The 72,089-nt window shown below is 38.7% G+C and overlaps 2 protein-coding genes across 2 annotated transcripts; one reads left to right on the top strand and one right to left on the bottom strand.

Moving 5' to 3' along the window:
• Positions 1 to 8,483: 8,483 nt before the first annotated feature.
• LAMTOR3 (late endosomal/lysosomal adaptor, MAPK and MTOR activator 3) lies at positions 8,484 to 18,364 on the top strand. The gene is made up of 7 exons (XM_070948572.1): positions 8,484 to 8,524; positions 11,749 to 11,788; positions 12,232 to 12,266; positions 14,036 to 14,094; positions 15,073 to 15,206; positions 16,190 to 16,253; positions 16,826 to 18,364. Exons 2-7 carry the CDS (start codon positions 11,780 to 11,782, stop codon positions 16,897 to 16,899), a joined length of 375 nt encoding a protein of 124 aa, XP_070804673.1. The 5' UTR covers positions 8,484 to 8,524; positions 11,749 to 11,779; the 3' UTR covers positions 16,900 to 18,364.
• A 1,802-nt stretch (positions 18,365 to 20,166) lies between these two features.
• Positions 20,167 to 49,385, bottom strand: DAPP1 (dual adaptor of phosphotyrosine and 3-phosphoinositides 1). The gene is made up of 10 exons (XM_070948571.1): positions 49,367 to 49,385; positions 48,651 to 48,772; positions 37,309 to 37,431; positions 34,765 to 34,898; positions 27,881 to 28,011; positions 26,830 to 26,877; positions 24,803 to 24,865; positions 23,710 to 23,795; positions 22,432 to 22,519; positions 20,167 to 20,239 (listed from the first exon to the last, which is right to left on the bottom strand). The coding sequence occupies exons 2-10, from the start codon at positions 48,734 to 48,736 to the stop codon at positions 20,192 to 20,194; spliced, it is 807 nt and encodes a 268-aa protein (XP_070804672.1). The 5' UTR covers positions 48,737 to 48,772; positions 49,367 to 49,385; the 3' UTR covers positions 20,167 to 20,191.
• Between the last annotated feature and the right edge of the window lie 22,704 nt (positions 49,386 to 72,089).

The raw sequence follows: 72,089 nt of genomic DNA on the forward strand, positions 1-72,089 counted from the left end.
AAACAATACAGATTCCCTGTAATTTTAGTTATCTATTTCATTAATGAATTAGGCTTATTTTGAAGATCACTCAGGCTTGAGTTGCAAAATTATTATTTTTTTAATTTTGTGCTAAAATTACAGGTATCATTATAACCTTAAGTTCCATATGAATACACCAGCCTTGGTCTCTGTCTGTTCCTCATAGAAAGAAACTGTAAGGACAGAAATAGAAGGCGTGGTAATCAATTTTTTAAAATTTGAATATTCAAAATTTTGTAAATTGGTTCTAAAATCAATTTAGATAACCTAACGACTCATAAATGCTCCTTCGCTTAATTCCAAGTAAATATGTTATAATGAATTCAATATTTTCTATAAATTCATGATTGCAAATCTAGATACAGTTTCATAACTTCCACACAAGATTATTTATATTTGAATTTCACTAATATTGGAACTGCACAGGAGCCTAACTAAATGTTGTGTGATAAATTTTTGCAATAACATGTTCAAAAATCATTAAGCAAACTTGGACAAATCTTCAAGTAATCCGAAGCTAAATGCATTCATGGTACTGGAATTTAACAGATTCTGCACAGAGATAGATGATTGAGAACTTAATAACGCAACTCTCTTTTGGCTTACACAGCCATTGAGAATATCGGGGTGCTCTAAGAACATTTTATATTTTATAAGTCTCTGGCCAGACAATCAGAGCCTGAACTGGGATAAACTGAAGCTCAAACTTCAGAAACCTGGGTGCAGGGGTTGATTGATAGAGCTTTGAAAACCTGCAGTTTGACCAGTAAGCTGAATGTATATAAGGCATTTCTGTGGTCATCAAAAATACTTGGTAACTTTCATTTGGTAGCTGATATTCAAGATTTCCATAATGAATCTATGAGCTTGAATCTAAAGATGCATTTTCACTAGAAGTTGTATTTGAAAGTGACTCTCTTTATATTCTTTTCACCTGCTGTAGCTCACAATATAATACTTCATCTTAATCTCTTAAGAGGAGATGTCTGGAAAATTGCTAGTAAGAGTAGTAGAAAGCCTGCTTGTTCAAATTGTGCCTCTAAAATCCAAGCCCAAAGTGTTAAAGTAAAACGTTGAAATTAATGGAACTTGTTCTCAAATAATATACGAGATTTGGATCTCCAAGGGTGAACTACTAGTTCATAACAGACTAATTAGCCCTATTAGTTTATGTGCAGACGATATACTAGAATGCTTATACTTATGAATTGTATTAATTTATCCCTCTGGTCAGGGTTAAGGATGTAGAAAATTATGTTGATTATTTGCATCATACCTTTATGTTTCTAGAATTGGGGTAATATTTGCTATATATGAAATTGATACATAATTAAGCTTCGATTTTCAAGAACGTTTATTCTCCTAGAGGTATTTTCCTCTAGGATTAATAAGTGGAAAGTATATTAAATAGCATTAGTAATAATTGAAAACATAGACAGTATTTCACTTTAAACATAGCTTTCAACTATAATTTTAATCAGGATTTATGATGACATAACTAAAAGTTTTATCTTCATTATTTTTTAAAAAAAAGGTCTGTTCTTTAATGCGCCACTTTAGGCTGTGATCTGATTGCCTACACTTTTTATTTTTACTTGAAAATAGCCACAAGGACTATAAATTTGATGACAGAACTTTGCCAGGTACAGAAGTGTTAAATCATTTCCATGAACACCCTAAAATCAATCTACTCATTTTAATACTAAATCATTTTTTTTAGTTTTGGAAGAAACAAAGTGGTTTAGATTAGTTAAAGAACAAAGGAAAAGTAATTTTAAAAGGTCTTTCACCAGCACAGCTATTCCAGGCAAAGATGAACTTCTCTTGAATGAACAAAAAGTTGGAAGATATGTTTATAGTTCTCTTGCAAATTTGTCCAGTTCTGTTTTCCATACTACAGGTGACTTTATAGAGTTAGTTAAGGCATTTTTTATTCCTTTGACCTAAATGTTTCATGAATGGAAGGGTTATTGGCTTCTTTTAAGTTGCTTTGATGTATTAAAAAAGAACAGTTGCAAGCTGTTTTTTCTTTCTTTAGAATGTCAGTTGGATGTATTACAATCTCTGCTTACTGCTTTAAATGCTGCAGTATAAAATATTGTTTCCAGTTTTCAAAGCATTAGGGATAACTGCACCAGACAATGTGGCTATGATTTAGTGAGCCATAATCATTAGCAAAACCAAACTGGACTCCCACTATTAAAAATACAAAATATTCTTGTTTCAAAATAATTTAAAACAAATATCAAAAGCTCTCTTCTAATACGTCAAGAAACAATCCATCAAAATAAATGGAGTAATTGATGGAATTGAAGGACAATCATATTTGATATGATAGGCAAATCAAGCAGTACAAGAATCGTGTACAGGAATAAAAATTATATTAATAGCAACCTTACATGAAAGTTTAAGCATGTGCTAAAACATGGATGATTACTTTTTGTGAACACAAATCAACTGCTGAGGTTTCTGGATGGGCTTTTCCAAATCAGCCCCATGGAAATTAATATAGGCCATTCTACAAAGGTGCCTAATAAATTAGGGCCCCAAAGGTTTAGATTATCTGTAGCCCATGTAATACTAATATTACAACAGCTTTTCTGATTTGCAGAATAACAGCATGTCTCTAGATCATATGCCAGCTTTGTTATAATTTTGATTTAAAAACAATATGCCTTACATTAAGGATTATGTAAAGGTTGCATATTTATATTTATTTATTTTTGTTAGCTTATATGTTTTCTTTATTTCTTTTCACTGCACCAAAGTCTTTTGGTTTGGGAACTGCTGCTCTTATAAATGACTAGGTATGTATGCATCTGTGTATTGCTGTATGTATTTCCTAGTATCATACCTCCAACTTGTGATTGTATAATATTGTATGACTAAATATGTGCAGAGAATAGCACAAGTAGTAGGGATTTGGATGTCATGACAAAGAAAAATTGCCTGGAAATTGCCATTCCTTTTCTTTCCTTGATGATCTTGCCCACTTTCAGTTTGGATACATACGATTAGCTGAGAGGTGAGGTCTGAACCTTCACTGCAATGAAACTGTCTTGGCTCATGTCTTTGCTCCCACATAATGCATATTTATTTGTTCAACTTCTGTGCCACCTTTCTCCAAAGATTCAAGGCGGAGCCTTGAGGAGACATGATATCATATAAGGAGACATGAGCAAAAAATTATTGATCACTTGCAAAGAGAAAGTAGAAAAAGAGAAACTGCCTTAATGGTGGATTGCTTGGTGCAAAGATGTGCAAATTCATCAATAAATATGCTCATAATGATAGTTTGCAATAAGAACCTCTATCTGGCTTCATAACATGTAATTAGCCAATTTTAGTGCTAGTTCAGGTTTTTCAGATATGTTCAAATGTCTATGTATGTATATGGGAGGACATTCTGGATGAAGAACAATCAGAACTAAGAGAAAGTCAATTCTCTTTTCCTCCTAAATTTCTCTCAAAATCTGCTCTAGACAAATTTTCTGAAGGAGATATTCATATAACACAGGAAGAAAACAGTTTGATCATATGAGCAAACCTTTGCTCATGAAACTTCGGATTTCACCCTCTAGTAGTTCTTACAGAATCTACTGTTAATTAAACCTGTTGTAGATTTGCTTTTTTCTAAAAGCTATACTTATTTTTCCATTTGAATAAAGTGAAATAATAGAGATGACTTACCAACAGACATTTCTTAACTATTTGCTAACATTTCACATAACAATCTGACAATCTGCAGTTTGTTCATAAGGTTTTATAAAACTTGTTTAAATATGCAAGTTTCAGTTGGCAGGGGTGCTTCATGAGTATAAATAAATTTTCAAGTAAATACATTTAGAATTTGTTTGACCTGTGTTGTCTGCTTTAAAAATCTAAATGGATTTCAGTGTTAATTCTTGGAAGACCTGATAATGTTTTCAAATCAAGCTTTAAAAATCTATCAAAGATGCCCAGCAACAAAAATCCTTTAAAATTTAGAATGGCATCTTTCAAAAGAAATCTTATTTTACTTATCTGTACATTTATGGTTAGGAATAAAAAAAATAAAATTTTAATTTGTAATGTACCTAATATCAGACTTATATCAAAATAAAACTATTTTCAGTGTGAATAGACTGTATCTAATTATTCGCCTGAACACATTCAGATACTAGCACAGTACATGGAAGCAACAGCACAGAGACACTGTTTGTAAAATTCTCTTAAATCCTAAATCAGAATTTACAATTCATAATGCTTAAACCAAAACTGTAAGCCTTAAATTAAGCCATCAAGTTAATATGGTTTGTTTTGGCATGCTATGTCAATATAAGCATGTTTGTCAAATAGAGTTTAATCTGTTGGGCAAACAAGTCATTCTTCTAATCAGATTCCTTTTATCTAATGGGATTAAAGAAATCAGATATTTTTAAAGTATTCTCAGTTTATATTTGAGTTAGTCCTACTATACTATAAAGACAGTTTATTGCATTTACAGAAGAAAATTTGATCAACAGAATACCAATTGCACTTTTCTCCTGTGCAGCCGCTAGTCTTGGTTTCCATGATATATTCCAAAGATTCTCCCAATCTTAAATTTAAAAGGAAGAAGAGAAAAATGATTATATGTTGAGTGTGAATATGTTTCTGCAGCCTTACTTGGTCTGCACAGAGGACAAAGAAAGAACAAAATATAACAAAGTAAAATTTGGAAAGAAGAATAAAATGACTTTTTGTGTGACAGGATTATTACTAAGCAACTCTTCATAATAGCAGGTTTCTAGCCTGAAAGACAAACCATTTCTTCATTGAAAGCTTGATCTCTAATAGGAGGTAGTAAAGGTATACCACCAAGTAAGTTTTTAAAGGGGCATTGAAGAAATACATGGACTAAGGTCTCAGGTTTGTTGCGGTCTATGGATTTCATTAAATTTCATGAGAATTCCTATCCAATACTACCAAAGGTAGAACATTAAAGTGGGCCAAAAAGAAGGCTCTGCAGTGCATTGAACAAACCAGATTGAAGAGATAGTTTGCAGGTTAAAAAGATTTTCAGGAAGGAACCCATTCTTGTAAGTTGTCTATAGTGCTCAAGTCAATGGCAATTTTTTATTTTATTTTATTTTATTTTATTGCAAATCTTGGCTTTGGCTTTTTCTAGGAGTGAATAGAAAGAGCCAATAGAAAATAGAAACTTGAACCAATAAGAGACAGCATATCCAAATCTCGCCTCCAGTAGGATCATTTTTGTTTCCATGCAAATAAAAAATTTGGAACTGAACCTGGAACCCTTTTGTATTTGTGTAAATACAAAATGAGTGGGGAAAAATCAGATTATATACATGTAATTATGTTACAGTTTTCATTGATATTCAATATAATTATGTGGACATAGGATTCTCTTCATAGCAAAATGCTTTCAAGCAGTCTGTCCTATTTAGAGGCCTTTGGCTCATTATGCAATGGAGTCCTGGTCTCTTCTGAAGCATCTCAAACTACAGAACGCTGGCTTCCCTTTTCTCCCCAATTTCAGATGACGTTCGCAAATTTTTTGAAATCTTTATTGAATATCTATGCAATTCATTACAGTGGAGAAAGCCCTGTTTCTCACAACAAAACAGAGTTCCAAGTTAAAAAATGACTTAGGAAAAATATTCCTCCAAACTTTGAGCCACCAGTAGCATTTCTGCCCACCATGCTATCTTAAAATGGAAATACAGGTAGTCCTTGACTTACAACAATTGAGCCCAGAATTTATGTTGCTAAGTGAGAAATTTGCTAAGTGAGTTTTGTCACATTTGTTAAGTGAATCACTGCAATTGTTAAATTACTGAGAGGGCTGGTTAAGTGAATCTGGCTTCCCCATTACTTTGCTTGTCAGAAGGTCACAAAAGGGGATCACATGAACCCCCCCCCAGGACACTGCAATTGTCATAAATATGAACCAATTGTCAAGCATCCAAAGGGAAATCACATGACCAAGGAGATGCTGCAATGGTCACAAGTGTGAAAACTGGTCCTAAGTCACATTTTTCATTGCTGTTGTCACTTCAAATGGTCACTAAACTGTTGTAAGTCGAGGACTATTGACTATGGTCACTAAACTGTTGTAAGTCGAGGACTATCTGTATCGGAGCTACTTAGAACAGAGTGAAAATTAAGTTGGGAGCCGGGAAGATCGATGACCCACTGAAAAGGTTTGTTTTGTCTAAAATTCCCCTTAAGACACTGTTTACCTAGGATCCTTTGTGTCGGGAGTTGAACTCCACATATCTTTATGGGGGCAGGTTAAGCTAAAGTGTTCTACGCTACCCAGCTAAGTTGACTGTTCATATGTTAATCTTTTGGTTGTTTCCATCATCCCCATGGGTCTATGACAGCTTGCCACGGCCAATTCGCTGCAGGACAAGAGTTACATTAAATGAAATTAAGTGAAAATATTTACAGACCCCTTGCATCCTGGATATAAATTGTTTCAACTCCTACCCTCAAAACGACACTCTAGAACACTGCACACCAAGACAACTAGGTACAAGAACAGTTTTTTTCCCAAACGCCATCACTTTGCTAAACAAATAATTCCCTCAACACTGTCAAACTATTCACTAAGTTTGCATTACTATTAATCTTCTCATCGTTCCCATCACCCACGTCCTTCCACTTATGACTGTATGACTGTAACCTTGTTGCTGGTATCCTTACAATTTATATTCACTGTTTCCTAATATGATTTGATTGTTTATTTATTCCCTAAGACTATCATTAAGTGTTGTACCTTATGATTCTTGAGGAATGTATCTTTTCTTTTTATGTACACTGAGAGCATATGCACCAAAGACAAATTCCTTGTGTGTCCAATCACACTTGGTCAATAAATAATTCTATTCTATTATTCTATTCTATTATTCTATTCTATTCTATTCTATTCTATTCTATTCTATTCTATTCTATTCTATTCTATTCTATTCACATCAAAGAAATGGTGGAAGAGAATCCTTAAAGGAAGGATGCAAAAAGGAGGGACAGAATGAAATGTGAATGGCAAAAAAATAAAAAAATTTTTTTTATTGATTTTAAATTAAGGACCCGGATTGTGGGGACAATACTTACGAGACCACCTGCTGCAACCGATAACCTCCCACCAACCAATACGCTCTCACAGAGTAGGCCTACTCATAGTACCATCATTAAAACAATGTCATCTAGTAGTTCCAAGGGAGAGAGCCTTCTCTGTGGGGGCACCTACTCTTTGAAACAAAATACCCCCTGGAATACGAATAATCCCAGATCTTCGCACTTTCCAAAGTGCCCTGAAGACCTTTCTGTTTCAACAAGCAGGGCTAGCATAAACATCTAAATTCTATGCCAAGGTCTTAGCAGATACACCAAGTTGACTCAATTTATTATTTACTGTATATATATACATCTTCAGGCTGGTGTTCTCGGCTTCGTGCTCACACCCCCACTAGCAGTTAAAAGGAAGAGACAGCTGCGATCTCACATTGCTCCTGGAAGCACGAAGCCGAGAACACCAGCCTGAAGATGACGAATGAGACTTCGTCGAAACGTCGCCAAGACACTTCCAATTTTACGTGCGAGAAGACCCGAATAACCAAAGACCTACATATATATATACATATATATATATACACACATATATTATATGTATATGAAATCTTAATCTGTTCACCGCCCTGAGTCCTTCGGGAGAAGGGTGGTATAGAAATTCAATCAATCAATCAGTCAATCAATCAATCAATAAAATAAGATGACTTTGTATAAATATACAAAAGTATGAAGGCTATTGCTTAACGCATTGTAAGCCGCCCTGAGTCTCCTGAGAAGGGCGGCATATAAATCAAATAAAAAAAAAATTAAATAGAATTGTTAAATTGCCCCACAACGAGTTGCCTCGCGGCGACTGAGCCGTGGCCAGCTGTCCCTGCGCCAAGTTACCCGTGGGTGAGTTTGCCGCAGCGAGTTGGCTTCTGGCAAATTCGTCCGATTCCCCATCCCCCCCAACCCACTCGAACTCCTCTTACGCTCTCCCGCCCTTTTAAGCATCTCTAGCAACGTCGCCTTACGCCAGAGGTCTTCAAACATGGCCGCTTTAAAGACTTGTGGACTTCAACTCCCAGAATTCTCCAGCCAGCTATGCTCCAGCTATGCTGGCTGGAGAATTCTGGGAGTTGAAGTCCACAAGTCTTTAAAGCGGCCAAGTTTGAAGACCTCTGCTTTATACGCGGACTCTGGCAAATGTCCGAAGCCGCCACTGACAAGCAGTCACGTGAGGGACGGAACGCGTCTATCTCGCGCTGTCTCAAGACCCCACCCCTTTTTTAGTATCTCTAGCAACCTCGGGGGCGGGGGAGAGGCGCCTGACCGGATGTGATGAGTCTCACGTGAGAGAGACGGGCGTAGTCGAAGGTCACGTGACGACGGGGAACCCGGAAAACGACTCGGGCGCAGGATAAGGTCGGTCGGTGAAAGCGTTCAATGCTGGAAGAGAGTGGAGGTTCGTATGGGGGGGGGGAGGGAGGGAGGGAAGGAGAGGAAGCGGTTGCTGTTATTCTGAATGCCCGAAGAAGGCGGCGGGGAGTGTCATCTCGTCTTGTCCTTCTCACGTGCTTAATTTCGTTATTAGGACACCTGATCCTCTCCAGATTTAGGGGGATGAGAACCTCCTTCTGCCCCCCCCCCCTTTTTCCGGCTTTCTCGTGAGGACAAGAGTAGTTAAGGGGCTTCTGGATCGGAGCCGGTAAATGCCCGGCCTCTTCATCGCCCCGAAAACCTCGTTGCTCCTCCCCAAGATATTCCGATGGTCTTTTATCATTCTGTGCATCCGCCTTATTTGTTTGGGGTTTTTTTACTTCCCTTTTCTCCCCCCTGTATCTATGCAGTTTTCCTTTGCAATGATACGGAACTGGTTGGGATTGTTTTTTGGTATCTTTTTTTTTTTCCTACTTGCCAGGCTATGGGCAAACCTGGCCTTACCTGTTGGTCTCTCATCCAAACACTAACCAGGTCTAACACTGTTGTTTTTTCGGAGCTCGAGTATTAGATAGATGGATAGATGGATTTCAGAGCTCGAGTATTGGAGGGAGGGAGGGAGGGAGGGAGGGAGGGAGTGTGATTGGACACAGAAGGAATTTGTCTTGGTGCATACGCACATACAGTGTACATAAAAGAAAAGATACATTTGTCAAGAATCATAAGGTACAACACTTAATGATAGTAATAGGGAAACAGTCAATATAAATCTTAAGGATACCAGCAACAAGGTTACAGTCATACAGTCATAAGTGGGAGGAGATGGGTGATAGGAATGATGAGAAGATTAATAATAGTGCAGACTTAGTAAATAGTTTGACAGTGTTGAGGGGATTATTTGTTTAGCAGAGTGATGGCATTCGGGAAAAAACTATTCTTAAGTCTAGTTGTTCTGGTGTGCAGTGCTCTATAGCAGGGGTCCCCAACCTTTTGGACCTCAGGGACCACTAAAGTCATAATTTTAAATCTCCTGGACCACTAATATGATCTGCCTAATGACTGGCTGGGTGGGCGTGGCTAGGTGGTCATGTGACTGGGTGGGCATGGCCAACTTGATGTCACTCACATCGAGGGGCACCTCGCCAGCCACTCCCCGTCCCAGCCACTCCTCGCCTGCCCGTCCAGGCTCCTTAGGGCCCCAACAGGGAGCAGTTGTTGGAGCTAAACAGCGACCACAAGAAAGAGTTGGCAAAACAGCTGGCTCAGTTCAAATTGGATCTGACTGAGAAGGAGGCTCAGCAGAAGCACCTCCCTGAGGACTAGGAACATAGGCTTTCCAAGCAGAGGGAAGACCTGCGCGAGTGAAGGCCAGGTACCAGCGCCTGGAGGCTCAGTGGGCTGAGATGGTCAACCAGTTCCAGGCCGTGATGCAGTCCCACTGGAACAAGGCCCTCCGACTCCTTGCCACCAGAGGCACTTCTCTCCAGCCTTCACCCAAAGCCCCGCACCAGGAGGCTGAAGCAAACTCCCAAGTCAGAATTTCTGCCCCCCTCTCACCCACACAAAAAGACCCCAAAGGGGGAGACTCTCTGCAGCAACACAAACGTTCATTGCACGTATCCAGCCCAGGGGCCATAGTTTGAGGATCCCTGATTTAGTGCAATATAAAAAATTCAATAACTTTTACATAATAAAAAATTTTCTGTGGTGGTCTTCTGCGGACCACCAAAATTTTCTCACGGACCACCAGTTGGTGACCGCTGCTCTATAGCATCGTTTTGAGAGTAGGAGTTGAAACAGTTTATGTCCAGGATGGGAGGGGGTCTGTAAATATTTTCACAGCCCTCATTTTGACTCGTGCAGTACACAGGTCCTCAATGGAAGGCAGGTTGGTAGTAATTGCTTTTTCTGCAGTTCTAATTATCCTCTGAAGTCTGTGTCTGTCTTGTTGGGTTGCAGAACCAAACCAGACAGTTATAGAGGTGCAGATGACAGACTCAATAATTCCTCTGTAGAACTGTATCAGCAGCTCACTCATAGATCTTTTGGCAAAAGATCCAATGTAGAGCCCAGAGAAAATTGGCCAAGTGATAATAACCACCTATTCAGTACTCTTTTATTTATTTCAAAATTAACTGGTCTTTGAATTCACCATAGGTTTGACTTTTCCAAATCCAGAACTCAGAAATATTGTTTCACAGCTGTGCATCACCACTGGAAAAGTTATTCCGTTTGCATGATCATGGAAGTGATCCCTGTGGACATGGTCACTGACGTCTCTCTGTGCTTCGTAATTGGGTTGATGTTTGCTGTTATCTGTAGGGTTCTCCAAATTCAAAGGGAAAAAAAAGTTGGACTGTGAGGGCATGTACTTTGCATCTGTGGGCAATACATATTTTCCTGAATGTTGTGGAAAAACCACCCACTCAAATTAGAAACCAAAGTATTTGAAGATAGAATGTGCTTACAGGGAGCTAGAGTGCAAATGGAATTTGGAAATAGATTGTGCAGACAGAGTGAGAGAGGGTCCCAAGTGCAACACTTCTATATTGATAGATTATATATATTTGGTCAAATACATTTGACACAGAAAGATATAAGAACCAATACAATTACACTCAACCCTTCTTCTGGAATAGATTGATAAGTCATTAAATTGACTCCCCTGTTAAGTTGCACACTTGTAGTAGCCTTCTGGATATTGACATGTACAATAAACAATATTATTTATTTTGGAGTCACCTTTTAGTTTCTCCTGCCTAGAAAGACAATTGTTTGGTTTATTTTAACTGTCTCCAGCCTGGGGTCAAATATAGGCATTAAGTATACAAATATAATCCTGTCTATTAGCTCCATAAAGGATCATACTTAAATATATTGGTATGTGTATTTAATTTTATTATACCTCCACATGAGCTTGTACAGTGGATCCCAGAAAAAGGTGTGTTTGAATTAAGGTAGTATTAACAATTATGCATGCCCACACGTTTTACAGCATATTTAAAAAATGAAAAAAATTAACAAAGGGTAATTGTTTACAAGCCTGACAAGGATAAACTTAGGCAAAACAATAAAAAAGCATCTCAATGGGCCATCTACCCTCCCAAACCATTTTTTACCTTTGAATCCAGATCATTGTGCAGCCCCAGTAGCTATGTTTTGCTTGCAATAGAAACAGCAAAGAGTCTGATATCACCTTAAAGGTGAACAGGTTATCTTTTCTAAACATATATCATTTTGGCTTTTCAGTGGGCTGCCAAGTCATAGTTTTTTGAGTATCATGGCTGATGTAAGTATGAATATCCTTTTAATGATTGGAAACTGTTTTGTAACAAGTTACATATTGAACAATTTCTAATGTTTATGGAATATTTACTTTGCTTATTCTAGGCTATAACCTATATTGAATTAGTAATTCATGAGTAATTGGTTCGGATATGAGGAACAATCTGCCCATATGGCAGCTCAATAGTACAAATGCACTCGAAAATGTGGCCAAGAAGCTTGGGATGAGAAGGTCGAGTACTGTTTACTTATTTGCTTATAATGATTAAGCTTATGATCCTGGCAGTATGTAGGAATTACTGCCAATTCCTAAAGAAATATCATACTTTCTAATGACAACAAAGCATTGTTTCTCCAAAAATCTAGTTTAATTCAAACATTAAGGAGTATGATCTCTTAAAGATAATATAAGTGGCTAAAAAAACTATTTGCTTTGTTTCACTCTAGGATTTGAAAAGGTTCCTGTATAAAAAACTACCAAGGTAAAATACTTATTATTTTTTATACCATATAAGCATGTAAACTTATCAGTGTAAAATGCTCTGAGTAATTTCAAAAATCTCTTGAAATGGTCTTGCAATTCTTCCCATTCTTTTCTGTTGCCACTAGTTGAATATTATTGCAGGATGACATTAGTTTTACCAAGGAATATATCAGGTATCCAGATGTAGGTCCATCTAGCTGCTCTAATCCTTTGGTCAAATATGTAACTGCTTCAGGGCAATCCCTGATCATAAAGCCAAATAAATAGCATAAGAAGTATCTTATCTGTCAGAGGAGTTTGAATTACTTTTTGAATGGCAAATTAGGGGTGTTTGTGCTGGAGAGGGAAGAATGGTAATGGCCACTCTTAAAGCTTTTTTTTTGGACAGCCCCAAATTACAAACTGCAATCTGATGGGCTCAATATGTAGGAGAGCTTTTTTTTTCTAACCCATCCCTTTCCATCACAGCCTTACTGAGGAGGATAAGAGCAGAAATACAGATCACCCATTTCCTAGTGGAGATTTATTTTTCCTGCTTATTGAGAGTGGTAATTTGTGAAAGAGCACATGCTGTGCTTGCAAACATTCCAAGATTCCATTCTTGGTTTTCCTAGAAAAACCTCTAAACTGAAACCCTGGAAATCAGTGTTGATAGTGGTGAGCAAGGTCAACCAAGGCACTGCCTCAGTATAAAGACAACTTTCTGTGGTCACAAAATACAGAACAGCTAGTCCTCAGTGTACAACCATTCATTGAGTTATCATTCAAAGTGACCACGGTATTGAAAAAAAGTGATTTTGCTCACATGTACAACCATCGCAGTGTCTCCAGAGCCACATGACCAAAGTTTGGGCACTTGGCAACTGGCATGTATTTATGATGGTTGCAGCATCCCAGGCTCAGATGATCACCATTTGCAACCTTCCCAGGCAGTTTCCAAAAAGCAAATTCAGTGGAAGAAGCCAGATTTGCTTAACAGCTGCAGTGATTCACTTAACTGTTGCAAAAAAAGGTTGTAAAATAGGGCGCAACTCACTTAATAACCACCTTGCTTTAGCAATGGAAATTCTGCTCCCAATTGTGGTTGCAAGTCAAGAACTACCTGTATGGAATTCTTTGGTTGCCAGCATCTGTTTAATAAACATAACTTGCATATATTACATGGCTTCAAAAGTGTTGATAATATAAACAGAATGAAGAAACTGTATTTCAAACCTCTTTTCTTCCCTTGCATTCTGGTTAGAATTTATGGCTTTCCCAGGCTAACTCAAAGACCTAAAATCTGTTTAGCTTCAGAGTTACACCTATAATAAGCAAGCACCTTCCAACCATTTTTTAGGAATAAAAATCCTCAAATAATGTTTACAAAATAATGTTTACTGCTGAGAAAACTGTGTGATTATCAGAAACTTATTTCATGTGAGCTCATCTCAAGATATTCAGATATTGTACTGCGACCAGGAAAATAAGAATCAAGTTTTCATATACCCAAAAATCTAATTCGATTGAGATTTGCCAATCACACACACTCATTCTAATCTACCTCTAGGTTAATTTTTGTGATGATAAAATGGGAAATCACCTTAGCTACAACATAAGGAACCCAAAATTTTGTTTAAAAAATCAAATTATTTTATAAACATATTAAGTTTTAAATTGCTATGTTTATTAACTAATTAAAAGTAAAAAGCAAGGAGGCAGCAAACTCAGATGGCTTACTGTCTTTCGAGACAGATGACTAAACAATCTCCGTTTATTTTTTTTTAGTGTTGAAGGACTTCATGCTATTGTAGTATCAGACAGAGATGGTGTACCAGTAATTAAGGGTAAGGAATAATCAAAGAGTGATAAAATGGTGAATTATCCCTTTGCAAATTGATTGCTGCATGCTCGGTATTGAACTGTCTGCTGAAGAACAACATTGAACAACAACCAAAACTGAGGTGACAAAAGGAAGATGTTTCATCTTATATCGTACATCTTATATCTAAGTTTTAGTATGCAATTTCAGCCTGATCCCAAACTGGATTTTTTTCAGTACTGTATAAGCTAGCAAGCATGCATCTGCATTAATCATAATTTGGTTACTGCATTCTTGTTGGCCTTTAACATAGTTGTTGGTCAGCAGGAAGCGTAATGCCAGTTCATCAGCCATGATGCACTTCCTTAATGTGACTTATGGAAACTCTGACTTTGAGGAAATCATATGCCAACTTTTTTTGTGGGTGCTTTGAGTTTGAGTGAAAATGTGGGCTCCTTATCTCATGTTCTACGAGGGATGAGTGAAAGCAACTCGTAATAAAAGCTAAGCTGTACACCAAACTTACCTACAAAACCTCTTCTAAAAAGAGGAAGAGGTTTGTCAGATTTTCCAATTACTTTTGATTTGTAAGTTTAAAATGTACTGGTTGATTATATATTGAGGATTTTAATTAATAGCATTTCAGAGAGGACTGGAGCGGGTCGGTTTTTGAAACATACTGATGCAAGAGCCACAGTACTCTTTGCTCTTCCTTGCTGTGGTCACAGGTGTTCCATATTCATGGAAGAGCCATTCCTGTTTCCCAAACTTTCTCCAAATGAGTGGACCATTTTTCATAAGTCATGCTGAATCTGCACACCCGGAGGGGTGCCCAAGTTAGAGAAAACTGGCCTATGCTTTTTGACAGCCAGTACTGCTTTTAAAACTCGCTAGATCTTGTCTGGATGTCGAGGACTCAGGAGTTTATACTGTTGCCCAGGAAGATGATAGTTTGCATTCCTGCTTATTCTGTGAACAATTACAAAATGACTTCTTTTTCTAGTTGCCAACGATAACGCCCCTGAGCATGCTCTTCGTCCTGGTTTCCTGTCAACATTTGCACTTGCTACAGATCAAGGCAGCAAACTTGGGCTTTCTAAAAACAAAAGCATAATCTGTTACTACAACACTTACCAGGTAAGAAATTAGCCAACAAAGATTGCTTGTTAGTGAGAATGCTAGCAGGTAAATAAGTGTAAAAATGCTGCAAAAAAAGTTTTGAACTGGATCAGTTTGGGTGCCACAGAAAAGTCTGTTCGAAATCTATCAGCGCCTATAATTTAAACAGTTTGGGAGTTTAATGTTGTATGAGTTCATGGAACTCCCACATGATGGAACACCCATCATGTGGGAGTTCATGATGTACGAACCTAGGTCACTAAGGGATTAAGTCAACCTGGGTTTTGTGTGCTAGGTGAATCTGGATTCAATAGTTTGTTTAACAAAGTATTGTATTGTACAGGTATGCAGCTTATCGGAATATATTAACCCAGCCAGTATAAAAGATTCTGAAACCAGAATGTTGTTTTGAAACGGAGTATTGTGAAGTTTCATGTACAGGTAGTTCTCAATTTACGACCACAATTGATCCCAAAATTTATGTTGCTAAGTGAAAAATTTGTTAACTGAGTTTTGCCCCCTTTTGCGACTTTTCTTCCCAGATTTGGTAAGTGAATCACTGCAGTTATCAAATTAGTAACAAGGTTGTTAAGTGAATCTGGTTTCCCGTTGACTTCACTTGTCAGAAGGTTGCAAAAGGTGATCATATGACCTTGGGACATTGCAGCCTTCATAAATGTGAGTCAGTTGTCAAGCATCTGAATGTAAATCACGTAATCACGTAAATCACGATTCTGCAACTATCATAAATATGAAAAATGCTCATAAGTCACTTTTTTCAGTGCCATTGTCACTAAGCGAGGACTAGCTGGTTTTAGATTTAGGTGTGACCTGTGTACCTATGAATATATGCAAAAGACAGCATTAGCACTTTAAGGGTAGGAATAGAGAATGGCTAATGGCTAATCTGCCAGCTAGCAGTATATACAACCCAAACAGGTAAACCGACCATAACAAAAACACTTACATTGAATGTTGAAGTTGTATTTCTTTTCTTGTAGGTGGTTCAGTTCAATAAACTTCCTTTGGTAGTGAGTTTTATTGCCAGCAGCAACGCCAATACAGGTACATTTTCAAAATTGAAAAACCCTGTGTATTCAGCATTTCAGTACTTAGATTTAAAGGATACGGTCTGTGTCCATTTTTTAAGCTATATCCAATTTTTGCAAAGAATTTTGAAATTAGTCGTTCCTGTCGTAAGGAGTAAAAGCTAGACCTACGTTGAAAGCCTTATACCAAAGCTTTCACAGATTATCCTTGGTCAACATTGGTGTCAGAACCAAACATTTCAATTTTCCTCCAATAGAAAAGGAAATCAATGTCGCGCTAGCAGTGATACCGCTCCTCACCCAAGTAATAAGTTCTTCCTAACACTATGAAAGTGAAGTAATTCCCACTTGTGCCAGTTATGGATTCAGTAGTGCCTCGATATAAAATCTTGGGCCAGGTGGGCAACTATGGACCCTATACAACCTGTGGGCTTCAACTCCCAGAGTTCCTGAGCCAGCATAGTGTAAGCTATGAGATTGCCCTTCTAAAACAATAGATTAAGATGGAATTTTAATCTTGCTTTCATTCCTGCTTGAGAGACAAAAGTTAATCTTTATATCTCATCTTCTTTGCCTATCTTTACATAGGTCTGATTGTAAGCCTGGAAAAAGAGCTGGCCCCTTTGTTTGAAGAGCTGTGGCAAGTGGTGGAAGTCTCTTAACTCAGTATTTATATCCAGAGCACAGCAAGTCTTTACTATGAAACAGGGAAAGATTCAGTCAATTTCACACGGTATAATGAATGTCTTGGAGAAAGCGTCACTTTCTCTTATTATATGTTAAAAACTCTACTGGACTGAAATATAAGATAAGATTGGAATAAATGGGCTGTAGCTTTTCCTGTATATCTTAGGTTGCTGGGTGTATTAGTGAGCATAACAACTCCCATGGAGTTAACTTCATGCTAGCACATATTTGATAGTAGAAAAAAAAATACTTTTTGTGTATAATATGCCATCCACAACTTTTTCACTCTACCAGCAATATGTTGCCTCTGTCTAGATAAATGGGGACTAGTGCAAACATACATTTTACAGTCAAATCTTCCTTTATGCTTAGAAGAACATTATTATGGGGAAAACTTACGTTAATACTGATATGCAATCAATGGTTCTTTGTTTAGATAACAGAATTTTAAACTTCAAGTAGCTATTTGTAAACAAGTAGCTACATGCTAGCTGTTTTTGCAGTTCAAATTAATCAGTGCATTCCTCTTTCTGTATTCTTTGTAAAACTGATGTTTTGAATACATGTAATTATGGTACTTTGCTGACTTATCTGGCTTTGTATGTTCCTAAGCAAATCTGAATAAAAGAAACAGGCAAGGTGTATAGTCTAGTCTGATCATTATCACAGAGATAGCTATTGCAAAGCAACATTATTGCTGTCTTTAATCTCAGTATGATGATTTATATAGTGTTGTTGCCTTGGAGAAAAAAAAGGCAGGGAAATCTAACTCGGAGTATTTTTTAAATGAGAGAAAGAATTTTGAAAGTTGGAAAGTATAAGAATCATAATATATAAAAAGGAATATTCTATACATGAAAGAAAGCTACTTTGACAGGACATTACCAGCTACATATACGACTGCACTCTTAACAAATCGGCTTCAAGTGAAGAACAGATCAGGCATATAGTGGAGTCTAGAGCAGAGCATTGTTTATCAATCATGGCAGCTTTCAGATGTGTAAACTTCAGCTCCCAGAATTCCCTAGCCAGGTGGCCATTGCTGAGAAATCCAGAATTTGAAATGTACACACCTGGAGATTGCCAAGATTGAGAACAAGTAGCTAATGTGCAAGATCCATTCTTACATTTTATGATTTGGAAGTTGTTGCATTTGAGAAACATTGAACCAAGAGAGTATACAAGTACTTTTTTTTCCCCAAAATCCAGTAGTGGAAATATCATTTAAGGAAGATTAGTTATGTAAATCTTGAAAGTGTTTGTATTATCACGATTGTCTTATCCACTGCACAGCTAAAATTGTATTTTCTTTTTGTTCCTGGTTTATTAGAAATTTTATAATAAAAATATAAAATATGATACAATTGTTCCCAATACATATTTATGCGATCCTTCATTCACTTGTTCTTACAAATTCTGACAACAGTGTAACATTTTGAAATGTTCCTATTGGTAAACATAAAAATATTAAATAATAAAACATATGAGAAAACGTGTTTTACAAGATTAAAAAATACAAGAAAATGTTAACAAAAGTGAGAACCATACTTGGTTGTATATATTTTGGAACACTTAAACAGTATTAATTCTAAATAGCAATTAATGGAAATTAATTAAATAGTAATTCTACATGAATGCCAATTTGTTTCCTAATACGTATGGTGTTATATTTCTTGTTGCGCCACTTTATTTTAAACCCAAGCTGTCTGGCCTCTAAAATTATATTGAATAGGTTTGAGTTAGTGGCATAGAACATCACAATATGTCAATGCATACATTAACTGAAAATTTTATTTCATCCTTCCAAAGACATTAGCTGACAACTGGAGGTAATAAAATGCTAGGCAGACTTATGATTTGATTCTGCAGGCTTTTTATGATCTAGCAAAGGAGGTATGCTCTCCATGACTTTATGCTTAAGTATGCTGAATATTTGCAGAAAATGTATACTGAACCAGGATCAGAACACAGATATGCATTCAGTGTAAAGCTTCCGAAAGATACCAGTTTCTACTATAGGGCAAATATATTTAAATAGTGTAGCTGAAGCCACATCTTGCCATCTATGTGTGTCTTGAGATGTGCAGTTTCTCTTGGAAAATGGCTACATCGATTTGTCTGCATGGAGAATATCCACTCTGGCATTTTGAGACCTTGCAGTAAATAATGAATGAGAGCCATGGACACAGCCTTTAGAAAGCACAGTATTAACAGCTTTTCCAACTGACTTCGGAACTGACTTTCCGGAACTGACTTCTAAAGTACCATCTCATTTGTCACAATATACAGGTAGTTCTCGACTTATGACCACAATAGAGCCCAACATTTATGTTGCAACACAAAACAGTTGTTAAGTGAGTTGCACCGCATTTTACAACCTTTTTTGCCACAGTTGTTAAGCGAACCACTGCGGCTATGAATCTGACTTCCCCCATTGACTCTGCTTGTCAGAAGCCAGCTGGGAAGGTTACAAATGGTGATCACATGACCCTGGGACAATGCAGCTGTCATAACTACATGCCAGTTGCCAAGCGCCCAAATTTTGATCACGGGACCACGGGGATGCAACGATCATAAGTGTGAGAGCCGGTCACGACTCACGTTTTTCAGTGCCATTTTAACTTTGAACGATCACTAAACAAATTGTCATAAATCGAGGGCTACCTGTACTCCCAATATTAAAAAAATATCTTACTTGCTCATAGAAACGTGTCCCACTAGCAGTAATCATCGATAATGATTGCTCATCAGAGAAGTCAAAATTACAGAAGTTCTGAGAAAATGATTTTAGCAGACGAGTCTTAACAGTCCAAGCCACAGATGAAATGAAAACTTATTTTTTTAAAAAACTGTGCAGGTAATGTGTCTTAATAGACCAGAGTGTAAATGGTTTGAAGCATACGGAATGGCAGCCAGGGATGAGCAGGTTTGCAACTAGTTCAGGTTCATGCTATGAAACTAAGTACTTTGAAACTGCTTACATAAGAACTAGTGAAAACCTGGCAGCAAACAGTAACTAGTAGGCGTATCCAGAATAATGAAACGTTGAATAGGTGAATATCCATCTTCCAAGGTAATCGTCTTCTGCTTCTAACAGAGTGCTTAACAATTTCCTAGAAATAAGTTGTCAGCAAGTCGGCAGCTGCAGAGCTTAAAAACCTCTAATCTGATCTGGTGCAGCACTTCTTAATGCTGAATAACGAATCTGAAGGTGTATGAATACGAGCCGATGTTGGTTTCTGCAGTTAGTATTTGTAGCCAAAATTACTATGGCCTGAGTGTGGTGTCACGCTGGCGTTTTTTCCTTATCTGGGACTAGGGAAAAAAATGTAAAGGGGATAATATTTGTTGTTGAAATGAATTTGTAAATAAAAGTAAATTAAAATACCATGTAATTTAAGAGCTTCTGATATCCTCTGCATGTTGCTAGGTTACATCTCCCATCATCTCTAATCAGTTCACTATAGTATATATATATCATATACAATAAGTAGTCTATCAGGAGTGGGCAACTATGACAACTTTACAACCTGTGGACTTCAACTCCCAAAATTCCTGGCTGGCTCAGGAATTCTGGGAGTTGAAGTCCACAGGTCATATAGTTGCCCATCCTTGTAGTATATGGTAACTAGCAATAATTAGAACTATAGCCCACCTTGAAGACCTGTTTGAAAGTACAATTTGTTCAAAATGCAGTGGGTCTCATGTTAGTATAAGGTTGCCATAAGCACAATATTGTTATCGCAGTTGCTGAATTGGCTGGTCAGAGGCCATGTTTGGGAATAGCCTCCCTTCAGAGAAAAGCTTAGTACCCTCATCACCAGCCTTCTGGAAACGAGTGCAAAATGCAAGTCTTATGAAGGGCATCTGGGGATTGAAAAACAGTCAGCTTTGCATTTGTATTTGCTATATTGATACTTGTTTATATTACTGACTTTTATTGTTGCAGCAAATATTCAATATGTCTTATAAATGTAAGCCCCTGGGAGCCCTTATTATGGCTGGATATTAAAGAAGTAAATAAAACTAAACAAATAACACTACAAGAGGGCCAATAATGGGCAAGACTTCTCAAGTTTATATAGAGTATTTTAAGCAGGATTGACTGAATAAAGATGAAAGAGGATAATTTGATAAGACATCAAGATATCAGCATTAGGGAAAAGAAGGCCGGTGTTGTACCAGAAATTGAAAAAGAAAATAGGTCCTATCATATAAATGACTGTGACTCGGTTATTTGAATTTAAGAATATTTCCGTTCAAATCATTCCCCCAAATCATTTCAGCATTTCGCAACTTTTTTTTAATTTCTCAGACCGAATCATTAAACTTGGTGAATTCTATGCATACTTTTTTCTTTTAAAAGTAGTCACTAAAACAAGTGGCCTGAGCTTTTTATTAGACCTTTTTACATATTTGACTTGGAAAATGTAAAGCAACAGTTCTGCCTTGGTGCTGTCATCATCCCATAATACCCCTGCTGATTTCAAAGATCAAAAGAGGTTTCAAACAAATACACCATTGTGAATAAACTACTGTCCCAACTGCAAATTTAGCCTCATGCCTATTTTCTCGTTCCTACCAGAAAAGCAAATCACTCCGTTTTTCCAAAGCTGAGATTCCCCATTCAGCATTTAATCCAAATCAATTCTTCACCTACACTACCCTTCTCATTCACTAAAAGCCTGTTCCTGCATCATAAAACTTTAATTCATGTGACTACCCACACTGAGCACCATTGTGCAGTATTAAAGGATCACTTAAAATTCCAAATAACAGCTTTTGGGGGTGTATGTGGGGGGCAGTTTCATTATGACTGAATCACCTACACCAGCTAAGCTCCAGAAGACTGCAGAGACACACTACAGAGAAAAGCGAAGCATTGGACCCTCATGATTAGTATAGTTTCATTTCCTTTGGAAAAAGAACATAGGAAACTACCGTATATCAAGTCACATTCTTGGGCAATCTAATTTGGTGGTGTTTGTACAGTGTGCAGTTGCTCTTAAAATCTGTTTGTTATCTGGAGTTAAGAAGGATTAAACTTGGAGCCGATAAGGACGGGCCTTGATTTACAACTACAATTGAGCCCAGAGCTTCTGTAGCTAAGCAAGGCATTGGTTAAGTAACTCACACTCCATTTTATGACCTTTTTTGCTATCATTGTTAAGTGAATCATTGCAGGTAACTGAGTCATGCGGTCATTAAATGAAACTGGCTTCCCTCATTGACTTTGTTGTTAGAAACTCCCTGCAAATGATAATCCCAGTGTTGTTGTAACTCTGAATGGTTGTAACTCAAGGACTACCTGTATAAGCAAAGAAGCAGAGTAGGGAATGTTTAAATATCCATGAGTATGTGTGTTGTAATTTTCTCTTTTTAAATATTCCTAAGGCTACCCTTGTGGAATTAAATTAGAGAAATCAGCACGGTCAGCATGAACTATTCTTTGTCACTTCTTTGTCATTTAATTCTAATCAAATCTTCTGTGATGGACATTTCCTTACCAGTTTCCACTGCAATATTTTAATCCACTCATCGGCTTCTACTCCAGTCTTTGCATAGAGGTAATATGTCCGCATTGGAAATACTAAACTGTAAAATATAACATTTATAAACTTTCTGTGTCACAAATATAAGGACACCATAGTCACCTCCAATATTAATATTCCATTTTTCCAAAGAAACTAAAGCTAAAAATATTATTTGATTTATTTTTTTTAAATCCTACTTTTCTTCTTAAAAGAAATAGAAAATAATTGAGGTAATATATGAAATTTGACCAAACCCTTGTGATTAATAATTGCATTAGTGATTAAAAAACAAAACAGAAAAAAACCTATCAGCAGTAAAGATGCATCCAAAGTACTCCATTCAATGTGAATCAGAGATATTACCAAATGCAGAGCCTTCCAGGGTATGAGGCCTATTCATAAGGCCTAATCAACATGTTTGGGAAGGGGCTCCAGTTTGGGAAAACCAATACAAGCACCTCCGGATTTTATTTCTGAGATAGCGGAAGGTAGGGCTGCTTTTTTATTTTTTTTAAAGTACAGGTAATCCTCATTTGTAAATGTCTCATTTACAACCATTTGCAGTTATATTGGCGATGAAAAAATAACTTTACAAACAATCCTCACATTTAACAACTTTCAGCAAAGGAAAGCTGAAGTAAGATCAAAAAATTATTACAGTTTCACTTAAAGGCTGCTTTGCCAAAGAACTGTGTTATTGGTAACAACTGTGGTCGCTAAAAGAGGATTCCCTGTAAGTAAAATGCATATTTTGTTACAATTAAAGTAGGTTTACAGAATTCAAAGGGAGTAACTCCACTGAGTTGAAAAAAGACCAAGTAGGGACAGGTAAATTATGGAAGCTGCTGTTGAACTTGTTTGTTAGGATGGCTAAAAATGCAGCTTTTTATTTCAGTCTTGAGCAATACATACAGTATATGCAAGAGGAGCTAAGCAATCAAATAACATTCATGGGTACCCGGCTTTTTCCTAATTAAACTAGAATTATTGGAATTCAAGCAGAGCCCTTTTCTAAAGCTGTTCAGAAAAGAAGAACAAAAGGAAGCAATTAGTTCTGATGGCAAACTGACAAATCAAGGAAAACCAGCACAATGTCTTAATTGAAATCATGAGAGATAACAGTAATTTGGTTAGCAGTGAGGTGAAGAAGACAAAAGAAGAAAAAGTTTACACAGAATAGCACTGAGAAACTTTTAAAGAAAGAAAAGGCACGCTAGGATACCCCAAAGTTGTATTTAAGCATCAACTTACCAAAAGCAATTCACTTTTTCTTGGGAATAGTCAAACTGCACTGCTGAGCATTCAGTTAAATCGAGTGCTCTGATTGGCTCTGTGGACTTGAAAAAATGTTCATTTTTGAAACAATTGCTCTGTGTTATCATTTAAAATGGTTACCCACCTCGCCCCATCACAGACATCAGGTAAGGAACAGAACAGTAAACAAAACCCTACAGACAAAAGATTATTTTGCACTCACTACTGAGTTTGACTTAATACATTGCAAAAGACGTAGTACAAATGGAAGGAAAAAGAAGACCCTTAAAAAAAGAAATCCAACGTGGGTGGATTTTCCTTTTCCTCCAATAGCAATGAATGCAGTTTATCCTGCTATAGCTTTATTTGTACCCTATGACTATCATTAAGTGTTGTACCTTACGATTCTCGATGAAGGTATTTTTTCTTTTATGTACACTGAGAGCATATTCCTTGTGTGTCCAATCACGCTTGGCCAATAAAAAATTCTATTCTATTCTATTCTATTCTATTCTATTCTATTCTATTCTATTCTATTCTGGGTTCTTCTGAGTACATTTCTACAAAGGAGGGGCGGCCCACATCTTGGGGCCATGCTTAAAAAATTGTTATTGGCCTCCAAAGGCCACAAGATCTGTATCACATCAACTGTTGTGGTGATACCAATGGGGCACGGCAACCTCATTTTATTTTACAGAGTTGAGGTGTACATAGCAAATATTATTAAACCTTGACACCTTGAAGAGACTATTTTGGTGTCCAAAATGCATAATTACAACACAGAAAATAATGGTTGCCACTAAATTTCAGGGGAGAATTTGGAAGCTAGGGAGAAATGTGCAGTTTGCATTTCCTTACTCTGCTGTAAAGGAAGCATAGTCATTGATAGAATAGAGGTGGCATGTAAGCGTAGCCCACTAACTGAACTGAGACACCACAGAATAAAAATGGCATTGAGTACGAAGTCCATGTTGCTTGGCACTCAGTTTTGCAATAGCTATTTTGGAAACATGGGACAAAGAGTATTTCCAGTACCTTGTTGATTGCTTTGCGTTAGCTTTCACAAGCAACAGAGTAAAACACAACTCACCGTCTGATCTTTGTAGTATTTCAGCTCATTCCTATGCAGTGTAAACCACCTAGTTTTCCAGTTCTAAAAGAATCAAGAGAAGGGAAATTGAAAGAAATACAACATGAAAGAAGCAACACATACTGGGGAAAAGAAATCTCTTTATTCCCTTCCTCACCATGATACTACAGGTAGTTCACAACTTATGACTACAATTGAGCCCAAAATTTCTGTTGCTAAGTGAGACAGTTAAGTGAGTTTTGCCCCATTTTACAACATTTCTTGCCACAGTTATTAAATGAATATCTGCAGTTGTTATTTAGTGAATATGAATCTAGCTTCCCCATTGACTTTGCTTGTCAGAAGGTTGCAACAGGTGATCACATGACCCCGGGACACTGCAACAGTCATAAGAAAGAATCCGTTGACAAGCATCTGAATTCTGATCAGAATTCTGAATTCTGGGGATGCTGCAATGGTTGTAAGTGTGAAAAATGGTCATAAGTCACTTTTTGTTAGTGCTGTTGGAACTTCAAATGGTCATTAAACAAATGGTTGTAAGTTGAAGATGACCTGCATCTAACACACATAGCATCTCCCATACTGGATGCATCTATGTGGACAGGAAATGCAACTTGCATCAACAAGGTGAGAAAGAAACAGGTAAATGAGATCTAGAGATGCCGCAGAGTAGCCTTCCCTAATCTGGAAGGCGCTAAACACATTTGGAAGATACCAGGTTGGAGAAGGCTACCTGAGAGGAGGTTTAAGTCGCACTGGAAAAGGAAATACAATGGTAGGATGGCTCAGAAGAAGATTCTAGAAGTAAGGAAGACAAGACAGACAGTTTAGACAGTTTATGACAATTTAGTAAGTGAAAAGGAAGAGGGTGTTGCAACCTCCTACATGACATGAGATGTGAACAGGAAAAGACAACAGATAAATCAACATGAAAAAGGAGAAGTGAGATTGAGGCCCTACACAACACAAGTGAGATTGGAGATTAGAGAAAAACTATGGGTAGTCTGGCCAGTAAACTCATAAAGCTCATGGAAGGAGACTGAGATTGGCTACTTAGTTCTCTGATTTGAGAATATTCAAAAGTCAATTCAGTCAATACATTGAATATACTGTAACTCTAAATTTGATAGAAAGCTGGATCTAAAATTTAATCCTAATTATCATCTATAACAACTGTTTTTAATCACATAACTCAACTATTCAAAATAAAATTATTTTTCTTTCTTTTACTATGAATATGTGTGCCTATGGCTTGATAAAGCCCATATCAGTATATCGTGCATGCTGTCTGGGGAGTTCTGACAGTCCACACAGCTTAAAGTTGCCAAGGTTGAGAAACACTGCCTTAGAAGTTTTCGAAGGTCTATGCTGTGATCTCAGCCTGAAATCAGGAAAAATGAGGTGGCCACACCTGATTCAGAAAGGGACAATTGTGAAAGAAGCGGGAAATGAAGAAACAATTTCAAACATGGTACTGAGAGGAATAAGTGAAACAGCCAAAAGATTTTGGCAGAAATACCACTCAAACAATTCAAGATGGCATCCGTAGACATAATGCACATAAAAAAAGGGAGGGGCGGCAGCACACTGTTGGTTTTTCAGCACTTGAGGTGAAAATCCAAGAAGTACCTCTCTGCTCTATAGCAAGAAAAATGCATTTTTAAATAAATACACCATTTGCTACCTTTTCAAAATAAGCCACCAAAAGCAGCTTCATATAGCTCTCTACTTCATAGAGCTTTCGTTAAGATAGTATCCCCCAGGAATGTTGGACTATAACTCCCATCATCATAACCATACTGGCAGGGAATTATAGGGGTGACAGTCCAACGTGCCTAGAGACTGCTATGCCAAGGAAAAGTAAGTTTCTTAACAATACAACGATTGTTGGATATTATGCAAACAGGTATTCCAGATCCTATTTTGCTCACACATGCCCAATACAATTTTCAAGCACTGCTCCTTAGCATGTTTGATTTTTAATGTGTAAGGGGAAAAAACAATAGAACAATTTTTAGATTGCTTACCTTAACTATTTTGCCTTGTTTCGTTAGATAACCTTCTTTAGTCCCTAACTGTAATGAAACACAGGAAAGTTTATTAGGATGGTTGAAAAGGATGTCGGGGGAATAGGGGAAAGGACGAGGCAGGGAGATCTTAAACATGAGTCTTTTCAGTGTCTTGATGTGGCTGACACAGCAAAAGAGGTTGGTAGTTTTCAACTGTAATTGTTCCTTTTCTCTGATAAATGAGTTATCTGCTCCCAGTTCCCAAGAGGTTCATTTCACTGTACAACTATGCAAAATTTATTTTATTTTGCCAATAAATTAGTGAAATATTCCCTCTGGCAACATGTATTAAAGTGGGTGCTGACTATAATGTATGAAATACATATTGTAAAGGGATCAAACATAAATAATAAGCAGCCGAGCATCCTTTGGTCATCATAATTCATATAGTTTATCAAATCAATCAACATTCATATGCAACACCCAGTTAGGGCAATTCTCTGCATCATAAGGAAATCCAGCCATTAACTTAGAATATTGTATGAACTAAACATCCCATTGAATCATAATATTGAGAATACCATATATAAACACAGTGGTTGTGTTTTGTTAACCAGGTTTAAAATTTAGACCATTGTATGATCCCAGTCTTCATGTTCATGGATCTTTATGCTATAAGTTACATTAATAGCTGAAGGAGATGTGATGGTTCAGCTGTTAAAGACGCTGAGCTTGTCAGCTGGAAAGCTGACTGCCTAGGATCGAGACTCAATCACTGCATGACGGGGTAAGCTCCCATTACTTGCCCCAGCTCCTGCCAACCTAGCAGTTCAAAAACATGTAAATGCGAGTAGATAAATAGGTACTACTTCAGTGGGAAGGTAACAGCATTCCGCCTCAGTGTATCGTCATGCTCGCCACATGAGCATGGAAGTGTCTTTGGGCAATGTTGGCTCCCTTGGCTGAGAAACAGAGATGAGCACAAACACACCCCTAGAATCAGACACAACTGGACAGGGGGAAACCTTTACTTATAATAGGAAATTCCTATTTAAAAATAGGAACTCACCGATGGAGCACTGGGAATGAGGTCAATTTCTGTTCTTCCTGACTGCATAGCGGTGTGGACTCGCACAGATTCATAAATGGAAGGCTCTTCTACTTTCTTGGGATATGGATGCTTCAATACAATCAAAGTCCCTATAAGAAAGAAAGCCCTAAGTAGCCCATAAAAGTGAATTCTGAGCCTTTTCCCTTACAAAACAGGATGTCCCAAAGGTGCTTTTTCAAGAGGCAACTGGACTTTCTTGTTTTTCTTTCTTTCGCTTCTCATCCAAGTTCATAAAAGCATTGCATAACATAGGAGAACAAACCAGGGGTGAGCTTCAAAAGTTTTAGCAAGGGGTTCTCTGCCTTGTTGCTGGGTGGGCGTGGCCATGGTAGGCATGGCCTAGTCGGCCTCCTGCACCATGGGGGGGGGGGGCTTTTTGCCCTCTCTGGGCTCTGGAGGCTTTCCTCGAGCCTCCAGGAGGGCGAAAATGGCCTCCCTAGGCTCCAGAGGCCTTCTGGAGGCCAGAAACGGGCCTGTTTCCATTTCCCAATCTTCCGGTAGGCCCGTTTTTTTGCCCTCCCTGAGCCTCCACGCGTGCCCTGCACTTACCTGCATCCAAAACTGGCCGCGTGGGGACTCCTGGGAGGGGAGGGGTGGGCGGGGCGGGGCCAACCAGGAGTGGGATTTGGGGGTTCTCCAAACTGCACAGAATCTTAGCTACAGGTTCTCCCAAACCCCTGTGAACCCACAGCAGCCCACCTGGAACAAAACCATCAGGACAAGATTCAGCAGTCCATCTACATTTAAAAGGCACAGGCCACTCTTTTGAAGACAGCAAAGTTCACATTTTGGACAGAGAGGACTGCTAGTTTGAAAGAGGAGTCAAAGAGCCCATCTATGTCAAAACTGAACAGCCCTCTCTCAACAGAGGGGGAGGGATGCGACATCTATCTCCGGTATACAACACAGTCCTTTCAGCAGTTCCAAGAAGGCTTCTTGAAAAAGTACCTTTGGGACAACCATGACCTAGATGACTGAGAATCTCCCTAGATATGTAATAGGATGCATGCAAAAAAGAAAAAAGAAACATAATCTTAGAAAGCCATTACAACATATCCCTTACTATATTTATCTAGATCTAATCTAGCATCCTGCTCTATAAAAATTAAACACTTTGATAACTTAACAAAGTATCAAAAGATATTTGTCTATTTTTGTTTTACATTTCTCCCTTTATCTCAGATTCATCAAAAACCTACTGAGATCTCCTTCAGCTTCACCTTAGCTGAAGGCTTTGCCCTCACTGATCTAAAAAGTACAATTTGCAAAATATGTCAACCTACAGGGAAGTATCCCTGCACTTTGATGTATTTTGGCATGGACCTTCTTCCCAGCTAAATAATAAATAAAGCCCCAACAAGGTGCAGTACATAAATATAGTACCTCACCTTATCCTAAAATCTAAACAAGTTACTAGTTGAAGAAGAGACTACCAATCTTAGAGTTGTTGGCTATTGAACAAGGAATTGAACAAGCATCCCAGAAAAAGGTAGTGACCAGCCATTTCTAGTTCGTTGCCAAGAAAACTACATGGCATCTCCATGAAATCACCAGCTGAATTTGACTCAAAGGACACCTTGCTTATTATAGAGTCCTTGATGCTCTCTAAGCTTGGTTCTGTGCTTGCCGACATTTTGTTACCTGACATCCGCAGTACTAGTGAGTGTGGACTTTGCTGCCTGTTTATACACAGTAGTTTGCTATGCCAATGTTTGGCAGGGGCAGGGAGGGGGGATCACCTAGAGTTCCTTGATTAGGGTACTGTTTTCTGCTTGATTGTCTGGTGTTACTCCCTGCTTATCTGGGTGAGGATGTGTCTGTTCTTTTTGTTTCCTTTGTACCTTTTTTATTGTCTCTTTTGAATGGTGTGTAAATTTGGTTTATCTGTATGTATCTATTGATGACTGATTTGTCAGCATGCAGGAATTCCCTATCATTTTTGGATTTATCTTGGTCTGGGATGTTTACAGTCTCTCAGTTGAAACTATGATTGAGATGGTCCATGTGTTGTGAAATTAAGGACTTGCCATGTTTTTGCTTGTTTTTTAATAAATATTTAAAATGTTCCTTTTTAAAGTGCTTTTAAATATTGCTTCATATTATAAAGGTTAGGATTAGGGTTATAATAGAATCCCAAAATCAAATGAAATAGTTGATATTTCAGATAAAAGTAACCATTATCTGTAATCATGAAAGAGTTTCATTCCAGATTGTTCTCTGGCCTATGGAAAGAGAAATATAATCTATTGATGCGGGATCCAATTTGAGTCAGTCACCAGGATCAGAAGTTTTGTCTTCTGAGCTTTTGGATTCATGCTAGAGCCCATCTTCAGGAAAATGAAGTGACCGACACAGATTGGAACCTGCAACATTATCCTTGGACCCTTATTAAACCTTCTTTGTGGAGTTTGGGCTGTTATGGTAATTGGTTTTTTTGGTGTTAACTTTCCTTTTCTATGCATTGCTTCATATAGAAAAATAACATGGAAGGGAACAAGTTTATAGGTATTATGAGGTCTAACACCTATCTCCCAGCTGGTGGCACTTTCCATTTTAAGAACATGAAAGGAGTTTCACAGAGCCAGCAGAATCTGATTTGGGAGTTGGTAAACCATAGGCCAAGTCTATCATTCAACACTGGAGATCAAATTCACTATTATATAGTGTGAATTTCTTCGCTGTTAACAGATATAACAGATGGCAGGATAGCCGGTGGTGAAGGAAAACCACAATAATGTACAAGGTGCATTAGAAATATTTAAATTGAATAAACAATAAACTCTAAGGAGATTCCTAGGCAATAACATATAGTGTATCTAAGATGCAAGCCATGAGAAACAATTTCTATTAGTTAGGACTGGAGTAGAGGACCTTTCTAAAAGAGTAAGGCTGTTTCTATGGTTCTTGAATAAAATAAAATTCAATGGATACCAAGGATGATACCATAATCAGCAAATCGTGGGATGTTATTACTTTAACTAGGCAACTTGCATCACTATTCATAGGATATCAAGTGGTTTCCCACTCAAACATGAATGAAAGTTAAATCTGTCTGGCTTTAACAAAATTGATATCTAAAGCTACTCCTTAAGTTAGGACCATAACTAAAACTAGAATTTTGGTTTCTAAGCAAGGCGGTTGTTATGCCCAATTTTACAGATTTTTTTGCCATTGGTTGTTAAATGAATCATTGCAGTTAAATGAATCATGTGATCAATAAGTGAATCTGGCTTCCCCCATTGACTTTGTTTGTCAGAAACCAGTTAGAAGATTGCAATTGGCGATCACATAATTCCAGGATGATGCAACCATCATAAAAACATGCTGGCTGCCAAATGTCCAAATTCTGATCACATGATCACAAGGATGCTGTGATGGTTGTAAGTGTGAGGAACAGTTGTAAGTCACTTTTTTGAGTGCCGTAGTATCTTTCGTCACCAAACAAATGTTTATAAATCAAGGATTGCCTTCCAAAAGAACAGAACAGAATTACAGAGTTGGAAGGGACCTTGGAGGTCTTCTAGTCCAACCCCTTGCTGAGGCTACCCTACATCATTCAGACAAATAGTTTTCCAATCTCTTCTTAAAAACTTCCAGTGTTGGAGCATTCACAACTTCTGGAGGCAAGTCGCTCCACCAATTAATTGTTCTAACTGTCAGGAAATGTCTCCTTAGTTCTAGGTTGCTTCTCTCCTTGTTAGTACCTGTATCAAGCCTCTGATTTCTCCCCTGATCTTATTAATTCTATGTTTGGAAACAATGTACAGGTAGTCCTTGACTTACAACAATTCATTTAGTGACCGTTCAAAGTTACAATGACTAAAGACAATTTTTCACGCTTATGACCGTTGCAGTATCCCCATGGTCACATGATCAAAATTCAGATGATTGACACCTGATTCATATCTATGACCGTTGCAGTGTTCTGGGTTCACGTGATCACCTTTTGCGACCTTCTGACAAGCAAAGTCAATGGAGAAGTCAGATTCACTTAACAACCGCCTTACTAACTTAACAATTGCAGTGATCCGCTTAACTGTGGCAAGAAAGGTCATAAAATGGGGCAAGACTCACTTAACAAATAGGTTGCTATTTGCTTAGCGACAGAAATTTTGGGTTCAATTGTGGTCGTAAGTTGAGGACTACTTGTATTTTGGAAGTATAAAGAAATGGATTTTTAGCTGTACCGTTGTTTTGCCCTCTTAATGAAGGGCAGAAAAGAACAAACTAAGGAGATACACTCTATTTTCTCAAACTGATGATCTGGGTCAGCAAAGACTTAAACACAAGAAGACTAGAAAAACAACGGGAATGATCAGGATGTTTGTCATCTTAAAGCACTCCCGTGGATTTTCATGTGCCCTATAAATCAGGGAATCCTCAAATGTGTTTAAATTGAATCCCAGTGTCACAGTGCCTGATCCTGAGTATAGAAAAGCAAAGCATTTGAAAGATTCGAACAAAAGTACAGTAGGGCCTTCCTTGTGCAAAAGGAGAATTCTCTTAATACAAAACCTCACTGAAGTGATACTGCCAAAAAAACAGAACAAAACAAAACAAAACAAAAACCCCTGTGAATTGCTTATTGCTCCTTTTATCATCCTTTCCTTTCTCAGAAGAGCCAGGTATTTTAGCATTCTTAAAAGTCCAGCCCATTGATCTTACTTGACACATAATGAGTTGATAATAGGAGCCTCTTCTTCATATGGACCTGCTCCAGTAGTAGTTGCTCATCAAAAATCTGAAGCATATCTTGTGTTAAATAGCAACCTATTTAGGGACTGTAACAACAGAGCTCAAGTTTCTAGGCACTGTGTCAGTTGGGGCCAGTCAATGAGTTTTAACACTTGCATCAGGAAATAGACTTGACACTTGAACAAAATTAAACCATTTCTGCCCTTAAACTAAATGTATGCTTTCTTAAACCACCTGGAATGATTTATCCAAGTATTTACTTGTGTAATAAAACTAAGTAAGGTATCCCAAATGTATTAGATACAGCATTGTTAGCCAAACCAAACTAAACCGTTTGTATCAAGATGGTTTTATTTAAAATTTTAAGCTGTATAAGAATGGATCCAAAGATTTCAAAAGAGGTCTATGGAGATTCTCAGTCATCCAGGTCATGGTTGTCCCAAAAGTGCTTTTTCAAGAGGCAGCTGGACTTTCTGTTTTTTCTTTGAAAATGTTTCACTTCTTGTCCAAGAAGCTTCTTCAACTGAGCTGAGAAGCATCTTGGATGAGAAGTGAAACAGCTTCAAAGAAAAACCAGAAAGTCCAGCTGCCTCTTGAGAAAGCACCTTTGGGATTTCAAAAGAAGAACTGCAAAGGAATTACTTCTGTGGAATCAGTCCAGCAAAACCAAGAGTACCAGTGATTTTAACAAAACACACAGTTATTAATAGGAAAACTACTGGTTATGAAACAGCCAGTGTTTGCAACTTTTATCTTTTATTTAAAAGGCAGCAGAAAAAAAAAACCTCCTTGAACTGAAGGAGAGCAGAAATACTGAAGGAAAAAGTATTTAACTTAATTAACAGTGTTATTGACCACTTCTCCAACTGTTGTATTAGAACTATTTCTTAATTAAACTTACATCTTTCTTTCCACTAGCAATACTATCGTTTGCCACTAGACAACCAACAAATAAGGGACAAAATTATATTTAAAACATATCACACCTCTAGTTTAGCACATTCATAAAAACAAAAAGGTATCACCCACAAGGTTAAAATTTATTTCAGCAAAAAGGCTGCAGAATTGCATGGGGAAAAAAGAACTTTTCACTTGCTAGAAAAAAAGAAGAAAGCGTTGGAATCATCCAACTTTGCAACTCCTCCCCTTGCAAGGGGTTCCTAAAACTGCAACTGGCCCCCAAGAAGGCCCCTTTCACATTCATACAGAACATGCTTCTTCTCTCTAAATGGTCCTAAAGTCACATGGAACCTGATGGAACATAACCAAAAATGCTTGTCTTTAAGGGAGTCATCATGTGACCCTCGCCCAATTTTATTACCTTTTTTTGCAACAGTTTTTAAGCAAAATCATGTGTTTGTTAAATGAATCCAACTTCCCCCACAGACTTCTCAGAAGTCCCGTGGAAAGTCACAAATAGTGATCATGTGACCCCAGAACCGTTATAAATACATGCCAGCTGCCAGGCCCCCAAATCTTGCTCATGTGACTATGGGGAAGCGGCAATGCTCATAAGTCTGAGGACCTGGTCATTAAAAAGTGCCATCATAACTTTGAACGGTCACTAAATGAATGGCCATAGGTATATAACTACCATTAAGGTGTTTTGCTTCTTTTTCATTTGAAGCCATTCTTTTTTTTTTTTTTTAATTTGATTTATATGCCACCCTTCTCCGGAGACTCAGGGCGGCTTACAGTGCGTTAAGCAATAGCGGCCTTTACCCTGGCCTCTTTGATGGCAAGAGAATTTAAGGAAACAAAAAGCTTTTTCTGTAAAGCATTTAATTAAATGCATTGCGATTTTTTGTGCCCTACTCTCCTCATATCCTGAATCCACAATGTACATAACATTTATCCTATTATGAAATGTTTTCTAGTATGCAATATAGATTAACAAACTACTGTTGCAATACCTGAAGATCTGACAGCAAAAAATAATTATTAAATATTTAATTATTAAATATTAATTTAAATATGAAGAACTTTGTTAAAGGCAGCAAAAACCTATAAAACTTACGAAGGGGAGGATTGATCTGAGGATATAAAAAGGAGCTTTGGTTTAAAGTAAAGTTACAACATAAAATCTTTAAATTAAATTTTCACAATACAATATTTTAAAAGGAAGAGAAAAAGAAAATTTGGATTACCTGTCTCGCTACCTATTAATGGCTGATTCGCAAAATGCATGATCAGTTCTTTCAAGTCTGAAAATTCATTGAAGCCAAACTTGTATGAATTCCCTGTGTATTCCACATGAAAATGCTTTACAGAATCTTTTGCTCTGGAAAAAAAAGAAAAGAAAAGGAAGTGGTTAACCGTACAAACTGTTTGTATTGGTTCCAGAAGACCATTAAATAAGAAAGTTAGCAACAAGAAACTCCCTTATCTTCATAAGGAACTTATTCACGCTTTCCTTCATTCCCAGTTGTCTAAGCCTATGATACTCTCCACCATCATCTTTTGGAAAAGATCATAAGCTTCATTTTGAGAAAGTTAAATTTCATCTTATATTACTCCACTTATTATTTTCCTTTGATATATACTAGCCTTCTTTAGCCTGGTGCCTTCCAAGTACTGTATGTTGAACTACACTTGGCCATGCTTACCAAGAACTTTGGAAGTTGGGAGGCTTCCATATACGAGTTCTGTATCAGACTGAAAGCAATCCCATGCTTCTATGTAACTTAATCAGCACTGCTGAGCTGAGCTGATTTACTTGTGGCTCAACTGCCTTAAAGGAGCAATTATGAAGCTCTTGATGATTTTGAGCTAAGGTAGCTTCATTTTTTTTCCACTGGAGAGAACTGTTGGTTTACTCCTCTTCCAGTTCCTCAGCTTCAGATCTTACGAGAAATGTTAGCTTGATGGCTTTGAGGCGCTTTCTCAGTAGCCCAAAAGAAAAGAGCAGGAATAAAATAGTATTTTCAGGTCTTGTTCTCAGCATTTCAAATAGAAGAAGTTAAGACAATCAAGAGATTTACCTATTTGTCACACCATTTATTCTGTGCCTCTGACTATCATCTGACTACCATCAGCTAGACAAAATTAATAGGAAGACTAAGCATATAATACCACTAAAACTAATGCATTATCACTTCAAAAACATGAATTTCAGATTGTAATTCTCAAAATTATAATAAATGAAAGGTCATTCTAGTTTGCATGTATTTGAGACTTCAGCATTTTACAAAACAAATCTAAGCAATCAGTCATTATTTTTAATGTAAGTTGAATATACGTTTTTCTTGTAAACTGAAATCCAAGCAAATATGTGTAACCTACAAAAATAATGTCTCAGGGGTCACAGGTAGTCTGTAGTTCATGAGTTTCTAGTTCTATTTTAGCACAATGTTATATAAGATACTGTGGTCATATGTTCAATGCAGGTAGTCCTCAACTTACAACCACACTTGGGACCGGAACGTCCATCTCAAAGCAATGTGGTTGTTAAATAAGTCCATTTTTACAACTTTTTTGCCACCATTGTTAAGCAACTCCAGCTTGCCTCATTGACTTTGCTTATCGGAAGCCCCTGGGAAAATTGCAAATAGCAATCACATAAACTTGAGATATTGCAACCGTTGTAAATACATGCAGTTGCCAAGCACCCAAATATTGATCATGTGACTACAGGCATCAAATGCAAGGCACTTTTTTCAATACCAGCGTAACTCAACTGGTCATTAAATGATTGGTCATAACTTTAGGATCATCTGCACTATGCTTAACACATTAACTGATTAATTATGAGTATTTAAATTATTCCACTTCTGGTTTTTTTTTAAAATTGTATTTCAGTCAAAGTTAAATGTTTCTGAGTTGTAGCTATTTCACTAGATCAGCTATTTCAGATGAATTGCATTTCCCAACTAAGATGTGAAAATTGATCAATGTTAAGAGTCAAGAGGATTTGGTCCAGGTCTTGGTAGCCATTACCAGTCAGGAATTGGCGGAACCTAATCATGTAGGACTTCCACTTCTCCTGATTGAGATTAAATGGAGCCAGCGAGATTTGTGGCGCTGCCATGGCTCTCATGCTCTCAGCTTTAGTGACTCCAGCTTAGTGACTTGCTCTGTTGAGTCGGGCTGGGTAGTGATGGTGCCACGAGGTTCTTCGCTGTGGTTCTTGAAATCCTTCGTCGCCAGTGTTAGATTGGCGCAGGGAAAGAATACGCGAGCAGCGAATGGTCCGTTCAGCACTTTTATTAGGATGGAACAGAACTGCCGGCTGTGCTGCCGGGCTCGCCTTATAAAGGGAGTCGGCACGCAAGCTGGCCAAAGACAGATCTTTATATCTCCCGCCGGTGGACTAGCCCAGTGGTCCCCAACCCCCGGTCCGCGGACCGGTGTCGAGCCATGGAGTACCTGGCACCGGGCCGCGCAGCGGCCGGGGGACATAAACGCTGCAGCGCAAAGGCTCCTGGGCCGTGCGCAATGGGCCATGCGCAAAAGCTCCTGGGCCGTGCCCCCACCCCTGTGCACGCTCAGCGGGCCGCGGCGATAAAAAGGTTGGGGACCACTGGACTAGCCAATCCAGCGGGGATGCCCATATAAGGTATGCTACAATATTACTTTGCTTCTTGTACCAGCCGCTAAATATATGACACTTGTGGGAAAGAAAGTAGATACTGAACTCAAAATATGAGCAGGCTCACATGAAAATAATATAAGAAATATTCATAATACTATACCTTACAGAAAGCGAAAAAAGAGTAGTCCTGCCATTGCTTTTTCTTAGGAGATAGCTTCCATCGCTGCCATTGGAAAGAAGAAGAGCCTCTGCTGCATGACGTGTGAGATTGTCATGATACCACCTAATGAGACATCAAAGTTCGTATTGTATTAAATCCATGCCTATTGCAACAAGTGTGAAGTCTCATGCAGTTGGGTATGATCAAGGAAGCCAGAATTACACCGATTTCAATAACATGACTTTAACAGCAATAATAGGGACTTTCCAATTCTGCTTTATTAGTGAATTCATTACGGTGGGATTCTCAGAACATTTTGAATCATTTCTTCTCAGGTTTGTTGACATTTGGATTTAATTACTGTTTATGAAATGAGTTGTCAACAGATTTGTTTCTTATCTCTTGGCTCTTTATAATTGAAATTCCTTCTATTAGTTTCCCTAGAATCTCTCACAAAAAGTGACAGAGCAAAAATGTCATGAAAATCTCATAGGTGTAAGGCACACTGCAAAACAAAGACCTTAGAGCATATCTGACAATAATCCATGAGGATCCCTATCTATTATGACCCACTCCATTATGATCCATGACGGATCGGCAGAAGGGATCAAACCGGACAGTCCAATGAAGCAAAATCCTGCCTTCTTTGTTCATCAAACACACATCCCAAAGTGCTAGGGCTTATGATGAAGTGGTATGATGCTGTTTTCATCATTTAACGAAGAAGTTGGAGCCTGAAGATGTCTACTCAGCCAGACTTGGGTTTGAGGTGGCTAAGTAAAGTTTGGTGGAACACCAGAGCTAACTTCTAGAGACGAATTAGTCAAATTATCAGAAAGAGTTGCTGATACTAACTTGTAAATGTATGAACTTATATTATAGAAACAGGCAAATATGCAAATTATACAATACAATGGGCACCATGTGGTGTTTTTTTTTTTAAATGGCTATTAATAAAATGAATTTCTGAAGTGCAAGGCAAGGATAATCCTCACATACTATAAAGTAGCACTTTCAAAAAGGCCCGCCATGGTAAATTCCCTCCCACCTATGACTTGGATAAGACAATTTTCTAGCATATATTATTACTGAGAAAGTGTTTTTGAACTGTCTTCTACAACTGCAAAAGCCAGAAAAAATGACTGAATAAGATTCTGAGAAGAGGTTTCTTTCCCCTTTCTAACATTATCGAAATAAAAAATAGGGCCCTGACTCGTACTGTACTGAAGCCTTTGGATTTCATTTCTTATGACCAAGCATTTGGAATAACTGAAGCAGGGGTGAAATGTAAAATTTGTTACTACCGGTTCTGTGGGCGTGGCTTGGTAGTGGTGGGGGTAATGTGACTGGGTGGACATGGCCAACTTTTTTTTTTTTAACTTTTCAAAGCATTTTTTCTAATGCTTTGAAAAGCCTCTGCCGATCAGGCAACTCAGCTGGGATCGTCAGAGAGGCTTTTTAAAAAATACCTCTCTGATGATCCCAGCTGAGTTGCCTGATCAGCAGAGAGGTATTTCTTAAAAAAATATCTCTCTGCCGATCAGGCAACTCAGCGGGGATCGTCAGAGACTTTTCAAAGCATTTTTTTACCACCTCTTCGGCCAAGAGGTTGCAGAAAAAAATGCTTTGAAAAGCCTCTGATGCTCCCAGCTGAGCTGCACAATCATCAGAGGTTTCTTTTTAACTTTTAAAAGCATTTTTTCGTCAGAAGAGATTGTAGAAAAAATGCTTTTAAAAGTAAAAAAAAACCCTCTGATGATCATGCGGCTCAGCTGGACATGGGGGGGGGGCAGAGATTTTTGCTACTGGTTCTCCGAACCACCCGCCGCCATCGCTACCGGATCAGGCGATCTGGTCCAAACCGGGAGCATTTCACCCCTTATCTGAATGCAAACTTTTATTTTATTGTTTAAACAGTAAACATACTGTTGGAAGAAATATCCATCTGGGTTCAGTTCCAAGAGGGAAGAAAGACACTGGAAACATAGAGGCTGTTTGAAAAGATGGTTTAATGGCGGACAGGAACCACATGGGTTTTTTTGGGTCCTGGGCGAATGAGCACATGGGTGAGAGAGAGAGATTTATTTATACCCTCTGTTGGGCTTTGAATTTGAGCTTCCTGTTCCTGTGGCAAGCTATTGGCTGCTGTATATGTCCACCACATATTACCATATGTAGTGGACATGCCCAAAAGCAAAAGAAACTGGACGAAAATACATACATGGCTGGAAAAAATGATAAAACAACATATAGATCTGAAACCAGAGATATTTTTGTTGGGCATTCTACCAGGAAAAATATGATAAAAAGACTACATACTTGATCCTGCATATATTAACTGCAACTAGAATTGTATTTGCGCAACAATGGGGAAATGATGAGATCCCACCTGAGGGGAATGTAATTAAGAAAATATTAGAATGTGCAGAAATGGACAGACTAACACTTATTATTAAGGATAAAGAAGAAACTGAATATTTTTTTATATGGGACATATTTTATAAATGGCTTAATAACAGAAACAGAAGTTAGAAAGGAGGAGATATAAAAAGAGGAAATGGTAAAGTGGAGAGTTGTTAAAGAAGATGATGTTAAGCATTAATATTATTATGTGATTATGTTATTAATATTATGTGATTATATTATTATATTATCAATATGATGGTGATGAATATCATAACAAAGATGTGTAATACAACTATTTAAACATAACTGCACCCAGAATATACTCTGATGAAAATTGAATGTTATATAAATAGAACAAATAAAACATGAAAAAAGGTGGGGGATGCTTTCAAAGAGCATGTTTCTCCTTTTCTCATCCAGGGAGATATAATATTCTGCTTTTTTAATATTTCCTATAATATTTCATTCTTCTAGGAGAAGGGTGGGTGCTAACTTTATATAATACTAATAGGGTCTTACTTCTTCATTACAATTTCATGCTTATTATTTCAATCTATGAAGTTATTCTTATCCCAGTTAGTCTCTCAAGAATTGGTTTGCTAGATGGTTTATCTGGCCCATAGTAAAATGCTGGAGTCATTTGCAGGATCAGACCAATATACTGCACATTGCTACCTAAAGTGGAGCACATAATAACAGCCTCCAGTCAAAATACTCTGAGATGGAGAAGGCCACTCTACATCTTTCTCCTCCCTGCCAGGAAAAATACAACCATAAAAATGTACAATTTCTTCACTCTTCGTCACAGCTCCTTAAAGTGAGCAGATGTGATGAAATGTGCACCTGGAGGAGGGAGGGGGGAATTCCAGCAACAGCATCATGGTTTCCCAAGAGGAAACAGCAGATTTCAAAAAGAAATCAAACTGGATGGGGAGGATGGAAGAGATTCAGCCTAGAATCTCTCAGGATATGTCTATTAGGTTAGAGTAGACAGTTACAGCTTTAGTCTGGGAAAGATTCTGTCCATTAGATGTAAGCAAATAAAGAATTAGACTCGATTGAATTTCACCGTGTCAGCTTTCGGCTTGGCCTTGGTACCATCTCATTCTGCCAAGTAATAAGGCCAGCCTTAACTGTTGGAAACTATCATGGTAACTTTCTAAATCACTATTTCCTGAAGCCATCTCTTCAGGAAGTCTGCTTACTGGTCTGCTTCCTCTTTTAGAGAAATGAAGCAATCTACGTATACGCAGATGCATATTACAAATGCTGAAATCCCAGACCAACTTGCATATACCATTTCATACATGTCAGTTTGATCCAGTTAGGCAGTTTGCGTGAGAAGTTATGGTTAAAAATGAGCATTATGAAATGGAGGGGGTTTCACTCATTTTGTTGCTCAGTACGTGAAAGTAGTAAAGTGATGTGTTAGAATCTCAGCTGTTGCCCAAACTGCCTACAAAGTTTCCTAAATTCTGAGAACACCAGAAGAAATGTGCCAAAGGGAATGTCTAGAAGCCATGCAGAAAAAGTCATATGTCAAAGTGAGCCTCTGATAGCACAGACATTCTTTATCAGGTCTCTCTCCTGCAGAATTGAATACTTGGACTGGGCCATCAAACATAACACTATCCCCCATGAAGAAAGAAAGAAAGAAAGAAAGAAAGAAAGAAAGAAAGAAAGAAAGAAAGAAAGAAGGAAGGAAGGAAGGAAGGAAGGAAGGAAGGAAGGAAGGAAGGAAGGAAGGAAGGAAGGAAGGAAGGAAGGAAAGGAAGGAAGGAAGGAAGGAAGGATTGTAAGCTGTTTGGGACAGTAATGTTAGCAGGGTAAAGTCTCCTTCAGGCTGAACTCTACTACTAGTCCTGCTTTAGCCACAAAAGCCAGCTGTGTTACTTTAGGCCAGTCACTCTCTCTCAGCCCAACCCACCATAAAGGGTGATTGCTGCAGGGTAAATAAGAGAAGGAAGGTATACTGAATGTCTTTGCCACCCTGACTTACTTGTAAAAATAATAAACGCAGAATACAAATAAATAAAAATAAATAAATAAATAAGCCTTAAATAAACCTATACCAAGTACCCTATGGAAGCCAAGCTACCACTGTTTATGTGTAATAATACTAAAATTAGAAGCTGCTCAAACTCTGTCTGTCCAGCATGCATAAAAAGATCAAAGGGTCATCTTTAAAAACACCTGTTGTTCCAAGTAAGCTCACTAAGTAAGTGCCAGAACAAGAAATAGTTGAAGAGCAGATATCTGATGAATGGATACTATAAACATGCATTGATCTTATATAGTGGAAAAGTAGGGACTTTAAGGTTCATTTTCTGATGTATTTTGTGGGTATATAAATACAATGGGAGTTGAGACTTGCATGATTAGGTACAGTAGGACGGGAAAGTAACTGAGAGAAGGTTACTTGCAAAATGCAAATATGTTCTTCTCAGTTTCACTTTATACACAAATGTATATAAATTAATGCCCTACATTAGGCTGCGTTAGATTAGATCTGCTATTAGATCTGATCTTTATTTCAAGGCAGTGAAAACATGATCTGAAGTGAGGAGATATTTTATTTTATTTTATTATTTTTTTATTTAAAACATGGGTATATCCACCTGGTTTAAAATGAAGCTTTGGCAGTTTACAACCTAATGGTAAAAACTATATACACAAGTGAAACAAAAGTAGTAAAAGCAGATCACTCTCTGCTGATACTTGAGTTCTCTGGTATGCACTTCCCTGCAGGGAGACAACGCTTATTTGGATGGTCCCTGCTCCCCAGTATCTAAGGGATCCTATGGGACATTGGATGCCACTTGGAATGAGTAGGTGACTTTGGCCTTGGATAGGATTGTGCCTATGTGGATTCTTGTGGATCCAACAGGGACCTACCTAACAGATAGCTAAAATGTCACTGGAGAAAGACAAAGAATGTACTCGCAATGGAGAAATGGACTGTTTAGAGAACTTGCATAAATGTTTAAATTGACTTGGATTAAGGAGGCAAAAATTGTGGTACTTTTATAAAAGAGTGGAATCCCGTTATGGACATTTTGCTGAAAATTGATAAAAATGAACTGGTGATTTCTGGATTTATTATTTAATAGGGTTTGAATATAAGAAGATGGGAAACATGTTATGTAATTTTGAAGCTTTTTATTTTTCTGCCCATATTGGGTCTGCAGAGAGCCTATTAGTGGTCCTGTTTAGGATAACCTGGTCCCTCCTAGGAAACATTTGTCCGGCGTTGTATTATTCTAGTCATCTGTTGAATAAAGTTGTTTAGATTCTTTCAGAATTGGAATCTAGCTCTACAGGTCCTGTGGAGTTGCCTAAGGCACAGTTTTGCCCAGTTCGATGAGAGAAGTTGAAACCTGTTGGCCCTGATGAAGTAGACATCCTTGGAACTGTGTTTTTGGCCTCCTGTATTTGATCCCTATCCCTCCTGACTGGTAGTTCCCATGGGAGGTGGCAGGCAATGGGGAATGCTTCTTGTGAGAGAGGGATGATTCCTCTTACTTTGAAATAGATGGTTTCCACCTCCACTAAGGTGGGTCAATTATTGGACCAGTAGAACTTGACAAAACTAGATCTAGTCTCCAAATTTGCTATTCTGGAAACAGAGTTGAGAAGATGGTTGGCTTACAGCTCCAGAGGGCTCTGGGGGAAAAAAACATTATCTGGACCACTTCCACTCAGGATCCAGGTCTTGCCATGGCATTAAAACAGCAATGACTACGTTTGTAATGATTTTTGACAGACTTGGGATGAAGGTAATGCATCCATTCTGGCATTCCTTGATCTCTCAGTGACCAATATTGTTCATGGTATTTTTCTGGTCTGGTTCGGGGGATTAGGAGCAGGAGGCACTGAATGACATTGCTTCTCCTTTCTCCAGGGCCAGTTCCAGTCAGAGATTCCTGCTCTGTGGGTCCTTCAGAGCTCTACTCACTCCTTGCTTCTATTTACCATCTATGAAGCCATTGGGGGAATTTGTAAACTATTAAACCTAAATGTGATATCAGTACTCTGATGGCACTCAATTTCTACAGTTGGTAGGCTGACCAACTGTTCTTTCCCAGTCTCTCTCATAGAAAAAGAGAATTGCTCTACAAACCATACATAGGTTGTTGCCTCAGTAGATCATACTTTTTTCCCATCTGATCTGATATTTTTACACTCTGATGGGCATCGGCTTTCCATAGCCTCAAAGATATCCTTAAACTGGAAAGGCCATAGAGATGCATAGAATGTGCACTAGAATAGATAGATGAATGGCTCTATGTGACAAGATTCAAGGCTTAAAGCAGAAGAAAAAAAATGGATAGTCAAGCTGATATGGCCTAAATCATGACACAGTCCTCCATAGGGAAGTTATATGAGAGAAAAGAGAGCCAACCCTCTCTTTAATGCTGATGTGTAGCATAATAGGTATAATGAAAAGGGAAAGCAATGTTGACAGTTACGATAAAGAGGAATGGTTGCACATTTTAATTACAGCTGTCTTTGAATCTATTACTAAGATGTCCCATGACTCATTCTTGATATTTACTTTCTTTCCCAGGGCTTTTGAAACTAACTTGTGAAATAGTGCTTTGTGGTGTCCCTAGCCCATTTGTCTATTGCTTTAGTTGCCAGCAGGATTAGTTAGTACCTGTCTCCCTGCCACTTCACATGTAATGCAGTATGTAAGAATATATGTTTTATCCCACTGAGCTGGCATTTTCACCTCATGTCTGCATTGGTTCCACTTCCCTTGCATGCCTGTTAGAGCTCTACAACCCCATCATTGGAAAAGCCATTAATCCTCTAATACGTTTTGCATTTGACAGAACTGATCCGCTCATGAGCTTTTTAGACTGTGAATATATAGGTTTAACCAGACAACCAGAGTATGTTGATTTCAGTCACTCTTGTCATGCAAGCTTGTGCAAGATAGTGTCTGTTTTTTAAAAAATTGAATAGACCTTGATGTAAAAAAAAAGACTTGTAGTAAAGGCACTTCAGCCAAATACTTAACAAAAATGAGGGCATGTGCAGTAACTGCTAATAGTGTGTATGGCTCCCCAACAGTCTCACCAGGAATGTTCTTTGTGCATGTTCAATTGCACAAGCAGACAATCTGGGAAAGCTCTCAAAGAACTTGTGATGAGCCTTCAAGACGAATTAGCTGCCTCAATGCTTTCCATAGCATTGTCTTGCATGTGCTAATATGCTATTCAAAGAACCTCTTTAAATGTTTTGGATAACCACAGTCTACAGTGTATTCATACTACAGGTAGCCCTTGTTTAATGACCACAATTGCTAAGAGAAATTGTGACCATGCTTCTGATCTTACCTCGGATTTGCTTTTTTTTTAAAAAAAAAATTTGATTTATATGCCGCCCTTCTCCGGAGACTCAGGGCGGCTTACAATGTGCTAAGTAATAGCCTTCATTCTTTTGTATATTTATACAAAGTCAGCTTATTGCCCCCACAACTGGGTCCTCAATTTACCTACCTTAGAAAGGATGGAAGGCTGAGTCAACCTTGAGCCTTGGCGAGATTCGAACCTGCAGTAATTGCAGGCAGCTGGTCTTAATAACCAGCTTAATAACAGGGTGCCTTAGACCACTGTACTACCAAGGCTCTTAGACCTGCAAAGGTCATAAATGCAAAAATTGGTTGCCAACCAAGGTTACTTTTTCATTACTGTTGCAACTGTGCAAACATGAGACAACTATTCAGATTGGCTAGTCTCTACAGACTTCTCGCCAAGGTCATTAGCCCTTTGCTAATGTTTTCCACAGAAGTACGGTAGATGCCTTCCAGCAAATCACTTTTGTGCAAGTGAGAGGTGGAACCGAGACACTTCATGTATAACCAAGACCTGAGATCCAATCCAATGTACTCACATATATAGAGACTGCAAAGTCACATAATAAAGAATGGAAATGTTAAGTAAGAATCAGTATGTTAGACTGGCATTTGACCCAGGTTCCAATCCACTCTCAGCCACAAAAGCTGATTAGGTGACTTCGGGCCAGGCACACTCTCTAACACATTTACCCATCCATGTCTTCACTGTTCTAAGCATGTTTCTGATTGCATGCAAAAAATTGTCTGAATGGGTTCTATGAAAGGAAGCTTCAAAAATGTCAATTCACCATTCCTCTAAGAATGATTTATGAAAGGGCAACTACAGCCCAGAAGCCCAGTTCCTAGAAATGAGAAGATGAACAGCACAAGTTTCACAGAACTTCAGCAATTCAAACATGAATTTTACCACTGTGAACCCAGTGAGACCAGGAAATTCTAGAGATGGACTTTTGTCACAGAGTCCTCATGTAGAAGGGCTTATTATCTTAAGCTCATTTGAAAAGAACACTGGAAAAAAATGGCCAAACTAATTTCTACTGACCACTTAGGCCGATATTCCAAATGGGACAAATTCCAAAAGATAATTATATATTAATCTATAATAGCAAATAGGGACAAAATAACTCTTATGTGCTATCTGAATCTTAACATGGATTTTGACTTTAAGCTCATAACCACTTATTGTACAATGAAAATGTGTAAGAAATCAGTTTAAATTTAAACCTAGCCTATGTTTCTAAAGAAGAAATTTCCACATAGAGAATTGTTGTTAAGATGTCTATTCTAAGTAGGAAGCTTTTATTGTATTTCCACAGTTTGTAAAGCTACCATTATGACCATTAGCTGTCCAAGAAAAACTGATGTTTAGTCTTGCAAGAGGTAAATTGCTTATATTTTTGATCAGGACTAATGAAGAGATTGTGTGACCATGACTTTTTGGATTTTTCCATATGACAAAACATGCCATTACCGATATTTTATGTTACGTGCAATTTGGAAAGTACTTAATTAGTTGATTAGTCAGATTACCTGCTCTGAAGTCACATATGTTTATTTGGAATAAAATGAGTGTCTGTCACCTAAAAAGGAAACTTCACTCTTTTAGGATTACTGTTGCAAGAATAATTAACTAGCACAACATAATTTGACTTCTACTTAGTATAGTATCTAAACTTAACTTCCATTTCTGTTAATACTAAAGCTTCATGTAATCCTCGATTTATAACCTTTCTTTTAATGATTGCCTGACGTTACAACAGCACTGAAAAAAGTGACTTACAACTGGTACTCACACTTACAACTGTCACAGCATCTCCATGATCCTGTGATCAAAATTCAGCTGCTTGGCAATTGGCATGTATTTATGATGGTTGTAGCATTCCAGATCATGTGATCAGCTTTTGTGACCTTCCCAGCAAGCTTCTGACCAGCAAACTCAATGGAGGAAGCCAGATTCACTGAACAACCATGACAAAAAAGTCATAAAATTGGGCATGACTCGCTTAACAACTGCCTTGCTTAACAGTGTAAATTCTGGTCCCAGTTGTGATTGTAAATATGTTTTCCTCTACTTTTGTTTTTTGTTTATCTAAGATCACAAATATTTACCTAACGTTGGGAACAATTCTACACTCAGCTGGATTTTAAATGTTCATCCTTGTTTGTGCCCAGATTCCTGAGTATGACCTGAATCCTATCCGTTGTGTATAAAAGCATAACAGCTTAAAACCATAATTCTTTCTTTATTTCATTTTAAATCCCTATTCATGAGGGCCTCATAAATTCATCCTCAAATCACTCATTTTTCTTCTTCTCCTCCTCCTCCTTCTTTCCTAACTTTTTCCTAATGAAAAAAAAATCACAGATCTCCAAACTTTATCCACAGTTCTATACAAGGTTTGTTGGTTGGGTCTAACAAACATATTAACCATAGATGTTAGAACTGTTCTCATAAACTCCTTATTGGTTTCAACATATAATGTGAACCCACTTGACTTTCAAGAACACTTTGCAGATACTACTCAGTTGCTGCAAGGATTTCTCAGATTTCCCTTATTTAGGGAGAAACCACAATTCTTTCAGTAAAGCATGACAATATCATACTACTCAGAAAAAAGCAGAACCATAAGATCAGTGGGTTTGTGCATGATAGGGGCTCCTATTAGGTAATACTATGGCATCACTACGGACATAATGATGTCTTGCTATTATGAAGCACTCCCTTTCCTTTAAGCTGCAGCTTTAACACCTTTTTGAAAAACAGAATGGCATTATAGGTATTCCATTTTATAGGAATAGTTGGCAACCTCAAGGCCTGTATGACCCTCAAACCTCTTATCTGAAGTTTAAATAACTTTTCCATCCACAATTGCAGAAAATTGGCAACTTGTCTTCCCTCCAGCCTTTGTCAGAAAATACATAAGGTCTGTAGTATACCCATCGTCGTAAATTGTCAAGCGTTAAAGTAAAAACCCAACTCCCTGAAAAAATGAGGGGAGAGGCCTATAGACAGGAAGAGAATTGGGATTAACTCCATAGACCACAAATATGGTTTAACTTGCCTGTTGATGCCCTCAGGTATTTAAAAAACAACAACAACGAAACTCACTTGATTCATCAGTGACCTACCACTGTTTCAGTAACTGAGCGTTGCATCTTGTTTTAAGATATCAACAAAAAGACTTTTCCAATTAAATAAACATTCCTCTAGCAAACTTCTTCTCTTGCTCACAGCAATCGCTGTTCATTTCCTAAAGCATTTTCTCCCTCTCTTCTGCATTCTTTAAGGCTTAGAACTTGTTTTTCTAATATCTAAACCAATTGATTCTATGATTCTAAGTATCTGTCCTGTTTAAAGGAGAAGAATGGAAGGAGCAAACTGATTTTCTTGACTATCTTTGAAGACCCCCAACCTTGGATGTTGGATCGGAGCTGAGACTAAAGGAAGAAGATACGGGAGGGATCACTGGGAAAGGCCAACTGGATAATGTCAGCCAGCTTTCATAAGTTACCCAGAACCCTCCCAGGAATGGAAGGACCCACAAACTACTGTAATTATAACTTCTGTTCTTACTCTAAGTTCTGGAGCTCCTCTTCTGCTTGGTCATGAACGTGCCGGTAACTCATCCTCCTTCTGTCTTCCATCTCCACTCTGCCCATCCACCAGGGTTGTCGCAGCTCCTTTTCAAAGTACCACTGGCCACAGAAAGAAGGATAAAAGAGATGGCAAACAGGTCAGCATCCTTTTGTTTCAGGCTCAGCTTCTTGCTGTTCGTGATAAACAGTACAGACACCCTGTAAGACGAGCAATTCTCTCTGGAGCTTGAACAGGGTGAATGAGGAAGTGAAAACAGAGTCCCTCCCTGTCTTTGACAAAGTGCCCTCCCTGGCCTCTCCAGCTCACTGCAGGGAAAAGGGGAAGCTGCCTGGAGAATGCAGCTAGGGCTGTTTCATCTCTTCTTCTGTCCTGCATCACACAATAAACAGGCAGGGCAGCCCGAATGTTAGTTGGGAAGGTTATGCAGCCTACATTGTAAAGGGGAACATCTACCATATACCACTACTTACCTGTTTATGGACACCAAAAGGAGTTTTCCTATGTTTACAATTTTATTATTAAGAAAACAATAACTGAATATTCATGGAAGACACTATATCATTCCAGATTTATTTTTAAAAAACCAGGATGTACTTTTACTGTAGAGTAACAGCAAGACTGTATCATAACTTTTATGTTCTCTCACCCCACATTTTTTCCTACTTTCCAAAGTTTTTACTTTGGACTTTTACCTGAATATAAAGCAACAGAAAGATTTCTTCTTCTTCTTCTTCTTCTTCTTTTTCTTTTTAATTTTCTGGCATCCTTGGAAGTGGGGAAAGCTTAATTTAAACCCCTATGAAGCATGATGAAAACTTTCTTCCTGTTTTACTCTTCCTTACATGCACAATTGCAATAAGGATAGAGAGAAAATTCCTTACAATCTTGGAAAAATGAACAATGAAAAAATGAACTTAAAATGAAGTTACAAGTTTTGTTAGATTTGCTTCGCTACACACAGACACAGACATACACACACCATTTTTTTCCCCTGGAAGACCAAAATAACCAGTCAGACTGTATCAGGGTTGCTGAGCTGTTGGCTGTTGCTTGCATGCTCTATCAGCTGGGTGCAGAGATGGCACTAGATTCTGCTGACTTTGCCAATTCAAACAGCAAACTAAAATAGACACCACGACAAAGAATCAGTCTAGACAAATAAAGTTATTTTAATTGGGAATAGACTTTCCTCCTATCATTTACTTTTTTCATATGTTTTCTGTTTAATACTAGAGGAAGCATGTAGGCCTCTGGTTTCTTTGAGAACATAGCTTTCTCTAGCATAATGCTCTCTATGAGACAGGCCAGCTGCCCTGACCTGACATTTTCTAAGCACACCATGTCTTTCTAAGTACAGTTTCTCACTAGACTTATTGTTCTCTGGTTTTATATCCTTGCATAGACTTTCCCCTTGGGCTTTGAGCCCAACTTTTAATCTCCTGTAGTGCTAACACCCTTTTGATGGTTTCTCTAGTAGACACAGTAGGAATCTTTCTCTCCTACATTCAGCACATACACAAATACAAACTATGAATCTCCCACGTAGTCAAGCAGTGTCTGCAAAATAACAGACCATAGGTAGTGGTTTTGGTACTTCGCAGATCCTTTAAGTGGGAAAGCTTTACAACCTGAGACTTTTCGATGTACAAATATCATACTGTAATGGAATATAGTTTATTAGCAGCAAGAGACTGACTTCTGTTTCATACTCAGTTTATCTTGAGGATTATTGCTCAGGAAGAAAGAAAAAAGGAGTCTTGTAGAATCAGTGCTATATAAAAAGATCCATTGTATAGAACAGGGGTCAGCAACCTGTGGCTCTGGAGCCACATGCGGCTCTTTGGGCCTTCTTCTGTGGCTCCCTGTCAGGTGATCCCACCATTGGCTGGCCCCACTCCTCACCCTCCCCTCCCAGTCACTCCTGGCTTGGCCTGAGAAGGTAAGGGCAATGGCGGGGGATGGAGAAGCGGCCAGGGCAGAGACAGAGAGATACAGAATGAGGGGGGGAGAGAGAGAGAGAGAGACATAGAGAGATACAGACAGAGAGAGGGAGGGGGGAGAGAGGGAAGGAGGGGAGAGAGAGATATGTCAGAATGATTTTGTGGTTCCAAGTGTTTTTTGACAACTGGTTCCCTGTCCTAATGACCGGCTGGGTAGGCGTGGCTAGGGGGGGTCATGTGACTGGTGGAAGTGAGTGACATTGAGTTGTCCATGCCCACCCAGGTTTTGTGGCTCCCAGTGTTTTCTTTTCTGTGGGAAATGGGTCCAAATGGCTCTTTGAGTGTTTAAGGTTGCAGACCCCTGGTATAGAATCATCAAATCACTAACTAATCCAACTGCCTACTACACCACACAGAATTATTAATGCAAACATCTCAGTGAGTCCTATAGGAATATATTCATCCTGCTTATATAATCTAGTTATATAGAGTCTATTATAGATTATATAGTTGGGCCCTTCTATCCTAGTGTGTTCCTTTGACATCCTTTTGTTCAAGGGAAACAAATGTCACATCACCATCAGAATATTTTCCCTGTGGTAAGAGCAGAGGTGGGTTTCAGCAGGTTCTGACCAGTTCTGGAGAACCGGTAGCGGAAATTTTGAGTAGTTCAGAGAACCGATAGTAAAAATTCTGACTAGCCACACCCCCATCTATTCTCTGCCTCCCAAGTCCCAGTTGATCGGGAGGAAATGGGGATTTTGCAGTAACCTTCCTCTGAATTGGGGAGGGAATGGAGATTTTACAGTATCCTTCCCCTGCCACGCCCACCAAGCCACGCCCACCAATCCATGCCATGCCCACCAAGCCATACCCACAGAACCGGTAGTAAAAAAATTTGAAACCCACCACTGGGTAAGAGGTCTGTTTACTCATTGTATGAACTGCCTTTGCCCCATTAAGTTGGCTCTAAGTAAGATGGATGTGAAAGTGCTACTTCTTATAAGTAGGTGATTTCCAAAGAGGAAGTACTAAATATGGCAAGTGCCTTTCATTGTGTACATATTGAATTGCTTTTTATTGGTAATCAAAGCCTCAGCTTACTTGTCTTACCTCTAGCTTATTTTTTCTCTGCACACTACCAAAGGCTGTTTAGATATCATTCCAACAGAACAGATGATATAGTTTTTCCTCTCTTCCATTCAATAATATTCAGTTTAGAAAGGAACTGTAGAAGACAGAGAGACACCAATGATCTGTATTCAGAATGGTCTACACCAGGGGTGTCAAACTCGATTTCATTGAGGACTGCATCAGGGTTGTGTTTGACCTCGGAGGGCTGGGTGGGTGTGGCCAGGGTGGTATGGCCAGTTCAACATCAGGGGCACCTGTGGTGGCCCGGGTGGGGCTGGGGGATTCATTGTCTCCAGCTCCGTTTTCGGCTGCAGTCGCTTCCTGCAGCTCTCTCCCAGCAGAAACGGAGCTCCCTTTTTACTGGCAGAGGCATCGCGGGCCAGTCCTTTGCTGGTTCCAGGGCAGCCCCGTCGACTGATGTAAGGACCCCAGGGCTGGATTTGGGCCTTGAGTTTGACACCCCTGGTCTACACAATAACCAACAGAGCCTCATTAGCAACTTAGTCCATCTTTGACCTGAAAACCACATTAGCCCCCAACCACACTGACAAAATAGGGTAGTACATAATGAAGGCACATTTCCCTATCAAAGTTTTTTGGGAGGAGGAAGACAAAAAACAGTTGTGCTGAGTAGTATTTTGATTTATTTGTTTTTGACCCTGCCTGAGTTAAGGGACATTCTGTCCCGACAGAAACAAAAAGAAAAGAATTACAGAAAGATAAAATCCAAACTGCAAAGCAAGAACAAAAGCATGAGAGAGAGAGAAAAATAAGAATCGCAAAAGGCAATGCTGCTGAAAAGCTTTTTGAAACAGCTTCCTAAAATCTACTAAGAATCCATTATGAGGTCAGTAAGGAGCCCATTTCACAGCATCAGCAGTGCTACAAAAAAAGCATCTTAACTTCAGCTCCCCAAGTGTTGAGTCAACAAGGAGACCCTCCCTATATGTTCCAACAGCCCAGGCCGAATTCAGCTGGAGATGGTGGTCTCCAGCCCAGGCCTTATAGCTCCTCAAAATAGAAAATAAACAACCATACAAAACCCTCTTCACCTACCTACCAATTCTAAGTTCTGTCCGCTTGTCTAACAACACTGCATCTGTGCCCTGCCCACCACAGCTTTTCCCTGCTTCAAAATAGACGGTGAGAAATAGATGAATAGCAAAGCATTTAAAGCCAGGCTAGATAGGCTTAGCAGTGTCTCAATATCAGAATGGATTTTATTTGCCTACGTTCTACATTCTCCTTCCTCCACACGAGTGCAGTAGTGGCTTCTTCAGGGAAATCAGGCTCTTTTCTTAGATTTGTGGTTATGGCTCCCACCACCACCCGCCCCCCCTATAACTAGGGGAAATAGAAGTTACTGCATGACCAATTCAGGAGAGAAAACTATTGTTGCAGATTAGTCAGAAGGAAGAAGTAGAGAAAACAGGCCATTTTGAGCACAGAATATAAAAATAGCTGCCACACAACAAGTTGGTTATCTGACAAGTCTGCTAAGGGTATGGCAAGAACACTGACTATGCTGGAATGCTCATATAGTGCTCCTGGGGTGCATCTATCAGCACTTTGTGCTGAGCTCCTGTCTGCTGTTGTAGGACATCCACATAGTCCTCTTAGGAGAAGTATGTCAAAAAGAAAGGGTCAATTGCCGCTTTTAGTACCTCCTAATCCCTAATCAATACATTCAATCTGAAATAATCCTGCCATGTAAACGTGGAGTATACTTCAGTTTAACAAGAATGTTGTTTTTGGGCGGCAGCAGTTACTGACTTTAGCCATGGTCTTTTGTCCCATGAAATAATAATGTCAATAAAAATGATACATAGCTATTTGCAGAATCAAGGTGACCCTTGGTGATTTCAGCAGCTATACAAGATAGAACTTGATTTGTACTCTTCTGACAGACTACAAGATAATCCCAAAGTTGTAAACTAGAGTAGAAGATGTAAAAACATCATAATGGTATACCATTTCTGCATCTTTGCCAAAAACAAGATATTTAGGAATCCATTTTGCAGAGGAGAATTCAAAGAGGTGATTTCTTCATGTGCATTCTAAGGTCATAGAGAGCATTATGTCATATTCTTTTTACTGCAAATATATGTATTTCAGTAATGCTGCATACTACAGATGGACTATCAGACTGTAGGCCAACTTTACATGTTTGAATGTTGCATTCTGTGAGATTTAAAAAAAAATCCTCCATTGCAAGTCCTAGCACAGGTTCCTCTTCCAAGAAAGGTTGGTGCAGTAGTTGGTACAGTCAGCAAATTCACTATATGGACAGAGTGTTTTTAAATGCAGGTGATTCATTCATCATAAGCATCAATACTTTACATCAACCTTCAGCTGCTGCATGTGCAGATGAAAACCAGTAGACCAAGTTCAAAAGAAAGGGGCATGACAGCTATTTTAGTTCAGGAGGATGGCCAACTGCCAAGAAAGATCATTTCTAAGTACAGTAGAAATTTCCACTAGGTGGTGTTTGCATAGTATATCACCTCTGCTGAAATTTCTCTTTTGCACAAATCCTAAAGAGACAGGGTCTTCATAGGTGGCTTCACCTGGTTGCTTTGATTTGGGTTTAGCCACTAAAGCAGGAGACTATAATGTCTTCCATGGCAGGAGAAAGGAAAATAGCAATAGCACTTAGACTTATATACCGCTTCACAGTGCTATATAGCCCTCTCTAAGCAGTTTACAGAGTCAGCATATTGTCCCCAACAATTTGGGTCCTCATTTTACCAATCTCGGAAGGATAGAGGGCTGAGTCAATCTTGAGTCGATGAGAATCGAACTGCTGGTAGTTGGCAGAATTAGCCTGCAATATTACATTTTAACCACTGCGCCACCACGGCTCACACAAGTGTAAAGATTAATCATGCAAATCCTGTACTTTACCTACTTGTGTCAGTCCTAAAATGTTTAGATTATAATAGTATTTGCATGATTGCATCCTCACTCATGTCTCAGCATTTTGGCATCATTGTGGCTTACTGCAGGCTCCAATGAAGACACTGAGATTGACAGCTAGATTGGAAAGAGTAGGAAAGCTCAGCCTGAAGCAGATTTTATTTAAATGCAAAACGTTTGTTGTCCCAGAGTGGCAATTATACTTCAAATATAAGGCATTTTTTTTCTATACCAAAGATGAAACAGGACACACGAGATAGCCATAATTTTGTTTGAATTGTGAGCTTTACAGAGGTAGCTGACTAGTGTTAGCAATTGATCTATGGGTCAGGATGGGCCTAATTTGATTTATTTTTATATCATTTATGTACACGGTTTTAAAAATGCATTGGCTTTAAAAAGACAATGTTGTTGTTAGTTAGTTGCAAAGTTGTGTCCGACCCATTGTGACCCTATGGGCAACTTTCGTCCAGGCCTTCTTGTCCCCTACCATTCTCCGGAGACCATTTAAGCTCAGCAGTAGACAATAAGTAGTAGGAAACATAATTAGAGGTAACATATCCAGGTTGCAAAAATCCAGTTGACCATTACATGACAGCAAAGAGTTGTTGGTGCTGCTGTTTTAAATTTCTTTGCTGTGATCTAATTACCATCTAGATTTGCAACCCAAATATGGTTGATCTGTTTTCTTTTCTACTGCAAATCTCCAGAAATTCTTTCTTTAGGAAAAAGCCTCTCTGCAACCATATCTGCTTGAGGAGGAAATCTTTCACAAATGTTAACTGGATTACCTTGACATGCAAATACTACCAACTGCAGAGGGATTATCTTTAGCTTCACTATATTATTTAAAGTTTAACTGCTGTTTGGGAGTCTGTCCTGATCCCATCAATAATCAACCACTCCCAGCTAATTCAAGTTGGTTGAGTGAATTTGAATGCATTTACTATCATATTTAATAGTAAGCGCACCAGCGTGCCTACCGTCCCTGTCCTATTGTTCCCATTTATCTGTACTTACTTCCCATGTTTATGTTTATACCTATACCTGCTATCTTGTATATATTTGACAAACAAACAAACAAATAATAAATAAATAAATAAATAAATAAATAAATAAATAAATAAATAAATAAATAAATAAATAAATAAATTTACTTTAACTCTAAGCCCAGCAATAAAGAAAGGGTACTGATTCATGTTTTTTTTTTACATAATTAGACTTAGACTTAGAATAACTTTAAAGGTAAAGGTCAAGGTTCCCCTCTCACATATGTGCTAGTTTTTCCTGACTCTAAGGGGCAGTGCTCATCTCTGTTTCAAAGCTGAAGAGCCAGCACTGTCCGAAGATGTCTCTGTGGTCATGTGGCCGGCATGACTAAATTCCAAAGACTCACGGGACACTGTTACCTTCCCACCAAAGGTGGTCCCTATTTTTCTACTTGCATTTTTTACATGCCTTCAAACTGCTAGGTTGGCAGAAGCTGAGACATGTAATGGGAGCTCACCCTGTTATGCGGCACTAGGGATTCAAACCACTGAACTTTGGTTACCACCTTTAGAGTGCTCCATGGCTTAGGACCTGGTTACCTACGGGACTGCCTACTACCACCAATAGCCTCCCACCGGCCGGTACGCTCTCATAGAGAGGGGCTCCTCCGGGTGCCGTCGACCAAACAATGTCGACTGGCGGCCCCTAAGGGGAGAACCTTCTCTGTGAGGGCACCTACTATCTGGAATGAGCTCCCCCCGGAGATATGGAGGATCTCGGACCTGCGCACCTTCCGCCATGCTCTCAAGACCTTTTTATTCCACCAGGCGGGCCTGGCCTAATCTTTTCCCTTTTTCTTTTTAATATGAAAATTTTAATCTGTTTTTAAATGATTGGGGTGTTTTAAATCTGTCTGGGCCAAATTGTTTAATTCGGTTTTATTCTGTTTTTAAATTTTGTATTTATGTATTTTATCGTTTGGCTGTTCACCGCCCTGAGTCCTTTGGGAGTAGGGCGGTATATAAATCAAATAAAGATAAAGATAAAGAACTGCCAACCTTTCAATTGACAAGCTCAGCATCTTAGCCACTGAGCCACCACATCCCAGAATAACTTTATTGTCACTTTAAATGTACACTAATTGGCATACATTAAAATTATTGAAAGAATTACGAGTGCTAGTGCAACAGACTGCAGCAGAAGGAAATCAATTTTCCTTCTGCTTAATTTATTAGTTCATGTGGTTCCTCCTTTCAACTGTTTGTGTAATGTTCAACATTTCTTTGTTTCCCATTTCTTCTCTTTTCCATTCTGCACTGAGTCTTTTAAACTAAATATAGGTAAGCTTTAGTATCTTTTCTGGCTGAAGAACAGAATAAAAGGTTTTAAAGTAAAGTACTATAAAAATACTAAATGTAATAAATATCAGCCTGACTTTTGCTGGAACTAGAATAGTGGACTAAGGAGGAATTAAATCAGACAATAAACTAGCAACATAGTGACAACTTGTTACCTTTCTAAAACCCTATCTGGAGGCTTTATGTTCAGATAAGAGCAAGAAATGGCGTCCATTTTTATCTTCCGTGTCTTCTGACTGGTGATCATGGATGTTGTCTACTAGTCTACTATCACAGTGTCCTAGCTGTCAAAGACATGAGAAATAAAAATTTCTTAATCTCACCACACATGGACACATGCAACTATAGTTTCACCTGGGAAAATGTGGGCATCCTAGATCAAGCTAAATCAAAAAACAGAGAATTCTTGGAAGTTTATCATTCATACAAACTAGCCATCCATAGACATATGGAAAGAAGCCATATTTACACACCATTCAGAAGAGACAACAAAAACCTAAGAATAAACAAGACTAGGAACATCTTCTCCAGAAGCCAACACTCAGATAAACAGGGATTAACATCAGATAAACAATCAAACAGAAAACTATACCCTGATCAATAAACTATCAAGAAGAAAACTACACCCCACCAAAACTTGCAGAGCAAGTTATAGGATATAAACAGAGAGCAAACTCCACACTCTCTCACAATGATGATGTTGCCTAACTTTGGTTAATGAAACATCTCAAACAAACAGCCAAGCTCAGAAAGCACCAAGGATTTCACAGTTCAGTTCTGAACTACTTATATTCTCTTTTAATCTCTTCTACATATATTCTCTTCTGGAAATGAAGATTTCAGAAAATCCCAACAGTAAAGAGGGGAAACATTCTCATTCATACTAAATCATTCATATTTTTGAAGAAAGAAACAAAAAATAATTCAGTCACTTTTTGTGTATTGATTTTGTGCTGTGTAGGAAAGCGAAGTTTCCAGCTATGAAAAAGCAACATGGTGCAAGTACTGAAAGGATAAAGGCCTTGTGTCTTTTCCTGAAAGGAAGAGTGTGCAAACAATACCCAAAAGTGTGTGTGGGATTGCTGATTCATACTCTACCCAGCAATCACAATATATATCAATGTAACCACAGAACCATATGTTAGAATGATTATTTTCTTTGCACATTATCAACATATTATAATCTTGTACCATCAATGAATTGTTGGAGGATTTTTTTTTCTTGGAGAATAAATAAAAGGGTACACTTACTGAAAACTAAATAAAAGGATTTGTTCAAAGAGATGGACTTTACTATGCCTTTGCTGTGCAGAGTTTTTTAGAAGTTGATGGAAATGTACATAAAGTAGTGTTGTGTGAATTTTAAAATACTGTGCATGCTGGTGAATGTTATGTGGATGGTACTACCTTGCAAGAAGAATTACATTTGGTGGCAGTCTGGACTGTATTTAGAACTCTCATTCCATCCCTTGAACATATAATTCCTAATGTTCGGCATATAATTTCTCCATATACTAGTCAGGGTACCCTTTCAAAGGTGATTATGTGATTTTATCTCCTCTTATTTTGGTAAGAGGCCACATAATCACTACTTACATGTATGAAACCAGAAACCAAGAAGGGAACAAATGGGAATCTGAAATACCATTGGCATTTCCAAGTCACTGACAGCTTGATTTGTTGCCAAATGCTTATTTAAAGTCCCAAATGCTTTTCCTGGTCATTGCACAAAAGATTTCTAAGATGAAAAGGGCCTCCATTCCATAAAGGAAATCAGGAGTTCAAAAGACCTGTTGGGTGGCATCCAATGCATCATATACTGTATATCTCTATTCCCCCATCATCCCCCTGGCAGGACTTCTGGCCCTTCACGGTGGTTGATATGAATAATGAATCTCTGTTCTGCTGTCTTCCATTTTGGGTTAAGGTATTTGGGCCATGATAAAAACCAATACTTTGTCACATTAACACCTGGCTGCTTAGCCTATCAGAGTGGTTGTTATAAATAGAGATCCTCTCAAGAGGTGTAGTCTTACCTGGAACATCCATGTAGGAATATTAAAAGCTACAATTCGTGCTTGTCTATTACTTGGCACTTCTTATTGGTTTTCTTTTTCCCTCTGAGGAGAAGAAAGAAAAATGTTTGTTGTACTGCCCTGTGATACAATGTGCACTAAGACAGAAATACACACTTAGATCCAGAACAAATAGTATCTTGTATTTCTCCTCTTGTGATCTCTAGAATCATTTATATGCAAGTTTTGGTGTATTCGGGTCTTTTCCCGTGTAAGATTGAGAGTATCTTGGCGACGTTTCGACGAGGTCCCACGCGTCATCTTCAGGCTGGTGTCTTCGGCTTCGTGCTTGTGTGAGGAAAGCATGATCGAAGCTGCCGTCTCTCTATAAATACTGGTGGGGAGGTGTGGGGTGCTGGCTTTGTTGCTGTGAGCGGGTTGGTTGCCTGTGTTGTTACATCTTGATTGGTTGATGGAGTTAATGATTGCAGATTAGTCAGCTGTTTCGTAACACCCTGTGTAGTGAGGTTCTTGATGTATGCCCATTAGTCTTTTGTGTTTTAACAACCTGGGTAATGGGCTGTGTGTTAACATCCTGAGTTCTACTGTTGTGATATCCTGAGTTTTTTGATGTAATGTCCTGAGCAGATGGCTGTGATGCCACATCCCGGGCTTTGGTTTGGCTCCGAGTTTGAGGTCTTGCCATGTGTTCATGGCATGTGTCAGTTTGCTTTGTGTGGGGATCAGAGAGGGGTGCAGCAGCTGGTGATGCCGCCGTGGTCTGGCTTCTGGATGGTGGTTGTATTTCGTCTATGGGATGGGTTTGGGTTTGAATCTGGTGAGGATGTTTGGTGGTGGTGTCATGTGTTATCTTGGGTCCGGTGTTAATCTTCGTGGCTGGGACCCTTCTGTTGTCTAGGGCTAGTTTCCAGATGTCCGGTAGGCAGGTGGTATTGTCGCGTTTATTCATGTTATGGGGGTGTTTCTCTATTTCGATGGCTTCCATGATTATTCTCTTGTTGAATCTATCTATCACCCTACCTACCTACCTACCTACCTACCTACCTACCTAATAAAACCAGTTTTCTATATTTTATCAAAAGCAAAAGAATGAGAAAGTGTCCAATCTGGGTTGGTCACTGGGACCAGAGCAATGGTGAAATCCAATTTTTTTTACTACTGGTTCTGTGGGTGTGGCTTGGTGGGCGTGGCAGGGGAAGGATAATGCAAAATCTCCATTCCCTCCCCACTCCAGGGGAAGGATACTGCAAAATCTTCATTCTCACCCCATTCTGGGGCCAGCCAGAGGTAGTATTTGCTGGTTCTCCAAACTACTCAAAATTTCCTCTACCAGTTCTCCAAAATGCTCAAAATTTCTGCTACCGGTTCTCCAAAACCTGTCAGAACCTGCTGGATTTCACCCCTGGACCAGAGATTTTATCTTCTGAACTTTCGGACTCGTGCTGGAACCCATCTTCAGGGAACTTCTCTCTAGCAGAGTGTGTGAGATAGAGGAAAGTTCCCTGATGGGCTCCAGCCACGAGTCCAAAAGCTTGGAAGTTAAAACCTTTGCTCCCAATGACCGACTCAGATTAGACTCTGCAACGTTATTCAGGGAAATGTATATTGGCCTTCATTCGTAAAAGAATAAACTCTACTGAGGTTTGTTTTGATGGCTAGTAATGTTTCCAAGTAAATTTTATCTTGCTGATTGTTGCTATGCTGTCCAAGTGGAGAAAGCATTGGCTTGCAGCCAGTGTTGTGTTTTGATGACACCTACCCACCTCCAACTCTGATGGTTCTACGAAAATGATCCTCGGGTACAGAGGATCATAGCATTAGGGCTGACATAGTTGTTGAACCTCTGAAACAGATGAGATGAAAACATACTGTAACTTGATACCAAATATATATATAGGTTTCTGGATAAACCTTCACAAAATCTGCTACCAAGAGGTAGCGACCAACCCAGTTAGATATTATGGACTACATTCTTACGGCTTGCCATTGTGACTAGTTTTCACAGGCATCAATCCAAAATATCTGGAATGTCTTGTAGACAAATCCAATGGACATTTTGCTTCTTTCTCATTATACGACACAAGATTATTTCACGTGTTACCCAATGTAAAAACAACCAAAACCACATTAAACCCTCTCACATCTCCTTGTTTGCTGTTTTTTCAATGATAATTATGCTAAGATGTTTAATAGGTAGAGCAATGGGATTGTGCAGTGAGCCAAAACACACAATTTTTGCGTGAGGCTTTCTCCACTGTGATTGGTTGCTGTGGGAGTGGAGGGGGAGTTTCCCTGTTTTCCCGCCTTTTTCTTCTGCGTGCCCTGTATGCTCTGTGATTTACCTCATGATGCTCCTGTTTGCCTGACTATCTAGCTTGCTGTATATGTACTTGTAAAATATATTTATTTATATAAAACTACAAGTTCATGTCAGCATGTCTGACTTCATTTGGACACTTGCTGCGCAATTCCCTGACAAATTATTAATCTTCGGAAGTCTTCCAAAGTATTTTCTTCCTGCTGCTCTCTGATGAATTGTATAAATATAAAAGCTATAGGTGAAATTAGATATATGCACAATTCTAGGTTAATTACCTTTTAGAATCAGTTATCAGGTCTGAACATTTACTAAAGTTTGTAGGCCAAGAATTTGTTTACAAAGCTGATGGCAGAGAAGAATTCCACAAGAAAATATTTGACTAATTGGATGGGAGATAAGGATATTTAAAACAATAGAGATTACATTTTTTTAATTCCCTAAAGTTTTTCCACAATATGCTTTCCATATTGAAAGAACGATGTAATATTAACCCAGAAAAAATCTGGTGAAGAGAAGAAACTACTTGTTTTACTTTTTTTTCTTTGATACCTTTGATGCAACCTAGGAAAGGGATACAAGAAGTTTTTTTTCACACTGCAAAGTTGTCTCAAAGTACTGCTGGCTTTTTGTTATCATTTGCTATGCATGGCATATGTTTTGTGACAGCGCTATACAGAGAGAAAAACCCTACATATCTAGTTCATCTTCTAAAGGGTACAAATCATGCTTTTCATATAAAAGATCCAATCCATTGAATCTCCTTCTCAAAAGAAATCAGAGAGTGAGCGCCTGAACAGGAAGGGTGAAACATTTGAAAACCCAAGTCAGCCATGATGGAAATTGGGAAAGTGATTCTTTCAACCTAACTTACTTTATAGAAATATTGTGATGTAAAAAGATAGGTGGAGATCCATACAAATCATCCTGCATTCCTCAGGGAAAGGATAGGATAATAAGATAAAGGAAAATATTAGCAATCATTATTGGCCAATTCCAGATATGTGGCATTGCAGAGGATTCTGGAGGTCTATGTGCACATCTGTAAGATATCAAAGTATTCAAACACTATTATAAACAACAATACTTAATTTAATTGAGGAGTTTAGGAATGGTTTTCAGACCATTAGGTAGGTAAGTTGCCCACTCCTGCAATTCCACTTCAATCCAGTCTGATCCAGACCTGATCAGATCCTGATCCTGTGGTTATTTATTATTGCATAGGTGATAACAGCTGTTCAAGGGCCCCACATGGGCAACATGTCCATTTTCTGCCAACAGGTCAATCAGTCCATCAAGGTGGTTTTTTTTTTTTAATAGATGGCATCTATTCATAGCAAATCTCTCGACCCATTTCAGAAGAGATATAATTAGACTATATAAAACCCCATTCAAATAAACAAATCACAGATGGTGCACAAGCAAGCAAGATCCAAACTGGGCAAAAAAGGAAAGGAGTCTTGCCTCCCTTTAACCTTTAATCTCACTGTTAGAGATTGGGAAACCAATCCTCCTACCTTCTGCAATGAAATTCAGTTTGGTCTGCTCATCAGGGAAGTGTTTGTTTTCATTATATTTGTAATACTGCATGTGGCTATGGCAACATAAATCCGATCACATTACAGTTCCTTGCTAGCCTGCTTTATTTAAAGTATGCTTGGTCTATTTGTTCTCACCGCTGTAATGTTCTTTTGTTCAACCCACTACTCTACACCTATTTGTGTGATTTTCTCTATACATATATCCAGGGTATCAATGGGAACAGTGGGGCACACAACTGTACACACCCTTTTAAGGGTTGGATAATGTCTAGCATTGCAAAAGTGCAGAACAGCTAAAAGAAGAAGAGAAATAACAAAGGTGCTTTTCCAAAAGGCAACTGGACTTGCTTTGTTTTCCTGGAAGAAGTTTCACTTCTCATCCAAGAAGCTGAAGAAGCTTCTTGGATGAGAAGCGAAACATCTTCCAGGAAAACAAAGAAAGTCCAAATGCCTTTTGAAAAAGCACCTTTGGGACAACCATGACCTGTATGATTGAAAATCTCCATAGACAAGGAAAATAACACACTCATAATTCCTCCCTAAATTCTGTAAAATTATAAATATGCAACCTATACTTTGGCAGATGCAAGACTAAAGGAGATGAAAGAAAAGCGGAGGAGTTTGGAAGCAGAGACTAGAGTTTAGTGCAATGGGTCAATGGCCAGCCCTCCAAGCTCTGCAAAGCTCTATCGCCATACTAATTATGGAGCTGCTACCCCAGTCTTCTTCAGTTACCCCATGCACGCAAGTAACAATGTGGAATCACAGGGCATGTTGCTGATTCTGGGGTGGTAGCTAAGCCATTGCAAAAGTTTCCTGAATTTCAGAAGACTTGTCATGAACAAACAGTGCTTTTGTTTAAAGCAGCTGAGATCTTTCTGCTGGCCAAGATTCTAAACTAGTCAGGAACATGAGAGCTGATTATGTCACACAAGTGCAGATCCATGCCTTTTTCTAGACCTTATGCACCATGATGGAGAAATTTTCTTGGTTAATGCATTCCATCTTGTTTGAAAGAATCAGAAGTTTGTCAAGCATTAGATAACAGATATAGGTATAAACATTATTAATACATGAAATGGATACGAATAAATGGGGACAGTAGGACAGGGATGGTAAGCACATTGGTGCGCTTATGCACGCCTCTTACAGACTTCTTAGGAATGGGGTGAGGTCAACAATAGATAGTCTAAGGTTAAAGTTTTGGGGGTTTGGGGAAGAAACCACAGAGTCAGGTAGTGTGTTCCAGGCATTGACCACTCTGTTGCTGAAGTCATATTTCCTGCAATCAAGTTTGGAGTGGTTTACTTTAAATTTGTATCTATTGTGTGCTCATGTATTGTTGTGGTTGAAGCTGAAATAATCATTAACAGGTAGGACATTGTAGTAGATAATTTTGTGTACTACGCTTAGGTCAGGCATGTCCAAAGTCCGTCCCGGGAGCCAATTGCAGCCCGTGTTCAAATTTTGAAAGGCCCACAGCCTCTTCTTCCTGCCGGCTCAGCCTGTCACTCATCCCCGCTGGCCAGCGTTTTTCCCTTCACCACATAGCGATTGCCATAGCTGTCCCCTGCTGCCTCCTGCTCCACAGCCACCCTGCTCTGCAGAGCATCTCAGCCATATTTTTCATCAGAAGATGACAGTAGACCTGTCATCACTCTTAGTAGACCTGAGTCAGCACTCTCGCCACATGACCCTTGTGAGATTGTGTGCCAATTTCTAAAATGGCGACTGTAACTTAAAAAAGGAAAGTTGACAGTGAGGACCGCTGCTTCCCAGACAAGTGGAAATTGGAGTATTTTTTCACCGAAATACGAAACAACTGTGTCTGCCTAATTTGCCAAGAGACTGTAGCTGTTTTCAAGGAATTCAATATCAAGAGGCACTACCAGACAAAACATGCTAACTACAACTAGTTAACTGGGAATGAAAAAATGTACGGAACTAGAAGCTGATTTAATGGCACAGCAGCGCCTTTTCACCCTTCACATTGGTGCAGTTAAGTTATTTGTTTAGTCTTTCATAAAATAGTTCATTTGCATTTAATGTTAATGGTTCAAAGAATGTCAGTCTGAATGGTTGGTCCCCACACATTTTCACCTCAGCAAATCTGGCCCTCCTTGCAAAAAAATTGGACACCTGGCTTAGGTATTCCTTCTTTGCTTAGCAATTTATACTAATGGACAAAGTCTAGTGGGTGGAAATGAGCTATATACTGTATTAATATATGGTACAACAGAAATGAAACTACCAAATAAATCAATTTCAGATCCTCCCTCCTTTCTCTCTCTCTCTTTCTTTCTTTCTTTCTTTCTTTCTTTCTTTCTTTCTTTCTTCTTTCCTCACAATATGAGACTGTTATGAACCAAATGCAACTTGGCAGGAAGTTTCTGGCAAACCTACAACTAAATACTTTACAGTAATCCAAATCTGATTTATGTGAATTATACCCTCAAAGGGCTTCATGTTGGCAGATATTTGTTTCATATTTTTCAGGTGATAAATGTTGGTCTATATATGTTGATACATAAATTATCACACCAACACAGCACAGTTTAAAAGTCCAAAATAGCCAGGGCTTCTCTGAGAGATACAAAATAATATAGCAATCAACATCAGATGGAAATGTGAACTTGGATAGATGGTTTATTTAGTATCAGGAATGAAAATTATTTCCAAGCTCAATGGCCTGGGAAGAAAAGGAGGAACAATGTCTAAGGCCAGGGCTGTCAAACTCCTGGCCCACGGGCCAGATGCGTCACGTGCTGGCCATGCCCACGCCCACACCAGGGGGGGAAAGCCCTAATAGGTCACGTGACACTGCCATGATGATGTGAGTGTGACACCCCTGCCTTAGACAGTGTTTCTCAATCCTGGGAACTTTAAGATGTGTGGATTTCAGTTATCAGAATTCTTCAGCCAGCAAAGCTTTAAATCTTAAATCTAAGATTTAAGCTCATCTTAAATTTAAGGGAGTTGAAGTCCACACATCCTAAAGCAAAGTTGGCTTGAGAATTCTGGGAGTTGAAGTCCACCCATCTTAAAGCTGCCAAAGCTGAAAAACATTGCTTTAATAGGTTTGGCTGATGCAAATAGTCACCATAAAATAAGTTTGTAAAAAGGAAAAATAGATAAGTTGTGATTGGCATCTTTGTGTGTGTGTCTATGTGAACATACTGTACATACCAAATAATATTTTAAAACAGTAATTTGAAAGTCCTATTTACTCAACTATTTCATATAATTTCCTCAAAAAAAAGGTAAGTAGGTCTGCATTAACATTTCATTTAACAATTATATTTATAGACATATCAGTTTAGATCAGCTACAGTAGTTCAGAATATATAACATTTCACTCCTCAGTACATTTTATAGGTTTTTTCAGACTGTTTCTACAGGATTAGTTTTTTGTAGCTAATTGAGAGTTGGCTTGAAATAGTACCTTGAAATAGTATCTGTTCCCCAAACTAAGAGTACCCCTTTAACTCTTTATGGGGACTATTTTTAGAACCTTTTGCTTCCAACTTGAATTGCATTTTTCCTTTCTTTTCTCTGCATTTTTTAATGCAGCCAAAGACAATATGCCTGAAAACTCAAGCAAGACAGTTCAAGACAAAGAAAAGGAGGAGACTGAAATTGCTGCCAGCAGAGCTGAAGAAAACATGAGCAACATGCAGCTACATGCCAACATGAATATGGCATCAGTGAAGAGGTAGTCTCCTCCTCACATATTGTTTGGCGCCAACATGCCAGACAGGTACTGGTACAGATAAAAAAATTACACAAAGCAATATGAATAGGTAATAATACATCTGACAATTTTCAGTCATGTAAGATTGGATAGATTTTTTCATAGCCTTGTAGTATAACAAACATAAATAAGCTCAGGAATTAATATCTTCCCCCACATTGCTGGACTTATTTAGTTTTCAGCTCAGGATAAAGGCAGAGTTTAGTTTTCATTTAACATATATGGACTATTAAAACTTTGGGCAAAACTGTGCATCATAAGGCAACAATTTTTAGTAATACTATTATTAAATTTGCAGATGATACAACAGTGATGGGATTCATCTCCGGGAGGGATGAGTCTGTCTATCGAGATGAGGTGGACCGGTTGCTTTCATGGTGTGGAGAAAATAACTTGGTCCTTAACACCAATAAAACCAAGGAGCTTATAGTGGAATAGATCAGACATCCAGCCGTTGCTTATCAATGGAGACTGAATGGAGCAAGTGGCCAGTTTTAAGTTTCTGGGTGTTATCATAAAAGAGGACCTAACCTGGGGCACTCACATTGCAGCACTGGTCAGAAGGGCCCAGCAGAGATTATACTACCTGAGACTTCTCAGGAAACAACTGAATGAAAAACTGCTGGTGACCTTCTACCAGTGCACCATAGAGAGTATTTTAACTTACTGCACCTGTGTATGGTTTGCCAATTGCACAGTGGCAGAATAGGACAGCACTCCAGAGGGTTAATGTCATCGCCCAGAGGATCATTGGTTGCCCTCTTCCCACTTTGGAAGAGTTTTATAGCTCCCACTGCCGTAAGAAAGTTCAAAACATTCTTAAAGATCCATCTCATCCTGGGCACCCTTTTTTGAACTATTACCATCTGGCAGATGGTACAGTATAATAAAAACAAAGACAAATGTCCTACAGTGGTTCTCCTCTTACGTCTCGGGCCATTCACAGTTTGTTTGGGTGGGGGGGTCAGAGATCCTCCCCGAGGCCTCTCACTTGTGGGGTGCCGCAGGGGTCGGTTCTCTCTCCCCTGCTCTTTAACATCTATATGAGGCTGCTGGGTGAGATCATCGAGTTTTCGGGGTGCGGTATCATCAGTACGCTGATGATACCCAACTGTACATCTCCACCCTGGACCAACCTAGGGATGCCCTTTCCATGATGTCTAAGTGCCTGGAGGCGGTACGGATCTGGATGGGTAGGAACAGGCTCAGACTCAATCCCTCCAAGACAGAGTGGCTGTGGATTCCGGCATCCCATAATCTAGCTGCCCCATCACTGTTGATGGGAGGGGAGTGTCTTGCTCCTTCGGATAAGGTCCGTAATCTTGGCGTCCTCCTTGATTCATGGCTGTCTCTAATGGACCATCTAACGGCCGTGACAAGGGGGGCATTTGCGCTGGTTCGCCTGGTGCGCCAGTTACACCCTTTTCTAGACAGGGACGCCCTCAATACGGTCACTCAGGCTCTCATTATCTCTCAGTTGGATTACTGCAATGCCCACTACATGGGGCTGCCCTTGGGGTGTACCCAGAGGCTCCAACTGGTCCAGAATGTGGCCACGCGAGTAGTTACGGGTGCGTCCCGCTACTCCCATATAACACCACTATTGCACCAGCTGCACTGGCTGCCGGTGGTCCCCCTGATTCGCTTCAAGGTGCTGGTACTCACCTATAAAGCCCTTCATGGCACGGGCCTGGGGTATTTGCAGGATCACCTCCTACCAGCCTCCCACCGCCCAGTGCACTCACATAGGGCTACCCTCCTCCGGGTCCCCTCAGCTAGACAGTGTGGGCTGGCGGTCCCCAGGATAAGGGCGTTCTCTGTGGCCGCACCAACCCTCTGGAATGGGTTGCCCACCAAGCTCCGGACAGCCCCCGACCTCCGCACCTTCCACGCCGACCTAAAGACATGGCTCTTCCACCAACTTCCCTGATCTGCCGTGGATTTTAATTTGGGGATTTGGGGATTTTTAATTTGGTTTTAATATTATTTAATTTTTACTTATTGTCAGGGTTTTTTTTTATTGTTGTGAGCCGCCCCGAATCCTACTGGAGAAGGGCGGCATATAAATCTGAAAAAATAAATAAATAAATAAATAAATAGGCTGAAAAACAGCTTCTATCCCAGGGCAGTAACTATATCGAATTCTACTGTATAAGGTAACGATAAAGGTTCCTCTCACACATATATGCTAGTCATTCCCAACTCTAGGGGGCAGTGCTCATCTCCGTTTCAAAGCTGAGGAGCCAGCGCTGTCCGAAGACATCTCCATGATCATGTGGCTGGCATGACTAAACAACAAAGGTTCACGGAATGCTGTTACCTTCCCGCCAAAGGTGGTCCCTATTTTTCTACTTGCATTTTTTACTTGCTTTCAAACTGCTAGGTTGGCAGAAACTGGGACAAGTAACGGGAGCTCACCCCATTACGCAGCACTAAGATTCGAACCGCTGAACTGCCAACCTTTCAATTGACAAGCTCAGCGTCTTAGCCACTGAGCCACCATGTCCTTTTTATAGTGTATTCTACTGTATAGTGCAATATTAATGCAATATCGCATTTTCAGTTCAATTGTATAAAATGTGAAGGATGTGTGTTTGTGTTTTATTTTTATAGTTATAATGTACACTGAAGATGCAATTTAATTTCGTTGTACGAGGTGCAATGACAATAAAGTGAACTAAACTAATTTTTGAATCAATCTACTACTTCAAATCAGCCAATTTACAGAATGCTTCCAAAATGGGGCCCATGACTCTTGAAGGAATATTGTGGCTGCTTCAGCTGCCAGGCTTTTGTTGCAGTCATATGATCCTCATTTTCAACATGTTGTGACAGTTTCCTAGCCATCCTTGCAATCCCTCACTTCTTCTTCCATGCAGCAGCAGCCACTTACCTGCCTGCTGCAAAGGGGAGGAGAGCAGAAGGCAGGGGAGGAAGATGGGAAGCCAGGCTAGCCATGTTTTTATTTATCACATTAGATTCATAGTCATTCACTTAGGATTGTTATTTATACAGCAGATGCAGGAAAAGTTTACAAAAACCATAGGATGAAATAAGACAGATAGCCAGATTATTTTATGATGGAAGATTGAACTGGAGCAAGGTGTCTCATAGATCTGAAACGAGACCAAGAAATGATAAGGTTAAACAGCAAAAAATGTGTGAGATACCTAAAGAAACTTTAATGGCCCAAAGCTAATTAATAAAACACACATTTTGCATCAAGATGGTTATCTAAGAATCTATAATAAAATCACAGTAGGAGAATGAATTGCAAAATTTTGGCAATACAATTGCCAAAGAAAGAAGACCTATTAGTTAGAATATACTTTTCCTTCAAGAGCTGAACAAAGCAGCCAGTGAAAAATTAGAAATGATGGAGCTGCGGTAGTATGAAGGCTAGTTCTACAGCCCAAACCTATCAGTACTGATAGCAGCTACTATGGTTTCTCTCAAGCACATAAACATGGGGTGACTGATTGCCATCCCAGTTTGCCACTTAGGAAACCAGATCAAGAACTTAATAAATGCAATGAAAAAAATCATTGAAAAGAAGGACATTTAAAAGAATTACACTGAATCCTTAATCTTCAAATAAAAGCATTGGACAGAGATATAGAGTATTGTAGTGTTTACTCACGTATGTGATAGTTGCAACATTTGATTCGTCCACTCTGCCTTGTGACTCTTTTGTGGCTTTTCTTCATTTCAGATTCCACTATTTGGGTGCTCATATATAAAGGTCTTTTGTTTTGCTATAGAACAGCATAGTGTGCATTGTCAGCACAACTTGAGCCTAAAGGCTGAACCTAAATAATTTTTTAGCATGGTTCAGGTAGATTTACAGATTTGAAATGTATAAATTGATACTTCCCATCACCTTTTCCCCTTTCCCTTTAAAATGTAAAATAAGCCAAGGCCAGGACATATGAACCCCTACTAATTCCAAGCTATGGGTAGATAGTTTCTGATGAAGCATGTATTTTTACTCTCAACTCATCTTGAACTGATGTGCCACTTGGCCATGTGGCAAAGTAATCACTCAGACTCTTCACTGTGCGCTCAATGCAGATCAAGCAGAGCAACCTTGACAAAATGCAAAAGGTTAGAGGAATGAATCTCAGCTAATGCTAATGAAAAACTGAAATTTCAATGGTATATTTAATTTGACATCCATCATCAAAATAGGTAGACAGGCAGATATTGCAGTTCAAGTTATTTTGTTAAAAAATATTCCTGCCAATACATTTAATGGCTATCACATGCCAATAAAATGTCAATATCTAATAAGGTATATTTCAATGAAAAATATCAATGGCTCACACCCTTTTCCTTTTGTTGGAGAAATTTGGTGCAGCTTTTGAAAGAAAGTTTTCCTGTGGAAGATCTTAGAAAACTAATAGAATAGGGATAGCTTTCATATGAACATGTGGGGCATTGGCATAAATGTGCAGGCAGAATTTATTATAGAATCCTTCTGAATAAAAACTTGGTTCAAAATGAGGGAGGCGATCGAAGAGTATGAAATAACTATATTAAAAACATTTCATATTTATGTAGTATTGTCACACTCTAAGTGGAGGACAGTCTTTTTCCAATTTTTACCAAAACTTTATAAGGGAAGTTGATGTCATTGCATTTCTGTAGTAAACAGGAGAAGAGTACTGAAATCAAAAAGATTAGAAATTTTTCCTACAGCCATTTTTAGCATTTTGCTAAATTCATAGCACAAACAAGACTCAAACCAGGAACATGCATACCTCAGTTGCTTCTTCACCACTCTACTACAGCTATTGACTTATGATAGATTATGGAAAAGACACCTGTTCAGGGCTTCACATTGACCTTAATGCAGCTCTTAAGATTATTTGAGAGAGACGTAACATGCAATAGATTCACGGCCTCAAACCCTTATTTGCTCCTATTTTAGAAGAATAATGGCCTCTCTTCTAAAAGTAGTTGACCTTAGTCTTATATCACACACTCCAGTTAGAGCATCAGACAAATAAATATGTTTATTCCATCATTGTGGCTGCCATAAAGAGAGAGCGAGAGAGAGAGTATGTCCATAGCCCAAAGCTGCATTTCGGGAATGACTTGTCATTGATTACAAGAAATTTCCATCTCGTCTACTGAGAAAAGGACCAGAGAAAGAGACCTCACAAGTGATTGAAAGACAGCAATTTTTATCTTTGATTTATGGCTTTCCACCAATGGAAAATCTTGTTCTTCCTTGGATACTAATTCTTTCATTTAATTTTTAAAATTCTGTCAATCACTTATCAGCATTTGTTTTTGTTTGTTTTTGTTTTTTTTGCTGTTGTTTTCTTGGAAAACCAACTATTTCCAACATAGCCTCTTGTTACTCTGTTTTGTTTTTTTATTTTTAATTGCAATTATTTATTTATCATTATTTATTTTCCATTAATGTT

Source organism: Pituophis catenifer, unplaced genomic scaffold, assembly GCF_029215685.1.
Source record: "Pituophis catenifer annectens isolate HBS135680 unplaced genomic scaffold, rPitCat1.0.hap2 SCAF_8, whole genome shotgun sequence".
NCBI classification, from domain to species: Eukaryota; Metazoa; Chordata; class Lepidosauria; order Squamata; family Colubridae; genus Pituophis; species Pituophis catenifer.

Bases quoted from the DNA above. Each gene is read 5' to 3' on its own strand.
- LAMTOR3 (XM_070948572.1), top strand. The intron at 14,095-15,072 runs GTAAGGAATAAT...TTCTTTTTCTAG, and splicing joins TGGTGTACCAGTAATTAAGG to TTGCCAACGATAACGCCCCT. The intron at 15,207-16,189 runs GTAAGAAATTAG...CTTTTCTTGTAG, and splicing joins GTTACTACAACACTTACCAG to GTGGTTCAGTTCAATAAACT.
- DAPP1 (XM_070948571.1), bottom strand. From the start codon at position 48,736: ATGGGCAGAGTGGAGATGGAAGACAGAAGGAGGATGAGTTACCGGCAC. The intron at 24,866-26,829 runs GTAAGCAATCTA...TGATTCTTTTAG, and splicing joins AACAAGGCAAAATAGTTAAG to AACTGGAAAACTAGGTGGTT. The intron at 22,520-23,709 runs GTAAGTTGATGC...TATATTTTACAG, and splicing joins GAAAAAGTGAATTGCTTTTG to TTTAGTATTTCCAATGCGGA.